Source organism: Papilio xuthus, unplaced genomic scaffold (genome assembly GCF_000836235.2).
Source record: "Papilio xuthus unplaced genomic scaffold, Pxut_1.1 DF825946.1, whole genome shotgun sequence".
NCBI classification, from domain to species: Eukaryota; Metazoa; Arthropoda; class Insecta; order Lepidoptera; family Papilionidae; genus Papilio; species Papilio xuthus.
In genome coordinates this window covers 12641119-12713207 of record NW_013532703.1, presented here as the reverse complement: position 1 = coordinate 12713207, position 72089 = coordinate 12641119, and the positions used below count along the sequence as shown (strand labels likewise).

Here is a 72089-nt window from a genome sequence, read left to right as displayed (position 1 = left end):
TTTTATTTATTTTTAAATTAATATTTTACTTTAACTTTTTGTATGCAAATAGTTTTGAAAGTAAGGTAGTATAATTTTCGCGACTGGATTGAAACTTAATAAATAAAAAAACGTAAAAATGTAAAAAATATAAATTGTCATGTCATCTAATGTTTACATTGAAAAACAAAAACTATGGTAGAAGTAAATAATGGCAACACTATCATTTACACGATAAAATCCTCGCAGACTTTGTATACAACGTGTATTCGTAATCTAAACGACGTAGTCTGAATAAAATCTATATTACTTTATATCTAGGAAGGTTCGCGAGGAAATTTAGATAATAATATTATGATAAAGTAGACATCGGTACAAGATCTCGCACTCTGGGCCGCGCGATTCCGCCGGTATCATAAACAAACATAGTTTATTTTAAGATGGGGACATCCTAGCGACTATTTATATTTTACGACCAAACTATTCACAGGAAGGTGTCATTAATGAGGTGACATTAACACATCGTTAATAAAACATGTTTAAAACGGGAACACGGAATCAAAAACTATGCCATAAATTATCAGCATAGCGTTTTAAGAACTTGTCTTTGTTTAGTGTGGTTTGACGACCTCTTTGGTAAGCAGAGTTAGAACGCGGTCATACTGGCCATCTAGATCTTTGCACTTTTTGTTTGATAAAAAAAAAATATTATAGATGAAATAGAATCGCGCGGGAAGCGAACGGTTTAACAACGAGTTTTATAAATGATTGCAATTAAATATTATTAATGTGCTAAATATGAAGTTTTATGATTATTTTTTTTTTTTTGAGAATGAAATAATTCGTGTGTTCTATGTCGTTTTTAAACATTCAGTCTTTTACGTTGCTTTATGATTACAAGATCGCTTATAGCATTAAATTATAATATGACAAGTGCTTCTTCTCAATAGTGTTATCGATTTAAAGGTTCATAAATAAAGTGCGAGGACGGGAAGCGATTGGAACTTTATAATTAATGTTGAATAACGCAGAGACGACACTTCGTGGTTATACAGATAAGTTATTGAGACGGTAACCTAGGCCAATGAACTAATATCCTTTAAAAATGAACACTAAAATAGAAAAGTCTTTTCATGCTTGTAATTTTTTTTTAAATTATGATAACCTATGTTGTTCTCAAAGGCTTAAGAATATTTTTTTTTGCAAGGATACAGTATATGGGTTTATGTGAATAGTTTCTAAAGAATAATTTGTAGAATGCTCAAGAGTTTGTAGTTTTTATTTAAATACAAATTAGAATGGTAAATGTGAATTTGCGACTTTATATATACCACAAGCCATTAGGCCATTAGTGTTTTCATTTTGTAAAGAAAGCAACAAAATGCTTTTGTCACAAACAAAAGAGCTTCGTTTGAATACATATTTCGTCTGAATACGTAACAACTCGACAAAGAAAAATAAACATTTACAGACGTCTAGCTGTTCATTGCTGGAAAGTAAAAACGAAAATAAAAAATATCAAATATTTTAAAATTGTAAAGTAAGTCTGTTATATCAGAAAGAAATTAACCCAAAATCCAAAATATTTTTTATATTATCGCAATTTGTAAAGATAAAGGAACACAAAATTGAAAAATACTTATGTAAATAAATAACGGAATTTATGATTTTCAATTAAAAAAAACTCTGTCTGCAACAGATTGAAATTATCATTACTTCTCACTTTCAATAATATACTCGTGCATTCGCCGAGCGACAAACGCGTTAAAAACCAATCAAAGTGAGAGCCCTTTTTGTTTATATAACTTTCGGATGTTTATCTTAATTGAAATTTGTGAGAACAGTGAACTGCAAAGAGAGCGTCAGTTCTGGCGACTTGCAAATTAACTTATACTTGAAAGCTTATTGACCAATCAGTATCCAACATATTAGTAACTTATAGGATGCTCAGAATTAAAATGTTTGTAATCAAAGAAATTTATTTTCGTGGATACATTGTTGAATGTTTGAACATTTGTCAAAACTTAGCCTACTAATCTATAAATATTTTTTTAGTAGACAATATAATACTTTATTACTAGAGGTACATAAATGTATATAATAAGTTATATGTAAGTACTATAGTGCCTGCAGCAAACTTCACGCACCTGGCCGAGAGGTGCGGGTACGACATTCAATCACTCATTCTTTCATTCTCTCATTCACGCGCTCACTTGTCGCACTACTAATCTATCTTTCAATTAAAACGCATCTTACATATTAAAAACATATTTTTATTTCTTGTTTTGTACTGAACATATAGGATGGTATGTAATATTATTGAAAAATACATTTCTTCAGAATTATAAAATGGTGTTAAATAAAATACAAGCTTATTTTTTAATAAGTCTATAGTTTTTAGTGTTTAAATTTTGTCATAGACTCTGTACTTCATTTTTAGTTAACATTCAAATCTCGTTTATTCCCGAGAATATGTAAAAATGCAAACAACATTACGATCAAGTGCCGAATGCAAATTTCATCTCTGCTCGTTCCCCCAGCGGTAGCTACTCGTTTATTTTCATCTTGTACAACGCGAAATGTTTTTGTTGACACCTCAGATATACGGGCGGGAAGATGTTACGTGTTCTGGATAGAAGAATTTTTGATGACGTCGCATCTTATTTTCACATCCCATAAATATTCCACTAAAATATTACTAACTTCATCTTTGCTATTCTAACAGAAGGTTGGTATTTCAACCGGTAGTAATAAGTTTTTAACAACCGAAAAAAATACGTAATTTATCGTAAAAAAACTATTTCTCTGGTAAAATAGCAAATGTAACACCAATATATTTTTTAATGTTTTTGTCTAAGATGTTCGGATTATATTTTTAAGTTCAATTTAAACAACGTTTTATTAATAAGCATTATATGTGAGTAATTAATTATATTCAATTAAAAATATGGTCAAGCAATGCGTTATATAAGTCCATAATATAGGTCGTAAACGTTACCTAAGTACATTTATGTAAAGGATATAAAAAAGTATGGCTTTGACTAAGAAATGTACACTTACCAAGTTAAGACTAGGGTTGTAGGTTAACAATGCATGCTTTGTCTTCAGATAAAGGACATGAATGTTCTTTGTGCTTATGTTATTTTTCTAGAGCGCCGATATCATTTGTAATTATGTAAGTTGCATTCCTTTGGAGTGATTTTTATTCAGTACTTATATCGGCATCATATGTATATCCTGATTAACTTGGTACTATAAGAATCAAACTTAATGTTGCATCACGGTTTAGTGCTAGCGTTTGTCTGCACTAGTGACTCCCAGTTGGACCCTGTTAGCGCCTAAGGCCTAGTGGAAAAATCATACGCAAGATCCTTCCTGGTAACTCGTAACGTTCGATGTTACATGTCCTGTGCTTTCAAGTGATATTCCAAGCTGCCATAAAGTTTGGACAGTACTATAACAAAATGTAAGTATAAGCTTTATCGGAACACCGGTGTAGGATTTAAGAAGAACGAACGATAACAACGACCACACAGTTAATTAAATATACTCGTATCATTTCTAAGAATTTAAACTTAGAAGTATAACGTTCCTTTACAATAAATCTGATTAGATAATTTAGTTCAGTTACCAAAACTGTACGTGTATTTAAACGTAATGTTTTTAATATTTACTGCAGGCAAGTTATTTTGCACGTATTATGTTATTAGTGTTGAAAGATGGCAATTATTGGCCCAAAGTTTTTTCCCTCGTCTTCCACGGCTCCGGTATGCGGGAACGTTGCCGGTATGTTTTCTAGATCGTGAAATGCCACTCGACCGCGGGCCTGCAACCAATTATTGTTTACACCACAGTTTATATTCCGCTCCGCCAGTCGACGCGAAACGATTTATTTTAAACACGCTTCAATTTAATATAACACGTGACTTTGCTATTAATTATTGTATTTAATTCTGTTGCATAATTTGGTGATTTATTAAATCGGCGATCTCTGATAATTTTTAAAATATAATTCAAAATTAGAACTTTTTCCGTTTGAATTCGGCTAAAACAAATAACATAAAGCGTGTATAATTAATGTTGTTTAATATTTTGATATATTTGCCTAAACTTGAATGTTATTTTCTGTATTTAGAAGGGTTGATATCCCCTTCGCAACATAAACAAACGTGCGTTTATCTTATACGCTCCGCGGAATAATTATCATGTTATTAGGGTTTTAAATTAATTCAGTAACTTCACACAAATAAACAAACTTTGGTACTGAAATTTTCAGAATGTAAATAATGTGGTAATTTTAACTTTTAATTATATTTGTGTTTTAGATATAACAAATATTTTCCTCTTCCATTGCGAATTACGAATCTCTGAAAATACCTCGTACTCAAGTATAGTCATAACTATGTTTGTACTTTGATGTCTTACCATATTGCTAGAAAATTGATATCCATGCAACTATGTAATGGTAGATTATTGTCTAAGTTATAGGTCGATGTTTTACTTATTTTACTTACACTTCAAAAGTCTTGTTTAAATTAAAACGATGTTATAGAACCGTGAAAAATGTAATTTCATTCAACCTTTTTAGTTATCAGTTCATTTTGAAAAAGAGAAAAAACATTAGTTTAAACATTTACCTTTAGTAAAAAGGAACATTTAAGTAAATACATACATTTTAATGAATAACCATATGTGACCAACGCATTAGACACGTGTTACTTCACACTTTAGCTATAAATTTTAATGTCCAGTTCTTGTTTGAAGAATATACTTTGTTTGTAACCTGGTTCTGGATGTTACGTAATACGAAGTCATTTGTACTAAGTATGAATACAATTTTAAAGTAATATATACACTTAATATTATGTAACTGTATCGGAAAGTAATGATAATTCAAAGGGATGAATTGCGAATAGTAGCTATATTTTTTTTTGTACTATTTGTCCGTTTAAAGATTTTTTATTTGTAATTCCTTTATAGGGTAAGCTTCGGTTTGGTTTATTCTTGACTTAATTTTATGATCTTTATTACTTTATAGTAACTATATGTAATTACTATGTTACACTTTATCCTCAATATTTTAGGCATACAATTTACTTCAGTGAGCAATGTGACGCGTCTGCGAAATAATAACAGTCCCACTGACCCTAATGATGGGCCCCCGATGGGCTTGAAACTAGTCGGTGCCGCTACCGGAGGAATATACGTGAGTGTTTAGCCGTTTTTATATAAGTTTAATTTACTTCAGCTTACGACTTTAGGGCCAAATCACTCATTATATCCATTTTGATAACAAAAATGGATGAAATGTTCACTTTCATTAATTTATATATTTTTATATTATACATAAGTAATAGAATAAAATTAATATATTATTGGAAAGCTAATTAGAAATTTATTACTGCGTTTTCTTTGAAATGTATCCGTTTTGTCTGCGAGAAAACATCTAAACCTCTCGATTTCCCTTCGTGAACACTGAGCTTGAAGGCTGAGTTAGATTTTGTAACTGGATATTGGTGGAACACTAGAAGGGAGTGCTAGTAACCAATACGGCATTATTTTGTACTGAGATTTCAAACTACTGTTTTATTAAGTATACGTATGTCTTTTTTGTTTTGTTTCTTAGTAATTGCGTATTTAGCAATTTTTTGTCTTTTACTAAGTTTGGTATACAAACTTGAAGTAGTTCTACGCATTCTATATATTTTATGTATGCTTATATTATGCAATTGTTACGAAGTCAAATAAATTGGACCATTGGAGGTGCAGATTTTTTATAGATTAAATTAAATTAAATTACATTCAAATTAAAGCAAATGTGTTCCAGTCGTTTGGCATACAAAATATAATGTTGATACTTAATACGTTTAAAGTTGCACATATTGGCCTTCGTTTTGATTGCTCTACGTGTTTAATAAACTGATTAAAAATAAGGAATGTAAAGTTCGAAAGTACTTGAACGAAGGTAAGTACGGACCAGGGGGTTAGACAAAGTGCATTCGCTTGGAAGCGATTCCACATAACTTATCTAAAGTTATTCTCAGTTCTATACATACATGTTCGCTATGGAATCGCCTCTAAGCGAATGCATTTTGTCTAACCACTCTGGAGTTACAATTTCGACATAAGAGGCACCTAGTATTGTTGATATCGATACTGCATTCCAGTCGTAATTACGTTAGATTTCGTCAGTCCTGGCGGAAACTATTGCGCGGTCGACGTGTGCGTTCGTTAGATACTCATTATATTGCAAAGATAATATCGTTTACGGTAACGCGATGCGTTTTGTAATGGACGTAAAATAAAAAGAAATCTATGCAAATTTCGTAACCGTTATGCAAACTGAAATAGACCTATCAAAGTTATCAAACATTGAACATCATAGGTACAGAGATATAAAACTAATATGAATATAAGAATGATGACAGTAAATTTGCACTAAATGCTTATTAATTTTTGAAAACTATTCTCTGAATTATTGTGAATTTTGTATCGCATATTTTCATGTTAATATTTATTAATTTAAGTGCCAAGTGCAGCAGTTACTTTTCATCATCAGTTCACTATACGTCTCCACTGAGGGGCCCAAAGCCTACCCTATGTTAGGGGTGACTAGGCTATAGTCAACTATGCTAGCCCAGTGCGTAGTAGCGTGTTGGTTGACTTCACACATATCTTTGAATGTCTTCTCAATTATGTGCAGGTTGTATGACGATGTTTTCCTTCGACGTAAGAACGTCGGATGAATGTACATATGTAATTCGAAAATCGAAAAACACATTGATACATAGCGGGATTCGAACCCAGAACCTGCAGATTACACTCTTAGTAACTTTTACGTACACAGAATTATTTAAAGACATTGTGTAAGTCCAAATGCCAACTGTACAAAGTTCATTTAACTCAAACAACAGTCATAATTGTTGTACTTATTCAATATTTTGTACGTGTGTAAGAAAATTTGGTGTAGTTAACACGTGTGGTAAGCAGAGGTGGACGATAGATGTTTTAAAATGACTATATAGCTTTAGTTGTCAAAGGTCTGTGTTACAGTTTTAGGCAAATAACTGCAAAAATATTTTAATGCCATTAAATTATTACTCCAATCAAGTAATGCAGTAATTTATTCCACCATCGAAAAATTATTTTGGATTTTTTTTTACTTCATCTTTTTTTTCATTCATAATGATTAGGCCATAGTCAACCACGCTGGCCAAGTGCGGGTTGATTGACTTCACACGTTTCCTTGAATTTTTTCTCAGATATGTGCTGGTTACATAACGATGTTTTCCTTCATCGTAAGAACGTCGGAAAAATGTACATATGTAAATCGGAAATCGAAAAACACATTGGTACATGGCGGGATTCGAACTCAGGGCCTGCAGATTGCAAGTTATGTGCTTGACCCCTGAGCTATCGACGCTCTTGACCGTACACAAATTAGTACTAATTAGGGCCATTTTACGTTATTTGGCCTTAATGTACATGTATAAATATCACGGTGGCCCTGTCTGCGAGTGTACTACGTCATTGGGGTCAATGTTGATACGGTTCTAGATTGATGCTTTGGATCTAATCCATTTAGGAAGCGATAACGATGATCTATTTGAGTTCAAGGCTGAAATAGCCATGACTTGCGATTGAGTACAAGATAGGTAAATGCTACTAACAATGTTATTCGTTATATTTAACGGAGTTTGTAAGTTTCTGTTAGATAAATAAATAAAGGAAGATAAATATATTGACATATGAAAGAATAGAGCTTGACAAAATGCTAAAATAATTCAGCATCAATTCTTACTGAAACGAAAAGTTGAATGAAAATCCACATAGGACCTGTAAAAGAATGATAACACTGAAATTCATTAGTTTTCGTTAACATAGCAATGGATACAAGCAATTTCAAATCAAAAGTACAATTGCAATTTTACGGTCTGCCTCACCTGACCGAATTGTTTTTACGCAATTTGACTTGTCTTCGCCTCACAAGGTCACAGGGTCGTAGTGTTGTGAGTCAGAACTAACCAAATACTAAATATAAATAGTTTAATCTTACTAATATTGTAAATGCGACTATTTAGATGGATAAATGGATGCTTGTTAGGAGGTATTTCCAGAACGGCGGCACCGCTGAAATTAGGCACAGATGTAAAACATAGTCTGGAAGAATATCTAGACTGATTATATTTTTTTTAATTCCGCGCGGAAGGAGTCGCAGGCGACAGCCAGTTGCATATAAATATGAATCATATACCTATAAGCATGATACTTACCAAGCTTCCTGAGCTGACAAACTATACGCAAACGTATTAATAAGCCTGAGATGTTCGGGGCAGGGAAGCGGGAAAGGGGCTAGGGGGACCCCTCTATAGCATAACGGTTAATGTCCTTCTTAATGCGAGACAATTTCCGTCGGCACAGCCCTGACGACTTCCTCTGATATCAGACGCATTAGTGTTTGCAAAAAATATCGCTAGAAGTGTGACTTGGCATGTATTTATAGATTGTGCATCGTATTTAAAAGGACTTAATTAATGTATTTTTATAAGACGTTCAACGTGAGCTGGTGTGTTAAACTATGGAATGGAGGTTACGAAAGGAGACTAGTAGTGTAGGAGGGTCCTTCTTTTAGGTTTACCTTTGCGACAGAAATCGGAGGATCGTATATTGTTAAGGTCTTTGTCTCTAGCAGTGGAATGACAGGGTGATGACGATGATATATTTCTTATGGATAATACTAGTAAAAGATAATGGATAATAAGTAAAAGTTACTTTATAACTAATATAGTCTTGTTTCTCAGCCTATTCTAGATGAAGGCATGCATTAAGCTCAATTATTTCTCAATTAATAATTCTCAAGGTCAATAACATACGTAATTTCATTTAACTTATACTTATGTGTAGATTAAGAGTAGGAAGTTCAATATGTAGTTTTTGCGTTCATTAAATCGATGAACTTTCTTCAATGTAAGTAAAACTCGTTAAGATTTCTAATCAAAATACCGAGTACGATGATGCGGGTATGTTTTTGTTAGACAACTCTCACTGGAGATAAGAAGATTACTTAGGAATCTAAATAACTTTCAAGAGATGGAGCCATTTTTTTGTGTTTTAAAGGAAGATTACTAATTATATATAAACTTCATTTTATTAAGAAAACATGCTGTTACCCGCGACAGCGTTCGAGCGAAATTAAAAAAAAAGAAACTTAATTAGTTGCCTGTGTTCTTCCAAACTATGAGAACTTAGTTATAGTAGTAAATAGGTGCTGAAATTTGGCGTAGATGTTTCTACACCCATGCAGTAGTTTGGATATACCTTCAAACATCCATTTATGTAAACATTTTTTGTTTATAATATTAGTAGGAAGTACGTACGAAGTAACATTGGTTTATTGTTGAGAAATTGCCAACACTAAATTTCGAAGCATCGTAAATTTCTATTATTTCGCTAATTACATTGGTTTCCTGCATTTACAGTAACTTATGTGTTGTAGTTTTTCGCAATTTTAAGCTATAATGGTTTTGTATAATACATATTTTAGAGAATTCATCAAAATAAAATAAAAATTGTAAATCTTTATTTCAGTTTAAAAATAAATTAAAGATCTAACAACTAGATGTCGAAAGATCTTAAAGTTATGGGTAGAGATCTTATTTGAACAAGACAAGACTTTAAAACAAATGTCTTGTCAGTTGGTAAATTTTTGTCGATGTCAAGAGGGCACGCTTTGTATTGTCTGAGATTTTAAAAAATAAGTTCCGTATGGTAATAGGACGGGTAATCTTTATGGTAGGTGTATCTAGCGAGGCGTCTTCGTAGCCCATTAAAGTAGTTCCGCAGTCACCACTCGACCCGGTTGCTATTGTGTTGCGACAATGCAGCGACAAATCGACCCTTTGTTGTCATATGCCTTGCGACATGCGATGCGCAGCTACATTCTGCGATTGACAATTATCAAATTGTTAATATTACTAACCGTGGGTTTCGGAGTCTAAAATCTCCGTTTAAAACATATCGTCATCCCTGTCTCTTGTCATCTTTGATAGAACAGAGATAACAATATGTTAAAATAAAATGAAATAAATTTTATTTTATAATTTTATATTTGAAATACAGGAGTACTAAGAACAAGAAATTATGAAACAAACAGTCTATTTTACGATCATAAAAGTTACATTGTGTTGAAATAAATAATATTAAACAATCTTCTCTTATCTATGAATACCATGCGTTGTATTCTATTTAAAAATGTTTGGGAGTTTAAATCAAACTCTACGATTATTTTGTAGTTTTGTAGTTTTATAAAATGATTCAGAATAACCCATCAGAATTTTCGTTCATTGTTTACAACTCATATTGTTACGAAATAATGCTTCCTCCGAACTCTTACTATAATTTATTTCGACGACATCGGTTTCGGTTTTGAATGAAACATTGAATTCGCAAATAACTGTGTCAAGGCGAATTGAAATTGTCATAATAAAATTACAGTTGCAACATTTCATATAATTTTCACTACAGCAAAATGCGTAATCAAAAGCTTTTTAAACTTACAATTTCTTACCGTATATACATTTATTATCAACTACCTGACGCCAGCGACTCCATCCGCACGCAATTAACTACACTGTTCTACATCTGTGCCAAATTTCATCAAGATTCGTAAAGCCGTTTTGGTGCTACTTCTAACAAATATCCATCCATCCAAACTTTTGTATTTATAATATTGGAAGTAAAATTTCAATATTAAAAATCAAAAGAGACTTTTTCCTTAAAACACTTGATCAAATTTGCCATAGTCAAAAATGTTTTTAAAGATTGTGTTTTAAAATATTTAGTTAAGGTCAATTAACTGACATTCTTCATAGTTTTTATTAATCATGACAATTATAGTTGGCAATCGTTCACGGACAAGGTATGGCGATTGATATAGGCGTGCAGGAGTCGCCATCTGTGGTTGGTCACGAGTCATTAAGTAAGGCGGAGAGGATCACTGTGACTGCGCCTAATACTAAATAAAAGATTTATAAAACGCATATTTTGTTTGTGCCTTTTTCTATCAGATATACAGGATTAATATGTTTTATACACTTGTTTTACGATGTAGATAATACCAACATAACAATCTTAAGAAATGTTAAAAACGCGTTCATATTACAGAAACAAATGAAAGTAAAATGAAACCTTCAATAAAGGTTTTATGAGAGTAGTCTCGTAATACCGTGCCTTTAAAATGTTGCAAGTTTCGCAAATAAATTAGCAATATTACTGGAACAAAGTTCCCAAAGGAATAATTTTAGGTAAAGGGTTTTCATGTATCTGCAGCCAAGCGGCGAACTGAAATAATTTACCCCTTTGTACTCCCTTGGGGCGTAGCAATGTTTATCTTCCATAACGTTTAACAAATTAAATAAAAAAAGGATTCTTTGTACTCAATAATCAATAATTAAGTTATACTTAAAGGTTTTTTTCAACTGAAATAATCTATTGAGCCTTTATTCTATCATTTTTATAAAAAAGAAGCTTAAACGTGTATTTTTAACATAATTATATCCCTATGAATATATATTACATAATGTTTTATTAACTTTAACACCACTGAAAGCTTTTGCTTAACATGTTTTACAACATTGGGTACATTTCCTTATCTAAGCTTAATAAAAAGTGTGTAAGAGAAAAGTCGTTGACATTTAGCTTATCTTGTAAACAAGCTGTAATTTGTCGAGGTGATAAAACGCCTCGCTATCATTAAACTAAGGCTTCTGATGTGAGCTAAAGAGGCTCCATGGGGGAAATAATGAGAGTTTACGTACCTTTTCATAAATATTACGCAAACTGGCTTATTTATTAAAATTTGTATCGCTATGAAAATTTAGTGGCCCAACATTAAAGCGAGGAAAAGATAATTATGTAAAGATATTAAGCTGTTATTTATAACTACCAAAAGTGCAAGAGATAAAATTCTCGAGGAAAAATCTTTGCACCCGAGTTAAAATTTGAAATAATATTTTTAGTGCTCAATTTTTTTTTGAGCACTAAACATTTTATTAGACGAGACTTAGTGTCGCTCTCTTTGTTTTTGAAATAGACAAACACATATCTTAAATGATTTATAGCACCGAGATCTATATTTGTCGTGATAGCTTAATTCATCAAAGTAAAAGTTTTGTTATAAACTGGCTGTCGCCCGCGATTCCGTCCGCGTGGATATATAAAAAAATCTTAATTAGTGTAGCCTATGTGTACTTTCAGACTATGTTCTATACGTATGCCAAATTAAATCGAGATCTGTTCAGCCGTTCTAGAGATATCTTCAAACACCCATCCATCCACATCACATCCATCTAAACATTCGCATTTATAATATTAGTAACTTAAATAAAAAGCAGCTCTTCAAGGCATAAATTCGAAAAAAATTAATCAATAGTATCCTCATCAATCATCCTATATGTCCGTCTCCTGGCTCTCATCCTCCTCACCAATTTTCAGCCATATCGGTAAACTTTCTTATATATAGAAATATATATAAGAAAGAATATATATAAAAATCATATAAAAATCATATATAAAATATGAACTTCTTCAACTCATTATGATGGGCAAAATCGCAGGCAGAAGACGAGTTGGAAGGAGGAAAAAGTCGTGGCTAAGAAACATCCGGGAATGGACCAATATTGCCAGCGTTGAACAACTTTTTCGCTTGGCACAGGACAGGAAAGGGTTCGCAGAGCTGACGGCCAACCTCCAGTAATGGAGAGGCATTGGAAGAAGAAGAAGATATAAGCAAAAAAAAAATGTTTACCCACAATCATATTACAAATCAAATCATCAGTATGACAGACGCGCACGCAAACTTCCCATTTCTTTTCCGGTCCTAAGAATAGAACGATTAGCGTTTTGCACGCTACCTGATTGTCTGTGAATTATTTTTTATTTAGATCTCGGAGAAATAGAGAAAGTTTCACATCGCTATTAATAACTACAGAAGATAATCAATTCCAGGCAGAGATGAATTATAATCAAGAAGCATCTGAGAAGTTATATATATTTTTTTAATTTAAACCTCAGCTTAAATTTTATAGTTTACGATTTTCACAATTGGGAATTCTTTATTAAAGAACACTTAGTAAAACGGAGGGGAAATATAACATTGCCATCTACGGTTGAGTGCAGACTCTTTTTACCCTTTGTTGAAAACGCAAGTCTATTAGAAATAGTTCACAGTGTACAAACTAGATGGCGCTTAATGTAATTAAAAAAATTATACATTTTTAGAAAATTTACTCGAAAACTACTAAATTATTCTATAATTTTTTTTAATTAATTTAGTTGTTAAGTTAATATCATAATCGTTTTTAAAATTAAACTAACGATAGTCCGCGACCCTGTCAATTACATCCGGGATTAAAAAAAAACATAATTAGTAGCCTATATGTTCTTCCAGACTATGTTCTACATTTATGACAAATTGCATCAAGATTTTTTCAGTCATTCTGGAGATATCTTCAAACAAACATCCATCCATCCAAACATTCGCATTTATAATATTAGTAAGTAGGAGTATAGTAAGATAATGAATCCCTTCAGATCACTTATTCATATTTAACTTTTAGTACAGTGTTGTTTTTTTGACTGATTTTAAACAAAATTTGAATACAAATTGTAATCTTTTATGTGTCATATTAAAAACTAAAGGAAGATAAATGATGTCATCAATTGTTGAATCATGCAAGACCTACATCACAGAGGAAGTAGATTAACATATCAAATGTCCAAGGTCGTTTCGCTTCATTTTGAACCCAACTGACCCAAAGAATGGTTTAATTTTTTGCACGTTATATCCGTTGCATTGTGACTATCTAGATGGCTATGCGGCTTGCCTATTTTAAACAGGTGATCGATTCGTATTCTACCCCTTTTTAGGGTTCCGTACCTCGAAAGAGAAAAACGGAACCCTTATAAGATTTAATTTTATTTCCCTTAATAAAACTACATAGCATTTCTTGTACATGTTTTTATTGGTACAAAATTACATTGCGAGGAAATGACTATTTTATATTTGTGTATAATTTTACAAACTTGATATCTTTTGTTTTTATTAGATAAACCAATCATGTTTCATGTACAGAATACGTAAGTTTAATATCGAAGATTTAAAAACATAATTTTTGTTATCAATCATGTCACAAAATGTTTCTAAAAACATTTTTTTTTTGTAGTTAATTTGTATTGTACATTACTTATGATAGTAAAAATACATGAAAGTAATGTAAGTCAAACGATTAAGAAATAAAACGTACTTTCAATCGTGTTAATTATGTATTCAAATCTTCGTTATCAAGGGAAACATTTTTTACCAATTAAAAAATTTAATTATTGTATTTTTATTTATTGCACATCGTCTACAAAGTTTTTAAACAATTACTTTTGTCGAGTAATTTTATTACAAATATAATATTAAGCTTTCTAATCACAAAACTCTATTTTTTTCGACACATCTTACACAACCTACTTAACAAGCGTAAATCTATAAAAAAAATAATTTCAGCCAGTAAATAAAAAATTGACAATATTGGGTTGCTACTTTTATTATTTGACATTATTTTTTTGACACTACTCAATTACAATTAAATTTGTATCCTTAGACAGTCGGGTAAAAAATGGCGAAGCTTTTTTTTTTATTACTTCACTACAAACATCTACCTAATTCTTTGGGAGAATTTCTAACCTATTTTATGAACTCCATTATTAAAAAGAAGAAAAAAAATCAGGTACAGAACAATTTGAGTTTCAGTGCGCTATGAGAGATTTTATATTGATTGAGAAATTATTTGTTAAATGGCACATTGTAATATTCCATATAAAAATTATAGGAGAACACAAAAACAATTATACGTCTAAAATATTATACAAAATATCAAATTATATTAAACTGTTATACAAAACTGGTTTACATTTTAAATATTATAAATTGTCGCAATTCAATAATAAAATAATAATTTGAGCGGATAAATCAAACATTTAAAAATTAATGTACATTTCATTTACATATAAGTCATGGTCTAAATTTAACTTTGGATCTATGAAAGTCATTCACCTTGAAGCAATGACAAATTCCAATTAAAAGCAATCGACAACTTAATTTTAAATATACGTAATTACCTTCGGGTCAAAACAGTTGACGAATAAATTACATTTTAATAAATAATTTCTACATTAATAATTACTTCTACTTCATGAGATGACCTTGTCGTGAATAACTTGTCTGTTAAGTTGCGTTAAGTTACTAAGAACTGCTACTTTAATAAACATTTCGTGCTTACTATCAAATTATTTTGAACTTGTCAACATCCTTAAGTATACAAACAAGGGATAAAGCAAGAACATCCACACAATTGCGACTAACAACAAATTATATTAACATTTTCCGATGTGATATCCGAAGATTCTCAGTCGTCGTCATTTAGTAAATCTGTACAGGATTTTGCTTTGGTTGACCTGAAAATAAAAGGAAAAAAAATTGGGATTTATCATTTGACCTTAATTAAAGTCTATTTTTTTTTCCTCGAGATGAGGAAAGAAAATAGACAAAAGTCTGTTTTTTTCTTATTTAGGCTATTTATTTATATCATTAATAATGTTTGCTTTAAGAGAAGGTCCATAAAGAATAGAGAAGGATGTCCATCTCATCTTATTGAGTCCAGTTTCTATAGTGTCTGTTTAAAATAAGGATAAAGCTAGAACTTTTAATTTTTTGATAACAAGGGATATATATGCTATACTGCTTCATCATACCCCCACCGAGGGGCTCGGACCCCTACTACCTACCCTAAGTCAGGGGTGACTAGGCCATAGTCAACCACGCTGGCCAAGTGCCGGTTGGTTGCACATATCTTTGAATTACTTCTCAGATATGTGCAGGTTGCATCACGATGTTTTCCTTCACCGTAAGAATGTCGGATAAATGTACATATGTAAATCGAAAAACACATTGGTACATGGCGGGATTCGAACTCAGGACCTGCAGATTGCAAGTCTTGACTCCTGAGCCACCGAGGCTCCATAACTGTATATATAACCCGAATTTTATGTCTGTGTTTTATTTATTGCTCGAAACTTACTGTGCACTTTTGACTCTTCTGCAGACTCTAAGTTCTATTGTACCACTGCGTACTGCCTTGAATAACGCCAACGCCTCTACATGTGCCAACTCGTGACAGGCCTGACCGTTCACTGCCAGCACTTCATCACCTGGAAATTATAAGTTGTGGGTTATTTTATTTTCAGTACATTAGAATTTTACTAACACTATAAATACGAATGTTAAGCTGGATGTTTGGATGTTTATTTGAAGGTATCTCAAGAACAACTGAACGGATCAAAATGAAATTTGGCATACATATAGAACATAGTTTTGAAGAACGCATAGGCTATTTATAACGTTTTATTTTAAGTTTCGCGCGGACGGAGTCGCGTGCGACAGCTAGTGTAGAATAAGTTTTAAAACAATAGAGATTGCAGTGAAATATGTAATTAAATTACTAAATATTTAAGATCTTATAATATGTATTCTACATTGATCGATATGAATGAATAATTCTAAAGTAATTTTACAAGTAATTTCATATCTGTATTTCCAGTAATTAATAATTTACTTTGTAATTGATGTTTGCGTCATGTTTTAGATATTACAAAAATTAAATATAAATCGAAAATTGAAATGTTTTCAAAACGCGTTTTATCGCTCTATTTTATCTTGTTACTTTTATTGATAATGATTCGAATACAAAATAAATAAAACTACACTTACTGCTGTAACCTAAAAAAGTTTTATGTTATTTCTCATTTTTATAATATTTTTCGCTCTACAATAATTGTTGAAAATTGTTAATTTTTTTTCCAATTAAAATTAATCCTTTACCAATCGTGTAATGATATTATGATTATTAAGTATGAAATAGATATAATTTATAATAAACGATACAAATTAAACTACTGACAAAACTCATTTAAAAACAATACTGTGTCTGTCGACTATTGCGCGCTGAATATTACGGTTCCGACTAGCGGCAGCACAATGCGATTTCCTATCCTTATCAAATTGCATTCCTCGAAATTAATAATCGACGCGTTGTTAGTAGAAATTTAATTATGAGAATTATTTACCTGCTTTCAATCTGCCATCTTCAATTGCTTGTCCCTGGGGAAGGATGCTCTTGATGAAGATACCTAGAGGTCCCCGTGGAGAATCACGTCCTCCAACTATAGTAAACCCGAGTGGTCTCTTGCCGTGACCTTTCTCAAATGTTATGGTATGGTAGGTGTGCGTAGGCGCTCGCGGTCGCCTAGGGAGCGTGCAGAAATTAGCTGTACTTGGTGTTTGTACTTCACTTTCACTATCTATCTTTTCACCGGCGCGGTCTGCGGCACAATCTGGAGTGTCGACATCGACCACTTCGCTAGCGCAGCTGAGCGCAAGTGCCTCCTTGTTGGAGCCGCCGTAGCTAACGACCTGTCTGCGTAGGAGCTTGTTGTTCATACTGCTGTAGCTCGCGTTCTGGCCCTTCAGGAAATGCGAGTGTCCGCCGGTCGAGCTGGGTTGGCCGGGTGGGCCGGGCGTGCCGCCGGCCGCCTCGTCCGCAGCTGATAGCGCGTCGCGATTACTCGTCGAATCGTCCTGTGGCTGTCGTCGCTCTATTCTGACGTCATATTTATCGATAGCTCTTTCCTTTCCTAAAATGATAGCGTTCTCGTAGTCTACTGAACTCTCCCGCATGAGTACGTGACTTTTTTGCGGTGGATCTCTCTGTCTTATTTCCGGAGAATTTTTTTCTCGCTGCCTGCAGATTACGATGTCTATTTCCGATGCACCTGATCTTAAGGCTTCTTTGGCTTCTGGCATAGTAAGATCGCGAAGTCTGCGACCATTAACGTTCAGCAACTCATCGCCTATTCGTAATGTTCCTTCTCTGAAATTGAAACAAAGTTCAAATTAGTTTATTTAAATCAAAATTTTTACTTTAGTCAAGCGTTTAATTTATAAGCTAATTTATAACGATTATTGGTAACAACTTTCGTGATAGGCGTCTGTTTTTTTTTAATATAAGTACCGAAAATAGTTAGTTTGGTATAAATAAATTTTCTGTCTTTAATAAGACGTCTGAATATATTTACATATTTTAGAAATAAAAAAATAAAACTTACTTTGCTGCTAAACCTCCTGGCACCACGTGAGCAACTAAATATCCTACGTGACCTTCATCGGACAGTTTAGTTTTGGCGATAAAAATTCCCAGTTCGTCGGTAGGATTTCGTCTTAAAATCCTGACGACTTTAAATTCCGAATGTACTTTGCTGTGATTATTTCCTTTTGATGTTTTACGACAAGGTGGAATTGGTGGAATACCAGTATCTCCACGACTTATATCCCTTTGTCTCATTTTTTGTTTTTCAGTCAATTGTAAATATTGTGGTTCTTCGTATTCCAATCCATTTTTAGGCATACGTCTTAGTATTTCCTTTCGGTCCAATGATAACGCTCTTTGATTGTGACGGGCTTTAGACTTGGCAAATTCCGCTCTATCTCTACTTCTTCTTCCTGATACTCGTGCTTTTGTGTACGTTTGGTCGCCAGAAACACTTCTGCCGTGGCAAGCTCCCTGAGCGTTGGAATGGGAAGCAGAACTTTCACACCGCGATGATATTCTGTCACTGTCGAATACAGATGATGCCGCCGATTCATTTACAAGAATACCAGAATCAGCATCTTCACAGTCCTGTATGAGAATGTTCTCATCATCACATGAAACGTGATAAATGTCATCATGGAATATCGCACTTTGAACCTTTTGAAATTCATCCAAGCCAGGCAAAGCTCCGTATGAGAAACTTCTTAACTTGGCTTTTACGCCCCCTCTTTTCTTACGGCTTTTACTAACAGAAGGTTTAGTAACATTATCAGTCCCACTATTTACAGCTTCATCTTCATCTCCATTTTGTTTGTAAAGTTTTGAAAAAAATCTGTTTGTTGATGATTTAAGGTACCTGTCAGACATAGCTCTCAATTTAGCGGATAAACAAGAACTAGGTCCAATAGTATCTTTGTCATTTTTAATCCTATGTTTATCAGTCTTTTTATCAGATTTAATCGTAATTGGTAGATCTTCATCATAAGGTTCAAAATCGTCGTTAAATATTTGGTCACTAGATTTTGACAGCTTTGCTGCAGCTTTAGGTATAGCATGATAACGGTCACACTCAGAACCAGAGCTATAACATCTAGTACCTCTGTTACTTAGTGATTTACCTTCCCTCCATCTACACTCATCAGGACTAGTAATAGAACTTTTGGCGTAAAAAACATCATCATCATAATTTGGCATTTTAACCCATGGGTTATGGTTCTCAAACTCATTGTGCGTTTCAGAATAATTACCGGGATACCGACATTGACTGATTTCTTCTACATGTCCAAAGCCACTACAATCGCTTCCAGAAGTTGATGCAGCATCATCACAGTGTCGTAGAGGACCATTTGATTTGAAACATGATAATTTAGTATTTTTCACTTTGTCGAGTAACGGGTTTCGTTTTTCTCTATATACCATATACTCTTTCTCTAAAGAGCCGCCGCGGTTTTTGCGACACGTGTTATAGTTTTCTTGTGGTGAGGTGGGCCCGTTTTGTAACGACACCCGTCTTGTAGCTGGAGTTTCTATTTCACGACACAAATGGGGTGATTTATCAACAATAATGATTTGATCGTTTAAATTGTAGAAATTTGTTTCCACCGAGCTGCTGCTACTTTTTCTATTTGAGTAGCGCACTGGGGACATATCTGAAAATAAAAACATACATTCATAAAATTTAAATCCAAAACAAATATAAATTATGACAATTAACAATTGAATAATGATGGTGACAATCACCATATGAAACTGTATCTTCAGTTAAGACATTTTAATACAAAAAAAAACAATTTTTATACCTAAAAGTAGTGCAAATGTTGAGAAAAGTCTAGGGTATAATATTAAAAATAACCTGTACCGATTCTGGATCTGCGAGTTGATCGTGCATCTGTGTCTGGCGACACGGCCAGCAGCCGCGGCGGCTCGCCCTTCCTGAACCACCGCATTGTGCGTGCTCACGGCACGCCGCGCCACACCACGCCGAGGTGCGTTACTCAGTCCATAACGCAACTGAAACAATAAACTTGCATTCAAAAAGGAACACAAACTGTAATACATTTAAAACTTGCATTTGTGCGTTATAAAGATATAATATTCTTAAATCGCATTGTAAATACAGTAACAGCAAAGTATTGGGTTATTCAAATATGTTGGTTCGATTTGTAAACTTACGAAGTGATCTTTCGTAATATGAAAAACAATCAACATGCTATTAAGTAAAACCAAATTTTATTGCTATCATTAATTTAATATGGAAATTATACAAATTTTATGATATTATCTAATATTTCATGTTCAATATTCAATTAAGTCAATTTATTACTTAGTAAACGTAGATGTAAGTGAAAAGCGGAAGAAAGCTGACATCGAAGTTAATTAACTGGGAAACGATGTCAGTGAATAAATTGCAAAACGAAGACCGTATATTGGTTACATATTTAATATTTTGTTTATTTAATAACAAGATAAAATATAACATATAGAACAGAACTAGTGTGATAAAAAAACATGTTACAAATTTAAGTTGCCAAAAGCTAATATAGACTAGAAATGATTGACAAATTAATACAATCCGTTGGCGTATTGAATATTTTGATATAAATTAAATTCAATATAAATTAGGTAGGTGTACTTGAATAAAATTATTTAATAGGTATGAAATAGGTGCTATAGAAAACCGGCCAGGTTGGTATCAAAATATTTTGCAACAACGTATCGACTTAGACTTGAAATCGATTAATGCAATTCGATTAAATTCTATATTAATTAATATCGATTATTGTGTTAATCGAACTATTCACTAGCTAAGTAATTAGTTAGCGTAATGTGACATCCATGAGCGGTATAGGCTGTCGTAATGATTGACAATCGCTTCGATTATGATCACGTAACGCGAGACCTTGGTCTAGCAACGATGCGTTGAGTAATTTTTCGCTCAATCGAGTAACATTTTTGTGGCATTGCTGTTTATTATTTAGCAGGCGTCAATAATTATAAAAATTCAAACCAGACATTAATCATTATCATAAAGATTAAGTTTTAATAAATTTAACAAATAAGAGGAGAAAGTAAATTATTGGATGTGGATGGTATTGTATTATAAATTCTAGATTTCACTTTATTGTAGTGGACGTTATATTTAGCGCAAATGCGTCATCAGTGTCCTGTTTCTTAGAGACATAAGATAAGGTGATGGACAGACACTAATTAAACTTGCTTCAGATAAGACGAGAAACCACAAAATAGGTCTATTATTGGAGTAAACGAATATAGAATTACAAATACATCAAGAAACAAATTTAAGCTATTTCTCAACCTATAAAAATTGTGTTTTGTTTAATAATTTTACTTTAATTATTTTGCACCAGTAAAAGATTTTAATGCAACCTACATATTTTTGCTCACTTACTCATTTCTTACTTGTTCAAGGAATAAATTGAACATTGATTAGTGCTGACTGCTTCATTCATTTTATTTATTCGTAAGTTACAAGTTATGTTAAGATAAAAACAAACTGTCTTTGTGTTTTAAATGTGCAGTTTTATATATGGCGTTAATGTCTTTGAACTCCATACTGATTTTATAAATAACTGCAATGAAACTTAAATTATATAACACCAGCTAGATAAGGCAAATGAGATCATTACCCTGCGATGATAATTTTGATATCTCACATAACATGTCCTGATTAATCCTTAAGTATGTAAGAAAATGTCTTTCCACGGAAGATATAATTTGAAGTAACAAAAAAAAACAGAACAACGAGAAAAAATACAAAGACGAATAAGGTAAAATTCTGACGCGTGACGTACATTGGCTACGCCGTGTTCCTGTAACAAACATCGTCGCTCACCTTATATCGATAAGCTACTTTTTTAACACAAGACAAAGTTAATATAAAATATAGTAAGTTAACATAGGAAAAACATGCAAAAACGTCATTAGTTACGTAAACTTATCGTGTAGTATCACGACCTAACCTCTTCCAGACCTCTTGGCTCAATAAATAACACTCATAAAGTGTCTGCATTATAATCATATTATTTATTACGTTAGCATTTTATGTTATCAAGCTATAAAATATACAATAACTAGTTGTCGTCCGCGACTCCGTCCACGCGGAATTATAATAAAACTTAGTAAGGAGCCTATGTGTTCTTTAAGACTGTGTTTAATTTGTGTATAAAATTTCATCAAAATTCGTTTAGCCACGGTCTATTTTTTTTGTAAGTAAGAAACGAAAATTACAAATAAGCAAGATTTATATTTGTTGTTTTGTTTCAAGGGTAAATCACGACTATCGAATTAGCAAGTTGACAAGACTGTGCTAATACCTCGTCCATACATTGTTCAATGTTGATAGGTAATAAAAATACGTCACAAAAAATACAAAAGAATCCCGATATCTCGAATGTCAAGAGGAAAAAAACATCTTATTAAGTCTTCGACGTTACAAGACGTAAAAGATATGAAGTATTTGACGGGGAATTCTTGATTAGAATTTGACTTTATTTGTTCTTTACTTCTTCTCATTGTTGAGATTTTTTTTGTTATTCTCATTAAATTTTACGAACTCCGACTTATTTTATATTATACATGTCGTAAAATATCTATAGGGAAGTATCAGAGTTTTTTCTTTTTTTTTTTCTTTGAGTTATGAAAACAAAATAGGATAATAGGAAACGGCATTTTTTCCGAAATACAGAGGATTTCGATTTTAAGATTCGTGTTATAGATTCCACTATAATACATAACCTAACTATTTTTTTGAAGTCAAAACTCCTTAGGTTTATATTATGTTACTTCTTCTTCTTCTTCGTATTCTTCATTACGGAAGGTCGTGCTTGTCCTGATACGCTTCAACGGCCGTGTCGACCAGCTGTCTCCATGTTACTAATAAGCAGTATTTTTTTGACCTTATTTGCTACATTTTAAAATTAAACTTGATTTCATTTTATGAGTAATTTTGAAACCATACTTGGAACTTTGTTAACATTAATATCGCAAGTGTATTTTTAAAGATTTCACATGACGTTTTTACTAATATAATTATTTTATATAACATGAATAAAACATTCCAAAGAATGTAATGCCTTTCATCACATTGAAAACGATATCGTGAGAATGGAGAGAAAAACATAAGCAAGTTCGTTAAACGCGCGGGAAATGAATGAGGAAGCCAAAGATACGTAAGTACTACCATAAAGGTTCTGATACCTTGGTATGATGGCAAGACAAGTAAACAAGCATGGTCAACGAACATTCATAAAATCTTTAAGCCAATAATTAATTGTATTCGCTGACTTACGACTGAAAATAATAATATTCGATCCTACAAATCAATCCGGTAAATATATTATTTACATGAAAAGGAGCACAAAAAAAAACTTCGATTGACCTTTAAATTTAGTTAGGTTATATTTGATTCCAACAGATTAAAATTTAAAAAGAAAATACCGTGGATAAAATACGTACGCGTACTGGATCGAATGCTAACTTCGGCCACATGACGTATTGCGTAGGTTAGACATTGTCGCAACACAATGTAGGAAGTAACTATAGGAAGAAGTGCTTAGAATTGTATATCGTGTTTACGCAATCGCTATTAGCATTACTCAATAAACTAAACTAAATAAAGTAGAACAAAGAAACAATGTTATTACACAATAAAAGCATTAAAATAAAAAGACGCACCAATAGTCTAAGGGGAGACTACCGAGTTAGCAGTCGTGGGACTTAACTTCTGGCGTAAACCATCTCTGTCTTTTTGAAAGAGAATGAAAGAGATGACACTAAATTTCGATGGTGGTTTAACAGATACAGTTGTGATGTATGAACCAAAATAACAAGAGAACGGAAAACGCACACACACGGAAGGAAACTCTGGCACACTTCCTATGATTTCAACCATAGTTATCGCGAAGAATAAAATTACTCATTGCCTTATTGTCTATTTCCTGACGCTAATTCGATTCGTTATGTAAATACTATTATATATTATAAAGTTTAGCAGAAAAAGTATGTATAAACAATAACATGCGTAATATTAGATAATTTATGTCATTGTGGAAAGAAGTCGCATGCGAAACTTTCCCATCGCACTTTGGAATGTTGCATAAGACTTATTTAACTTCATATATTCAGAATATTGACATGTACATTCATTTAATACCATAATTTAAAAAAAAACATAATTTACGCTCAAAGAATATGGCAATACTACGAGTATATAGGTAAATATAATAACTTAATACTGTACTCTGAGTTGTTTTTAAGTAACCTCGAGTTCTAAGAACTGTTGAATTCTCATACTAAATTTACACTAAGGGTCTCATTTAGGGGCAGTTACAGATTAAATTAGATTTAAAACCTGGTCACCTATTTAAAAAAAACAGAGTAAATTACACACAAAGAAACAATACATGTTATCAATAATCTTTGATAGCCTTTATAGCTCAGATCTATTCTTTGTACGGGCTGTAAAAAGTTTAGCTTCATTGCACCGCAATTTTATTATCGAGGAAATCGCCGCGATCGTAGCTAACAATGGGTTCAGATTAGTCGTTAATACTGTTACCTGGTATGATAGCCCGCTCCCTTCGCTTGAAGCCGCTTTTATGATATAATAATGCACATTCTATTTTTATAAAATACTGGCTTTTTACCGCAAGTTTAAAAAAAGCTTAATTTCTTATATTTTTTCCTGTCATAAGAGCCTTTTCCATATACCAGTAATAAACATGACGAAAAAGAATTTGTCAAATCGGTCCAGCCAAGCCAGCGTGATGTCGTGGTCAAAGGAAATAGGAATTCTTTTTTTGAATATAGATTGATTATTTTCTAAAGCATATTCTATTAATATGGAAGAAATGAAAATTCGCTATAAAAAAACCTTCCCCTAAGCGTAGTAGTTGCTAGTTGGTAATGTTATTTAATATGAAATAACAGAGAATTGAGAGAGACAAGTTCTAAGCACGTCTCAAAATTTCAACTCATAGAGGTACTTACCAAATTAATTTGAAACATTTCTTAAAAATATATAATTTGTGTATGGCGTAACACTAATTACTTTAGCATTTTCAACTAAAACTAATATTTGAAAGTGTATGTTAGTGGGTCATTTCTTGGGCGTCGCGTTGGCGTCAAATGGTGACAGATAAAGTACGCGCAATCTTGGATGACGTCACAGTTACCGGCCCTTAGCATTTACCTCAAATAGATTTGCTCTCAGTTACATTTACTAGCTGTATACCGCGACTTCGTTTGTGTGGAATAAAAAAAACTAAATTAGTAGTTTATGTGCTCTTCTACACTTTGTCCTACATCAAGTCAAATTTCAGAGTGATACATGCATCTGTTCTCGAGATACCTTCTTACAAACATCCATTCTTCCATCCTATCATTTATAATATTAGTAGAATCTGCAGTTACCGATTCATTGTTTTAATAATCAGTGTAAAAAAGGGTTTGAGCTAAAACACAGATATAAGAATGTGATAATATATAAAGATCCAGTTAAATCCTTGTCTTGTTTTTACATTTTAGTCTTTACCCCTTTTAGTTACTTTGTTACTAAGGTAATTTATGACGCATTTCACGGTTGTTTTAAATTATAAATGTAGTCACAATAAAATTTGACAGTAGCGAGAAAAAGGCTGAAATTAACGCCAACTTAAAAAAAAAAACAATACGTGCCTGCTTGCTGAATTGCCGAAACATGGCGGCGCATAAGCGAAGACCTTCCGCGACAATTTTAACTGTCCGGTGACCTGTGTCTTGACGAAATAGTTTTTTTTACAGACCTCGTAATTTATATACATACTTGGTCACGTAAATGTGATTGTCAAAATATGTTTTCTTCGGAACTTACGAATTAATTTTTAGTGTGTGTGCATAAAAACTTTGTTAATAAGCTTTTTAGAACTGAATACCCTCAAAAGGACCATCTTTTGCTAAATAGTATGAGGCTAGCTATAAAAATATGCAAACATTATAAGTTTATAATGAAACTAGAAAGCAAGTAATTTTTACTGTTAAGAAAAACTACATAAATATTCCAATAATGGTCCTTTGAACAATACTGAAATTTATACTCAATATTTTAGTTTTAACATCTATAAAAATATTTAATTTTATGTAAATTTATTATCAAATAATAATATCAAAATGTTCCATAGTCGTCAACTTTTATGGTGACCATTACCAAATAATTTAAAATTATGTTAATAAAACAACGTTATGAGAAAAAAATTACTTAGGAAGAATGATAGTATGATAAAACATATGTCAAATAAATTATCAATTATAAATACTATGGCATTTAGTGTATATTTTAAGGACTTCAAAGTCTTATCCTAATTTATACTTATTCATTTAATATTTTAAGCTCGGTCATCCAGGTACTTATAATAGTACCTGGATGACCGAGCTTAAAATATTAATTTAATTGTGTTTTTTGGAAATTATATTTAAGTACGAATTATTAATAAAATGATGAATATTTTTCGATCTTACCGATTGCAAGATTCGGCTTATCGACTCCAACGATTTTCATAAAATTTAGTATATTGGGGGTTTCGGGGGCGATAAATCGATCTAGCTAGGAATCATTTTTAGAAAGTGTCATTTTATTCGTGTTTTATCGATAATCAACTTAAACATAAATTTAACTGTTTCTATCGGTAAGATCGAAAAATATTTTTCATATTTCATCATTTATATATAATATATATAAGAATTGCTCATTTAAAGATATAAGATTAGGTATTGTTTTGTTTTGCAATGTCTTTACATCAAGATAAAGTTAACGATTTCAGCAAGCAAACAAGTTTAAATGCATTTAATCTGGCCGTAAGCCAAAGTACTACGAAGTACCACTTTTGTGTAGAAAAAGGCTTCTAGCAGTTCTTTTAGCAACAAACTGGCTGGCTATTACAAGTCTAAAAACAATATGTTAATTTTTTTAGGATACTCATCAACTATAAAATAAAATTTGACGATGTTGGATGAAGCAACGCGTCGGGTCACGTTCAGTGAAATCAGTATATTTGGAAACATTGATCACGTATATAGCGATCAGTATTGAAGCCGCGTGCGACGGAGACGTTTCGAATGTAAACGTGGAAACAATACGGATGCTAGCCCATTGTAGGTTACGACTTAAAACAACAATTGACGAGGAAAGATTTTATGTAAGTGTATTTACGAGAAATGAACGATAACATGTGTCGACACAACTTTTGAATTTCAAAACTTCAGTACCATTTCAATACATTTTAATAAAATCGAAAATAATAATCTTTTGATACATGACACCATATAAAATATAAAACTGTAATTTTATTCTATGTAGGTTTTTAGTCTTAATAAACATCTGATCATTTGGATTGAAAACAAAGAAGATTATTTCACGAGATTTCAAACATTGGTAACACACAGACAAAAAATAGTAATTTTATCGGAAACTTATCACGTTTTAAACATTACGAGGGTTCAGCTATCTTTATATTCGTATGTTAGAAGAAAAGCAAAAGTGGTACTAACCGTAAGGGATTCGAACCCGACATATTCAATTCATAACCATTAACGTCAACGCAAAAAGTCAATGGGAACATTTGCGCATTTCTAGCATAAATACGTTTATATGTTTTGTAACGTGAAAGTCGACAATTGACAGATCGTTTGAATTGAACGTAAAGAGAGAAAATCGCAAGTATCGTAAGAGGTTATAACAAAAAGTTGCTTCTTTTGGAATTATGTAACGATTCAACGTTAGAGCTGAGCAGTTGGCAGCGAGACAAAAAACTATCGTAGTGTTATTTAATTTTGTAACGTCATGTTTCTGTTAATTTTAACAAGAGATTCGCTAAAACTCCAATCAAGAAAAAATCGAAAATAAAATGTTTCAAACCGAGTAAGCAATTTTATATTTTGGGTTTCAAATTAAGGATAATTATTCATGTACTGATGTTTAAAACAAAATCTACTTTACTCAAATCTCTAAGCCACATAGCTATTAGTGTAATCGGTTTTATCTTAATGAAACTGACGTCGCATGAAATTTAGTATTTCCTAAAAGATTTCCAGCATAAGAATCTTGAAATTTAATTAAAGAATAAATGTAAAGAATATTACAACCATTATAATAAGTACTAATTTTATAACATGACCAAATAGTTGTAGGGTAAACAAACTGTTTTTACCTATAGACCAAATTAGCTCTAGTCAACCAGCAAGTAACGTGAGAGTTATCCAGGTCACCTGATCCGTTACTGTTGGCTTTAATTCTCGCCTCTTGTTAGCGAATTCATGGAATCAATGTCTATTTACACGTTGACAGAATACGGAAGTACTTACGCGTCAGAATTGGCAATGAACTAAAGACATCTCGAGTTAAAACGTAAACTATATTCTTCTTACAGAATATATTTGCCTTTAATTCGCAGAACCCAAAGATAATATAAAATTTATAAATTCAACGAATTGTAGGCTGCCAAATTAGACACTAGAGCAAAACAAATGATGATTCTGTTCCCAAATTGTCAACCTTTGACTCCAAAGAGCCCTTATAGCAATGGAACGATCCATGTCAAATTAAAACATTAAATTTATTTTGAAATTGATATCCAAGATTTTGCTATGATTTCTCAATTAATGTTATGTTTTATTTAAAAGATTTCTTAAAGACTGTGTTGTAAAAGAACATGGTAAGGTACGAAATATCCCAAGGAAATGTTTTTATTTAAAATAATATTGTCGTATGTTATTGTAGGCCTAATACAATCCGGGCCGCGGACGAGAGCGAAAGCGTGCCCGTGGTCCCGTCCCGATGCGTTGAAGGAACAGAGGGGTTTAGTGGGTATGCTTCCCATCCGGAAGAGAATCCCACATAACTACCGCGTCCCCCCCGGGGCGCGGAGTATGCATAAAGCAATTCCCCTCTGAAAAAAAAAAGGCCTAATACAATCTATTGAGTCTTAATTTCAAGTATTTTATACTTAGTATTATAAGAACATTTCTTTGAATTGAGTATTCTATCCTTATGAGTACTCAATCGATTTCTATGACGTCATAAGTATTAACGTTTTGAGATTCGCGATTTGCAGCGTTCCAATTTATTAAGTTAACTTTTGTAGAAATATTTTTTCATTTCGTCACATTTCCCATTAACAAGATATCTTGGCCCGTATTTAAATTACGTTTTAAGTCGTCTCCAATTGGGGCGTGATTCATTAAATTATTAATTAAAGTATCTTTGATCTAGTTGGATTAAATTTGTTAGCTGGAGGTTAAGGTATCATCGGAGCCGCCTTGAATAAAATTAACAATGACGCACAAACTTGAGTAGTCTGTACTTGTAACATTTTAATTACTTTTTCTTTAACACTTAGGCTTTTTGGATATCCTTGACTTTATAGCTGTTAATGCTAATTAAACTAAACACAATAACAATAACTATGCTCTAGAGAATACTGCTTAGGTACTAAACTCATATTCAAAGGAACGTAAATTAGCAACTTTATTAACTTGCGAGTTCAACTATTTCTTGCAAGTAACGTCAGCGGTGTAAAATATGCAAATGACACTTAGCATGTAACTTAATTCAAACTTAAATGTTTAACATTTAATTTAGTATTTGTAATTAATAAAAATCTGCAGGTAAAATATTACAAAAAAAATAATAAAAAAAGCGTCAATAGCCTAATGTTTAAGGTGTTAACCACCTTAAACATTAGGCTATTTACGGATTTCCGATCACAAGGACGGGGGTTCGAATCCCACCATTCGATTATTGTCGTAAATCATGTCCTAACACAAGCATAGCGCTTATTTAGAATGGTACAAGAAATATTAGTAAATTAATAAAAGTCTGCTAATATTTTAACAACAAAACCATATGTGTGAAATAATTTACATCAGTGTAAAGTACTGAAATGTTTTGCGTTAATATCATCTATTGCAGGTTAATAATGCAATTGGAATAAGAAAAGAAAATAAAAAATAAATAAAACGGCATTACAATCGCTTTAAAGCATTTCACGTTCATTACATTATTTTAAACTAGGGTGGATATTTCATTACAGCGCTTGCTCGGATCGTTTTATAGCAGCGCAGTTGGCTTCTATATGGCACATTCTTTGACCTAAACCGGCTTAGGCTTTCACGCGGAGTAAAGGGCTTTTTCTTAGCTTTCGTTTAAAGCGCGAGCAATTCTATTGAGACTCGGACGCATATTGTGCGACCTCAATGGCCTGACGGTTAATAAAGACGGATTGAAAAAATACGGTACTCGTTGCTTAATGAATATTTAAAATGCTTTTTTGTGCCGCCGTATTTTGAACTTTTTAATTTAAAAAGATTGACTGCGGTTATTAATATACTTCTGTCCGGAAATGTGACGTATAACCGAAAATATGACGTCGTGTGCGGCATTTTTTTTTTATAACAGAAGGGGGCAAACGAGCAGTGGGAACACCGAGGTGTTCAACGACGCGAATGGACATCAGCAATACCAGAGGAATCGCAGATGGGTTGCCGGCCTTTGAGATGGTGATACGCTCGTTTCTTGAAGGACCCTAAGTCGATTTGCTTATTGTGAGTTCTTGAGTGAAAAAAAATGATTATTTTAATAATTTTGTAGCAAATCTGAACAACCTTTACTTTAAGTGCAGGATAGATGGTTTGTTTGAAGGTATCTCTAGAACGGTAGAACATTTAGCATACATATAGAACATTGTCTGGAAGAACAAACAGGCTACTTTTATGTTTTTTTAATCAGCACGGACGGAGTCAGGCGATAGCTATTAGAAAACTAAACCTACAATCGGTACAATTATGTGTTTGATGACTCAAAAACATCTCCTGTGATATTATTTCTGGAATAGTACGCTTGGTATACATTACCGCGTAATGAAACTTATTATCCAGCTTTTATGTTGGTAAGTGCGGCATTAGTCATGCATCTTCTATTTACGTTCTCGAAGTGTAGCTTTGAACTTATGTTATTGAATATTCATTACGAAGTGAGGGTTTTTGTTTAGCAAATATCTCCTTCTGTACCGCAAGGTAACGTCTTCAAAAAGCAAACGAAATATTAAAGACATCCTTTGTTCTTTGAAATCGTAAAGTTTTCCGGTAAACATGGTCGTTAACAAGATAATAGTACAAGCGGTTGTAAGAAAACTTTTTGAGAGATCAGAGGTTTTTTTGTAAGTGGCGCTAAAATATTTAAAATTATTCAGAATTGTAATGAAAGCGTCAAGAGAAGTTTTGAACTCTATAGTCTTATTACGTAGTTTTGTTTAAGTGTAGTTTATGCGTTGATATCTGGAATAGTTAATTTTAAGTTATTATTTATTAATAACTAGTTATGACCCGCGACACCATGTCCGCGAATCAAAATAAAAAAAAACTGTACAGGTAGCCTGAATGTTCTACCATAGTCTGGTATGTTTTCCATTGAATTCAAGTTGTATCAAAATCCATTGTCCCGTTCTGGAGATACCTTCCATTCGTCCATCTAAGCATTCACAATTATATTAATAGTACGAATAAGAAGTAAGATATAAAACCTTTTTTTTCTATGTTTGTTTTCGTTAAGACTTTCGATATTGGTACTTAATTTATAAACAAAACATGATACTAGATAATTTTCTAGTTATATCATCAATTCATTTTTTCTTTTGTTTAGTACGTGTCGCCTTCGTAATCATATTCAATTATTTATGATTATGCATACCAATACTAAGCATATTGGTATGCTTGAACAGTTATTGTTGTTGTTACTTTCAGAAATTTAAATGAATTAAGGTAACAGTGGAATAACGTTTAATGACATCTGTGTTTTGTTTGCATTTCGAAAGAGGCGTATTTTAGATTACACATTCAGATATAGTCAAGAAAATCTATATATTAAATTTGATATGAATTATCATACGAAATTCTTGAGAAAAAGTTGCTGAAAAATATCGGTGCTTATATTGGTAAAAAGGAAGAAAAAACCCCCAATTGTTTCTAAACATTGACTGTGATCATTCTGTAAGAAAACAGTATTACCCTGTACATGCTGGATCAAATTGGAGCAAGCAACTAATCCATTACTCAAGAGCACGGAACTAATAAAAGGCGATCGAACATATCTAACAAAGGTCAATGAACTTTGTACAACCACAATATTATTATAACCCTGCAACTTAATGCCGCTGAATCAGATCAAGACCATGCGATGAGCCAATTCGTACGTCTATTTTCTGCCGATCTACATTTTTACAATGGCGTCAGTTACATAGGTTATTGCCAGTTACATAAACTATTATAGATTTAATCACCTAGCTATAAAGTACATTATTGCGTGTCTTGGTAGTATAACGTCCAGTTAATTTGAAATATCATTAAAAGAATGTATTCAAGCTGAAGGTGTTGCGGTATAAATCTATTGTTACCTGATAATTATTGACCTACAATTAATGACACTTCTTTAATTACTAGAATAGATATAAGTACATGACGTACTAAGAAATAAGGTCGTTTTATTGATGACTAAAGTATTTCAATGGACGATGTAATATAAACAATTTTTAATATCCATTTTATGATATACGACAAAATAAAGTGAATTTCTTTTTACAATTTTTATTAATGTGTATGTTGAACGGGAATTAATATCTGCATACATCGGAGAAGAAACTCAAAGATATGTGTGAAGTCAACCAACCTGCACTTGGCCAGCGTGGTTGATTATGACCTAATCACCTTTAACTTAGGGTAGGCTCCGAGCCCCTCGGTGGTGACGTATAGTGAGCTGATGACGGACAACAAAGTGATCCTATAAGGGTTCCGTTTTTTTTTCCAATGAGGTACGGAACCATTAAAAATGTTTTTTTTTACAAATCGTGATTAAATGTATTCTTTTATGAATATAGTCCAATGTATTATTCATAATATGCCATTTCCTGTAAGTTAATACGGTTCATAAGTTATAAATTAACGTGATTTGTGAAATAATGTAAAACTTTTTCTTGATGACGAGTTCCAGACAATACAGCTTAAGAGCTAAGTACTCTCTGAAATTATGATGCTATAATATATAAATTACAAGCCGCAAAGTTCTTAGAAATACAACAAAATATAGGCAATTACGATCGTAACAATTAAAATAGCTTTTCATTAACAAATGATTATTACTCATCGTAAAGGATGGCCGCGATGCAGCAAAATAAAACAACAGATATTCAATATGGGTGCACACTGTACGTTCGACGGACGACATTCGACTGCGAAGAGCCGACCACCCTCCAAATTCACTTTATTTTTTATATACAAAAACTACCAACTATATTTCCATCTACCTTGGTATAAGTTAGTAGTTTACAGATAACAAATAGTAGTTATTGAATAGTAGAATATAACATAATAAAAGAAAATACAATGCTACAATTTAGGGAATTTAAATTACAAAATATATTGTGAAGGCTTTTAAATTCCATCTTCAACACTCATTGATATCTGATACTGAACAGTTTAAGCGCTACAACTTGAGAGCAAATATTTAAACACCTGCTTACATAGACTGTAGATAAATATATAATTATATTTGTAATAGTAGTACAAGTAGGACAATTAAATTAAAATTATATATAGAACAGTGAGACGACTAGTTTCTTAGTAAAAACTCGGCTAAACAAGAGCGTGTTGAAGTTAAAGTCACGTATAAATTCGAGCATCGTGTTCGACAATTCATATATGGTTAGATTATATCGGACGACTTGGAATTGTAGCGCACAAAAACGGTACATACTGCAACCAAAATGGTTCTTGTTTTTAACATGTACTACATTTACAAGTACAGACTTTTAATAGTTTATGAAGTGCTAGTGTGATGTGTTCGATTTGAAGAAATTATCTTCCTTTGTCTATTATTATGAGAGAAAAAGATAAAGCACTCTTCAATTTTGTAAAACAATTAAGTCAATTGAACTATGAAATTCTAGTGTCATAATACATCTTTTATACTAATATTATAAAGGCAAATGTTTAGATGGAGGGAATTAGGTATGGAAGGATAGAAGTTTGTTTGAAGGTATCTACTGAACGGTTGTTTGGATCTTGCTGAAATTTGGCAAAGATATAACGTCTGGAAGAACACATAGGATATTTATTAATTTTTTTTTTTTAATTTCGCGCGGTCGGAGTTACGGGCGACTGCTAGTTAAAGTATATATTTGGCTAGGATTGTTGAAATACAATGAAATTGATGATAATATTAAGTTTTATACAAATATTTGGGCAGTACAAGAGAACAGTTGAATCGTTGCACAGAAAGCGGCAAGAACACTAAACGCAGAAACACATTGGAATTCGCGATAATTATTTCACTCGATTTAGAAGATAATCGTGAATCGAGTGCTGCGAACAGTCGCACACGATTAATTTAAGACGATTAGACACGGACGCCCGGTTCTCGTAAACATTTCATACGAGGGTGTGCCAATGAGGCAGAGCACTAGACTTGCAGTACTTTTAATGTTTGAAGGCACACGTTGAATACAGTATTGTCTCGGCGTATGCGTTAAATAATAGGAGTACTGAACTGTCTATTGTTTTAATGTTCATCCCTCGTGTGAAAAAGGCATTACTATCATGATAGTACATTTCCAGTGAAAGTTATGCGCAACAATAAAATGTCGGATTACGATGACGTCTATATCTTCTTAATGTCAATCATGCGAAACTGATATTGTCGATACATGATTAAGGTCTGATAGCCAATTATCTATGTAAAAGATCATTGTTATGATAAACTGATGTAATTGAAACTAAGAGACATAAGATGGAATCCAGGATAGATTGTCAGTACTGATCTACGTACTGTTAGAAAAAAAAAACCGACACTGTGTCGGTGTATCGGCGCAACACTAGCCCTTATAAAACATCTACGCTTACGTTTCCTCACTAATCGATCTAACACTAGATTTAGTAACGAAATCGAACGAACGAACAAAAAAAAAATACTATCTTGAAAGGATACAATACCTTAGCCTTTTGGTTAAAAAAGATCTTAATTTCTTCCTTTCAGGTCCCATTTTGTTAATAATATGTATATTTTGTCTGCGCGTTAAGGCTATATCATTATTTATAATGAAAACGTTTTAATTATGTATTTCGAAACCTCTTATGTCGTTAGTAAAAGTAAAGAAATTAAGATTACATTAAAAGTAAATGGTTACAATACAGCTGGTCGCGGGCCGGCACGCAAGGCCGCCTTCAACGATTGCAGTTAATCTGCACAAAATTAATTTATTAACTAGATTACTGTTCCTGTGCTGTGTTAAATAATAAGTGGTTAAACGGAGTTTAAAATCAGGCGACAGATTTCATATCCGGTCATTAACAAAGAATATTTGCTTTAAGAGCGTCGGTGGTTCAAGGTCCAAGCACTTGACTTGCAATCTGTAGGCCCTGGGTTTGAATCCCGCCATTTACCAATGTGTTTTTCGATTTCCGATTTACATATGTACATTTACCCGACGTTCTTACGGTGAAGGAAAACATCGAGATGCAACCTGCACATATCTGAGAAGAATTTCAAAGCTATGTGTGAAGTCAACCAACCCGCACTTGGCCAGCGTGGTTGAATATGACCTAGATACCCGTAACTTAGGGTAGGCTCCGAGCCCTTCGGTGTGGTGATGATGAATGATGAATGAATGAATTTGCTTTATAATTTACTTATACGCAAAGGGTTTTAAGGAAAACCCAAATTGTAAAACATTACTGTAATAAAGCTTCTGCTACGTCGCTCTTACTCTAGAATAAAGGATACTGTAGTGTTGATTAGGGTTCCCGAAAAATTTAAACACTGCGCACGAATTTGGTCTCTAAAGAGAAGGCACCTGTCAGTAATTACAATCAAAATCTACCTATTCCTTGCATGGTATGTGTCAATATTGCTAATAACAAAATATCTAACTCTAACGACTAAAGCCTACAGACACTCTTGATTACTACGATTAAGTTAATTTAGTTTCTTACAAATATCTCATAGGTTGCAATCAATTCTCTGAAATGGTTTAATCAAATGGCTAACATATTCTCATAAAAAGATTGCTATGCGCAAAAGATTACAGCGTCACGATTCATAAATTAATATTAATATAATAAGTAAACAAGTTTTTTTTTTACGATGAATGTAATATGAAGCTATTGGTATTCATAATGTGTAGTAGGGTCATATATCACCATAAAAACAAGAAATATTTGTCAAAACACGAAACGTAGTGAAGCCGCGTTAAGGCTTCGACGCAGTTTTATTTTGCAGACATCCGCATTATATCATTATGATTATATTTATGAATCACGTAACGGAATGTTGATATAAAATGACCTTCACATATACACTTTTAAATATAATGTAATAAATAAAAATGTTGTTACTTAACATAGTTTTTTAAAAATGGTTATTAAGGCATATGCTCTAAAAAGAATGATAAATTCACACAACAAAGTAATTATTATTGCAATATAATTAATAAAACTATAGAAAAGTTTTTTATTCTTTACGATTATAATAAAAGACATACCTTCAAACGAGATTTTTCAACTTACAGTTAAAATAAATATATTTATCACAAGAAAAATTTTTGATTCGTCACTTCAATTATATTCACTTAAAAAGTTATATTAAGTTAAGTCATAAACACTAAAACGTTTTTCTCACATTAACACAACAGAAAAACAAACGTCCGCACTGTAACGATCTCCGCAATGTACTAAAGTTTGTCGGCATCGTGGTTAGAGCAGTCTGGACGGATACACGCTTTTAGCCAATACAACGTACAATCTTACTAGAACAACATCCATTGCACTTTAAACATTCACAACATTTTAAGTACATTTAGTCGAGCCAGCAATGAAATGGAAATATAACTTCAATCGATTTACTTACATGTTATTATAGGAATTGCCGGCAGATATGTCGTCGGGACATTTCTCGCACGTGAACAAATTCGATTCAAGAATGAGATTATAATAGGTGAAATTGTGGAAGCGGATATGTTCCCATGATTCCATCCAACTGTGGGAAACGATTGACAATTTCATATTCAGAAAAAACACATAAGTAAGATCGTAGCAAGTTGAAAGTGAAGCATTTCAAAGAACCAATTAGAGAAATGAAAATGAAATGCGTTTGATTTTTTTTATTGACACTTGCTTACTAAGTTTGCTCAGTAAGTCATCTTGTTACTTAGCACCTTACACATAGCTCCTTTGGGAAACTTAATGGTTATGTGGGAATGTACACAGGACGGTGAGTAACGAAGTGCAAATTGTTAATTGTTTATCCTTGTAATTATAGTACAGAACATTCAGCAGAGTTTAATGTATTGAATTCCATCGTTTAAAGGAATAACAAATGTTAAAAAAAAATATTTTAGTAACTTGTAGCTAATATTTTTAAATAATATATAAAATGGTAAATATGTGCTAAATAAAGAACAGAATTCGGTAATTAAATCCAACGGAAATCGGCTTATCGATAGACCGTATTTAGGGCAAATCAAGTCAAGGAATCGTGTCACAGGTCAATGAAGTACTAATTTTAGAGCTTAGTTCATTTTGGTTCTGTAACCCACGGCTTACTAAAACTACTTGAGTGTACTAAATCTTTTACTTAATAGAAAAAGGGATTTATTACTTTTATAGCGATTTTATAATTCAAAAGTTTGAATACTGGGAAAAAATAATATACAAAAATTGTATTTTAAAATTAATTATCAATTAATTTCTCATTACAGTCAGTGAGATATTTCTCCAAGTAGGTATTTTTATTATAACTTAATTTCTCATTAAAATCCGAGGTCCTCATCAAGCTGGATACTTTCATGTCATCTGACCTGATAACTTGTAATATTTTTCCGAGGGAAATATAAAAGGAAAGTGGATGGGCGAAGTTAAGGTTGATTGCGTTTACTCGTCGAGTGAGCGGCCGACATCCGGGAGCGACGGGGAAATGCCCAGGAATCTGATTACTTGCATAGACCCAGCTTATTCTTCCGTTACAAGCTAACGCTAGCTAATAGAAACGTAGTTAGTGAAATTATACGTTTTCTAAAACATTAACTATGGCTTTACCATTATAACTAAACCTAGTTAAATGGGTAATTAAATTTATTAATCTTTGGTGACATATTACAGTTAAATACGTGTTAAAAACACAGAAGTGGGTTTATACGAATTAGCAAAACTAGACTGTTTATTTTACTACTAAATATAAAACTAAGGTTGATTTAAAATCTCTAATAACACAGACAGAATAGTTGTCCAATATTATTTATAACAATTAAAAATCCTTTATTGACCAAAAAAAAAACATTTTCACAAAAATTTTGTGGGCTCTGTGTCCTGAACTAGTAAATACTGTGTTTCAGGAGACAGCACCTTCTCTTATCTATTGCCTAAAGTTTATATAGATAATAATTATCAAATAATATGTATTACAATACTAGCTGTCGCTTGCGGGTTCGTCTGCGCGGAATTAAAAAAACCTAATTAGTAGTAGCTTTTCCAGACTATATTCTACATCTGTACCAAATTTCAACTAGGCATATGCAGCCTTTGTAGAGATGTCATCAAACATCCATCCATCCAAACATTCGCAGTTAAATTATAAGTAAGATATAATTAATAATATTATAATGTGCATACATGTGAGTCATCCATTGATATAGATCTAAACCGTTATTCCGAATGACGTCATGAAACAAACGTTGCCATCAAATAGTTTGGAACATCTGCCCTAAAATTGTTTTGACACCTGTTACTCGCTCGAGCAAGCGCTTAATAAGTTATATTAATAAAGTTTTAAACGCTATATATTCTATTGAGATTAAACAAGGAGAAACAGTTTCTTAAGTAATAACTTAGTTAAAAGAAAATCAAGCATGTTTGAATCTACATAAACTTACGAAACGGCAAGACTTACGTATAGATGTAGTAACAAATGGACTGTCTCAGCACCGAAGTCAGCAGCTTTTAGGTTTACGACCGTCCTGAGAATGCTCACGCAACGCTCCGAGAAAACCGCACGCCGATGACGAAATAAACTTACAAAGGTCCTTGACCTTTCAAGGTTAAATTGTTTATTAATAATGTGTATTCAGATGCATCGCTTCTGTCTGTCTGTTCATTCGTGTGGGTATAGTACTGCATTATATTCAAATTCATTTTCCAATATGGTCGACGGAATGTTATTATGTTCAGATTTTATAGACAGTGTGATAAACTTTGATGTCTATTGGATGTTGTTTGTATTGTTAAAAATAATGTCGTAATGTAATATAAATTTAAGCTTAATCATCACTTAGTGGCAGGACAAAGAAGACATTAATCTAGAAGCTGCGATTTCTTGATAACCAGTGTATTTAATAGTTCAAAATTTATATCATAAGGTAAATAAAAATGATAAAAAAAAGTTATTAGAAATTTTACAAAAACGTCTACGTTTAAAATATACGGTAATTTGCTGGTAATTTCTAATCAGAGACGCCGAGAATTCGAAAATTAAAACCTGAATATTACTCTTGAGCATTCCTCATTACAATAAAGTAGGTACTCTTAAGAATTTTAATAACGATTAATTATATAATATTAAACAGATCTAATGGCTTTAATCTTTATCTCTATCTAATATCATACTTTACTTTAGCTGGTGCCCGCAACTCCGTCCGCGCGGAATTAAAAAAAAAAGTTAAAGAGTTGTCTATGTGTTCTTCCAGATTATGATCTATATCTATGCCAATTTTCATCGAAATCCGTTCAGCCGTTCCAGAGATAACTTCAAACAAACATCCGTCCATCTAAACATTCGCATTTGTAATATAAGTAAGAAGTAAAATTTAATTCAACAAATAAATATTTTGCAAACATAAATTCTTACCACGAAAACATCTATAATAAAAACTTAATTTACAACAAAAAAGAAAAAGTACTTTTAACATCGACGTTAAGCCAACGGCTAAAGTTTTAAAACCCTCACCATAAAGGACCTCTTGACATTTTTATTCCTTCAAAAATCAAGACTTGCAATGTTTTTATGAAAAAATAAAATTGTTATGGGTCAAGCCTCAAAAAACTCGTTTTATTACACTCAAGCTTGGTTTACTCCGGAGCAAAGTACTGGCGTGGGAAATAAGAGAGGTCTGTAATTAGTGTAAAAATCCCATAACGAGAGTCTCGGTGACTGTCAACGGCCCTCCACGAAACTAGTACCCGTGTAGTCCCTCCCCTTCCCACTATAATGGGCCTTTGATACTGCCCTGCTAACTACAGCTATTTAATTTTTATAGCTCACTTCTGTACTCGCTTTTTGCGAACTCATGTCACTAATTGTACTTCAAAGTTATGAGAGGATGGTACTCTAATGCTAAGTATCACTGCTTAGGAGTAACTGAATTTTATCTTTTATAACAGTCATGTTTTTAATTTGAAATATAATCTAAAACTCTTAATGGACATTTGCATAATTTTTTTCGAAGCTTAATTATATAAATTATTAGCATTCTACTAAAAAAACAAATTTTTATTTTTTTGTTTGTATAATGTTACATGTTTTTAAATAAAAATACGATATTCCATCATTAATCTAAGATTGGCGCTTAAGCGACATCATTTTTAAACAAATAAGATACATAAAGTAAATATTATTCGATAAATTTTGAACTTTAATTCCATAGTGTTGCCATATGAATGCAAATTTAACAAAAGATACAAAACAACTACGTCGAATGATTCGAGTTAAAAACAGGTAACAGGGAAAACCCTGAGAACACGAGCTACGCATATGATCCAAGCAAATTTAAAGGAAAATATTTCTTAAACAAGAAGCCTCTACGACCAATATCAATGCTGTATGTCCGTACAGTGAGAAGATATTCGGTCGTCGGAGTGTCGGTGGCTCAGTGGTTTAAGCATTTGACTTGTAATTTGCAGGTCTAGGGTTCGAATCCCGCCATGTACCAATGTGTTTTTTGAATTTCGAAAACGAAAGAAAACATTGTGGTTTTTTAAATATATCTATATGTACATATGTACATAAACAACATTATCAGCGTGTCCTTGGTCAAACGTAGGGTCGGATGAGTTTGTACTACTCTTCCATATATCTCTATCAGCCGTCATATCTGAAGTCACTCCCTTCTTAAGCATATTCCCTTTCACACAATCCATCCATAAGTACATACATATAGGTAAGTATATAATCTAATGACTATTAGAATAGAAAGTATAGAAACGACTTCACTCGACTACATTACCATATTGGCTGGTGTAAAAGCCTGTTAAGTCGTTTGAACTTGCATTTCACTATAAGTCATAGGACCTGTTAGGTACATAAGACCTGTATAAAAAGAAGTACCTCAGTGTGTAGTCAATGATTTCCTTGTAAATAAAAATATTACACTCAATCTTTGACTTTTAAAGTCTTGTCCATTCCAAAATTTTAATCTTAAGAATTGAAACTCACAATCTTTGTAATTCAAGTAGCATTACGATTAGTTAACAAATATTTTCATTCCAATTTGATCTGTCCCACGAAGCAATAAGAAAAACATGTTCAATTTCTATTCACTTTCCTAAGAGTAAAATGAAATTACATTTACGTTCGAAACCGTATAAAATGTAGCATGATATTACTTTCCGAAATTATATGTACGCGTAAAAATATTTTCTTTAAACCATTTCAAATTTTTAACCTATCTTATGAATTTTATACTAATCTCTCACTTGCCCACAGAAGGAATTGTTGACACTTTAAGTTATTAATAACTAGATGACGCCCGCGACTCCCTCCGCGCGGAGTTTAAAAAAAATAAGCCTATGTGTACTTCCAGTTATGTTCTACATCCATGCCAAATTTCATCGAGATACATGTAGCCGTTCTAAAGACAGCTCCTAACAAACACCTATCTATCCATCTAAAATTCCGCATTTATAATATTAGTAAGAACTAAGATTTAACTTATTTTATTTGTCTATAAACTTAGGAGACCAAAAAAGCTATTGAAACAAATCATTGACATAGAGGGTGATGTTAATTCCAACCAAATAATAATATATCAAAATCTGAGCTTGTTAATATCATTTGTGATTTATATTCTTTGACATGCTGTTATACATCAAAGATTAAGTAAAAAAGTACGATTAATTAACCGGCCGAACTAATTGGTTAATTATCAAGACCGATCCGCAGCTGAGATTCGTTCCATCTCGAGTCGGGTCCAGAGGGGACACGTTTAACCCAAAATAGTCACTAAAACACAGTAAATTTCACTACAAAAACTTTACTAACGTGTTCAAAACAACTCATTAGTGTAAATTTGACAACAATATCTAAATAATGTGAACCAATTTTGTATGTTTTCTGCAAATTTTTACTGTACTGTTACTTTGTTCATTATTTTTATGACAATCACAAAAAATCTCCATTTATATATTTCATGTTTAAAAAACAATAAGACTATTTTTTAGATTAGAACACACACACAGTTGCATGTCTCAGATTTTAACAATGGTAGAGCCCGCTTTAACATCTTCGCACGAATCGGCCCGGCTCGCCCGGTGAAAAACCACGACCACACAGAAAACAGGCGTGAAGTGGAAGCAATTCCGTGTTTCGTCTGATGAGTGTGCGTCCCGGAGGCCTAATTTAGTCCTCTTTCCCTTCCCATCCTTTTCTTTTTAAGGAAAGGATTGGAAGTGGAAGTGGACTTTCCGGATGAGAGGATGCAAGGAAAGGTAAGATATTTTCTTTCTGTGCATCCTCTCCTCCGTCGATTAAAGGTAGGCAGCAACGCATATGCGATTGCGTATGTCTATGGGCAACGGTCACTTCGCTATTTCAGCGATTTCGGGTGGCCGCTCGCTCGTTTGCCACCTTATGATATAAAAAAAAATATTACCTCAATGACGAAGCTAAAATAATTTTAAGCGTATAAAATGGAGTAGAATGCGTAACGATGGACACAGAACAGGTTTTGTTTGACATTTTTAGGGAGTTAATGGGTTGAGATTTAAATTAAATAATTACGGCTTTGTTATAACTTATAGTTATGTTCTCAGTTACTTAGATAATCAACATTATTGCGTAATAATTAGGCAAAAAGCAAATTTTAAAGTATTACAAAGTTCATTAAAGTTTTATTATTAAGATTAATAATTTAACTTTTAAAACAAAAGATAAGGATTGGAGTTTTAAATATACTGGTTATACTTAGACTATTTGTAAAACCAGCAGGCAATAAAATTAAGGTTTTTTTTATTTTATTGTTTGTCTTTAGGTAACGTATTTTTTTTTAAGTGGAACTCAAATCTATTCATGGTTAAAACTTGAACTATTCAAAAACAAGAAAACAGTTTTGAAATGATGCGTGACTCAAAAGCACATGTTAAAAACCTATCTTGAAACTATAAACGCTCCGAACTAATGGCTGTGTAACCTCAGGTGTGGGGAAGACAACCTCGGCTGACGGCAAAGTTCAGTGCTCCTACATTCTGTACTTCAACTTCTACGCTACAAGCCAAAATACACTTTGTGTCAACGCACTTAAGCATATTTTTCCACTGAAACAATCTTATTCATTGCGTACTGACCAAGTTCTAAATATCACTAATAAAAATTAGATCTCTAAATACAATAAACAAAAATATTAATAGAAATTAAAACCGACTTCAAAAAAACATTCTCACGAATTGAAAACCTACTCATATTTGAAGTCGGTTAAAAACAATGAAGCAATTAAATCAAATCAACAGAGATCACTAAAATAATACAAAACTAGCTGTCGCCCGCGACTCCGTCCGCGCGTATTTAAAAAACACATAATTAGTAGCCTATGTGTTCTTCAAGACTGTTCTATATTTATAACAAATTTCGTCGAGATCCGTACTGCTCTTATGGAGATTCCATACAAACATCCATCAATCTAAACATTCGTATTTATAATATTAGTAAGATTATAAACTGGTTAGATAATAAAATTTTATTTAAGTACATGCATACCTATCGCACGTAATTTAGCGTGTGCAATATATTTGCTGACACCTTAGTAAATAGGGTGATGTTTCGACACAAATTACGTATGCAGTTTCGCCCAGTTCTCGTGTCGTAACTTACATTCGAATTGACAATTCTCGTCTCTTCGTACTATAAAGTTGGCTATTATATTAAAATATTGGCAAAATAAAGCAGCATAATATGCTTTTTAAGCGGTAAAATTTAAACAGAGCTAGTATACAAAGTAACAGTTAATAAGAGATATCGATAGTAGAATCAAAAAGTCAAAATATCTTACTAATATTATAAATACGAATGTTTAGATGGATGGATTTTGTTTGAAGGTATCTCGAATATTGAAGGAGGAAATTTGGCAAGGATGTAGAACGTAGTCTAGAAGAACACACAGACTAGTAATTAAGTATTTAATTCCGCGCGGACGGAGTCGCGGGTAACAGTAAGTATAAGAATAAATACGTGACATATCGAAAGTCATTGTAATTTCAAAACATATTTGACTTCTAAAATAATATTTATTTGCCAAAGAGGGCTGTTATCAGTTTTCGATACAAAAGTGCCTTTAGTTTCGGCGAGTCTTCTTTTTAATATACCAATTGTAATGTAATATTGTATTTTAATTTGGTTCAAAATATTTAAATAAACCCACAAACAAAGTTACAATTTAACATACGTAGGGGTGGATTTGTCCGTTTTATTTCTACCCTTATGTTTCTGACCTGCCGATAGCAATTAGTTATTATTAGGGGTTAGGTTTGCTTTTACCTTTCCCGAGGCAACGGCCGCACGGTCAGCAAATGGCCGGGACTACGTTGAGTTGGCAAATTATTTATAATAATGCCTTACCCTACCCTTTTGCACCATACAGTAATGATCACCCTACCTTTTTATGCATCGTTTGTAATAATTGTGAATATTTACGTTTATATTTTTAAATACAAACAATACGTTGAAGATAGTTAAATATTTATATAGATTTACATTATGCCAGTACAGTAGGACAGTTGTGCTCAAAATCATTGCTGGCATACATATGGCATAATATATACACTAACTGGTGCTAGCCAACTGTACTGGCATAATATAAACCATCCATAAGATTGAAGTAAAAAGTGGCGAGCCACTTCAGTATAAAAGTTAACTTTAAGGCAGCCATTAGAGTCATCTTGTCCTTCACAACAGGTCTTCAGACTTAAGAGTGCTACTCTAACAATAGGCTATCGGTTTTTGCTTAGCTATTAATTTTAGAACAATATCAATTTGTAAAATATGATAAATGTATTAAGTTGCAAAGTAAACATTTTTTTAATTAAAAAAAAATTCGGCACAGAGGTAGGTTTACATATAGTTAATTATATTATTTAGTAAATTACATTAAGTACTTGTCCCGCTATACAAGGCGGATGTCTCCAGGACATTACCCCGCCTTATCTAATGTTCTGAAGATAGTACGTAATTTGTTATGCTTATTATTTCCTTCGCTGTCTAGGTAAATGGCCGGCAGGATGACATATCGTAAGTAAACAATATCGAGTACAGAATGAAGTCAGTAGCCTCTGTATTATTTGCGTTGATAATATAAGTGTGACTATCGTGTACATAGATTCACTGTCAATAATAGTTTATTTCTCCATTATAGTAACTATTTATCAGTCAATGATTCGATTAATACTCAATTAAGTAACGTTTTGAATTTGTTTAGTTCAATTATGAAGTGAAGATAAAATACTACCAGTGACTTTAGTTTACTAAAGTTAATTCGGAGTCTATGTACCTCTATAAATTCATGTCATAGGGCTTTAGTAATTTTATTTTCGAATGCATAACAGTTTTTTTTTTAGCACTTAGTAGATTAGTTTTATTTAATGATTTGCAAGTGGTAGTAGACATATTTCTTATCATAAAGCCAATCGCCGGAGCGAAGACAGAATTTTAATTACAAGAGAGCCGATCGCTCTGGCCCTTAATTAATTCATAGTATCCGTTGGAACATGAAATCAATTTCAATGAATGATAAACCGATTTGAATACGAAAAGCTTAATCTACTTGCAAATATACATTTTAAATAAATTACTAAATAATTCCAAACATAATAGGTAACGACATTTCTATATGCATTACATAACCTACTTTTTTGTATTATAAGGTGCAAACGAGCGAGCGGCCACCTGAAATCGCTGAAATTGCGAAGTTACCGTTGCCCATAGACATACGAAATTGCATATGCGTTGCCTTTCCATGCATCCTCTCATCCGGAAAGTCCACTTCCATTTCCTATCCTTATAGGAAAAAGAGTGGGAAGGAAAAGAGAACTAAATTAGGCCTCCCTTAAGGAGCCGGGCCAATTCGTGTGAATATGTTAAAGCGTGCTCCACTACTTAAAACTGTCGTCCATAAATAATCTTTTGTGAGAACTAAATTCAAACAACCAAACTAGATTCTTAATAACCATGGTACAAGTTTTGCAACTTTGTCATCTAATTCAATTTGCACCTGGAAATTTAGTGGTGAACTTTGCGGTGAGACTGGTCGTATGGAAAATTAACGAGCCCCTACTATACAGTATACGGGTGTTTTGTTTGGCGTAAGTTACGTCATGCTGGTTAAAAGCAAATGATAAGGAATCTTACCCGTATGACCGTGGGTTTCTGAGACATTAACATTGTTTTGTTGTTGTTTCAAACATGTTTTTATCTCTGTTTTGTCAAAGGAAGACAGGGATTTTGGTGTCAGAAACCCAAGGTTAGTGATATTATCCAATAAGACAATATTATTTGTTAATTGAGTTGTATAGAAACTGTAAAAGCGTCAATTGAATTTTGATTCATCCTTTATGACAGGCATAGATTGAATGACGAAACAAAAAGACGATACATAGCTTTGACTTATCTAAATTATCAATAAATTCAAGGTTTGGTAGGTGTAGTAGTTGAAAAGTTGCAACATTCCTAATAAACTGAAAGACAATCAGGAACTGGCATAAATTGGTAGTAGCAAGGCAGAAAATATAATATAAAAGTTTAACTTAAAATCAATAGAAATAATTTGCAGTAAGTCACGAAAACAAATCTTATTGGATGTACCTACGACAAAAGTTCCACATGAACATGTAAGGGTATACCAACCAAACAAAAAAGCACGTTCAGTAAATTAAAAATAAATAAAACAAGTATATTAACAAACTAACATCTGATTTCGAGAACAGGTTCCAAGCCGACGGATGCCGCCAGTCGATAGACGTAATATGCGAAGCATCCCTTTTTTGTTATCCGTACAAGACAAAAAATATCAGTAGCTAAGACTTATGAACCAATTAGCAAACGTCCGGAATTCCAGTTTATGAATAAAATCTATTTCTGAACAGTTTTTTGCTGATAACAACCAGTTAGTCCATTAAAAAATGGATTCATCCATTGTTTTCGACAGAATCAAACTTTGCTTACCTACAGTAAACAGCAATTAGCGTGCCGGCAAACGGTGCAATAAAAACTTCCCGCCTTTTGGCTCCAGTCCAAGTAGAATAAACTTTGTAATAATTTGATAATAGGTACTTCTTGATACTTTATGTCTTTTAAGTCACAAGTTTCACATCACTTAACGTCACAACCCGTGACGAAGAGTATAACTTTGTATAGCGGGCGTGCGTTCGAGCGAGACGTACGCGAGTGCCCGGCTGACTGACGACTGAAGCTCGACTGAGCGGCGTTGCTCGCTAAGCCAGTGCGAGCAATGTAGGGTGGGTGTAAAGCTTCTGAACTGTTTTAGGCCGCATTGACATGCCCTTGTGGGCGTGCGATTCCGGTGCTTTATTTGCATTGATTTTAAATGCAGTTAAAGCTTTTATTATAGCACTGGGATGATAAAATAAATCTTTAAATAAATTTATCATTTATTTTGTTCTAGTGTCATTATAAACATACTTTAGACATTGTTGTTTATCTAATAAATACATGTTTACTGTTAGGTTATGTTTATATATATATATATACTACTGTTACTATATATATATATATATAGTAACAGTAGTATATATGTGAGTGTAGTGAGCACTCAGTCCCAATATATATATATATATATATTGGGACTGAGTGCTCACTGTTTGCCTTGAAGAGGCATTTACAGCTTCACCAAGCTTGTAATATGGGGCTTAGACTAAGTTTCTTTACACTTTGTTACAAATTCTCTTTGCCATGCGTTGCTATTTGCATACCATTGCGTGTGGTGGTTGCACTCTTCGTCTTGCACGTGTGTGACGCCATTTATCATGACGTCAATGCATTTGGAAACTGACAGATCTTTTTGATATATTTATTTTATTTACGTCCACAAGTGCGGTAATTGTATAATTTAAATACACTATTCTATTTCGAAGTAAACAGGTTAAGTGGTCAAGATGTTTAAAACAAATGAATCGAAGATTTGTTTTCACGCATTCCACGCTTTAGTTTTCATAATATCAAAGATCTATAGTAGTAAACATTGAAAACTAAAAATCTTGATTCAAAAGACATCTTACGTTTCTTAAATTATAGAAAGACATGTTAATACCTTAGTCTACCTTTTACTTATTAATGTAATTTTTATATTCACATGCACGAAACAATAAAAAAGGAGGATAAAAGAATTGATTTACCTCGATCAAACACTATCCAGTTTATCAGTAGATAAGCTAACTAACGGTTGCTACTATCTCACTGTGTTAAGAATTGCAATTTAGGTCAATAACTGAATTAGTGATTTACTTAAGTGTTCTGTCGATTAAATGTACTTTAAACGATTTTGTTTTTAACTATCGTATATTTACTCTCAGATCGCCCATAACATGAATTGACCAAATCAAAGAGGATAGACAAAATCCATTCGCTACGAAGCGATTCTATAACGAACTTCAAAAATGTATAGAATTGACAATAACTTTCGATAAGTCACGTGATCTTGAAGTTCGCTATGGAATCGTTTCGAAGCGAATGCGATTTTCTATCTCCTCAGAGCGCTTGTGATGTCCCTACACCAATGTACTAAAAATGCAGCGATATCAGATGATCACGACAAGTCTGAAAAGACTGCAGCGACAAAGAAGAAGAATATTTACTCATATACGGTAACTGATTAATAATGTTAGAAAGAAAATCCGAAAATGTGCCAGTGTATTGACACAACACTAGCCTTACTAAAATGTCGACGTTTATGTCCCCTCACTATTCATTCTGACACTGGACTTTGTAAAGAAAGCACGTCGTTCGCGTCAAAGGATTCTGATTAATAATGTTTAAAAGTAATTAAAGATATAATTAGTTTAGTTAATATAAATAAGACAGTCATAAAATAACTAAAATTAATTATCATTTTAATGTATTATATTACTGTTAATATAATAAGTTATTATTAAAGAAAATCGTAGTGAAAATAATGTTAAGGCAACTGATATGTCAATGAAATCCAACACGGAGCGACGGCCTCCTGATACCCGCAGCCTCTCTGACAGCGGTGAAAAGGAAATCTCTAATGGATAAGCTGTCATTCAGCATTCCCCAATGACGGATCGCAGTGAATTAGTACCAACTTTTATTTCATACTATTTTCACAATTATATTTATATTTCAGTCAAATATTTATCATTACAATATGATATTATAAGTTGACTATTATTATTTATAGGGCTTTGGGAATGGAAACTTTAAAAAGTAAATTTAATATGAAAAATCGAGATTTTAGCCAAAAATGCTTACTATATTTGACTTCTTCAATCAATTTTTATTACTGTATGCGCGGTCATAGTAACCTAACAAAAAATAAGTATTGTGTAAGCTTTATTTTATATTAAGGAAGTAAAAATTATCGTGTTTTTATTGTTGTCACTAACACAAAGGTTATTATCTAAAATACAAATTGATTTCATCTTTGTAATGTCATAATTGTATATTAATAAACAGAGATGCTTACAAGTTTTGCGACACCAAAGATATAAAACCTTTTTGTTCGTTGTCGAGTAGAAACTTCCTAAAGAATTTTGATGTTGTGCTCGTTAAACAGTGTCTCTCAAAGGACAATAGGCCATAGCATCGCTAAGAATGGCGAACAAAAACACGGATGCCAAGCGGAAGATGCGTCGAGAATAAATAGATAATTATGTATTCATATAGCAGGCAATTAAGCCGCTCAAGCAGTTAATGTAAAAGTTACTTAAGATCTGTACGAATTCCCACGTACGCGAGCTCGATTTAGATTCTTTTCTATCGGATTTCAATGCGTGTTCGAGGTCGCATACTTTTGTTACATTAAGAGAGTAATGAAGCGCAGTTAGCAACGCTTTTTTACTATGTTACAGTTAATCAAGTACAAAAATATTATTTATAAAGAATTAAAAAAGTCGATTAAAGTAAGGTAAGTCTCTCAAAGGAAAGCTTGAATTCAAGTTTGATACTTTATTTTGACGTCAAACTGATGCGTACTGGACCTCTAATGTTGGGCCCTCTTCCCATTTCTACCCTTTTCGTATAAGCAAGGGATGGAAGGAGGGGCCGCATAAAGAAATATCTGTCTCTGTGAGTCTCCTCCTTTGAAAAAAAAAAGTGAATTTATTCATATGATTCTCTATCCAAAAATGTTATAATAAGAAATTAATTACAGCGAAAACATTAGCAGGAAGTAGTTATAATATCTGTTTTATTAACAGAAGTCGTAAATCCCTTGAATCTATACTTCGTATAATCGGCGCTTTGTCTAACCTAAATAGGGAGTAGACGCCATTAATTACAAAACTGTTAGCTGCCCTTGATCCAGCAATTAGAGGGCTATCGGAAACAGCAGTTAATGGGTTTATAATTAATTGCCCTTCCTATAACATAATTTAAATTTAAACTAGTACTTTACATTTTAGTTAACTTCGAAACAGAAGTTATCTTATATCATCATCATCAGCTCACAATACGGTCCCCACCGAGTGGCTCGGACCCTACCTTAAGTTATGGGGTGACTAGGCCATAGTCAACCACGCTGGTCAAGTGCAGGTTGGTTGACTTCACACATAGCTTTGAATTTCTTCTCAGATATGTGGAGGTTGCATCACGATGTTTTCCTTCACCGTAGAATGTCGGATAAATGTACGTATGTCAATCGGAAATCGAAAAACACATGTGTACAAGGCGGGATTCGAATCCAAGACCTGCAGATTACATGTCAATTGCTTAACCCCTGAGCCACCGACGCAATATATTTTATATGGTCTTGCTGATATAGTATTCAATTAAATAGCCGCGAAGGAAAGCTTTATGTTACTAAAATAACTAATAAATTAAAAAAAGTCTGGTACTAGACAATTCTAAGGCTTAATTCTTACGAGTTTATGATTAAAAATATTCTAGTTTAAAAGTGTATTTTTATCCAGTCTTAAGCGTATTTGTTGGAATTGAATTGTTAGGGTTAATACTTTGTAATTTTAGCAAGAAAAGCGCGGTAGGTAGGTGTAATTAAACATGTTCTCTGTTCAAGAATAACACAGCATGAACTACACGCGAGGACATTGACCTAGTAATTTGAAACGACATTGGAAGTAATATTTGAGGTTGTTGCACACGACTGATTGTTGACCTTTACACTTTGAACATTTTCCTGAAACCTTCAATTAATTCGATTCAATACCTTTTTTATTATTTTCATATTTAATTGATTTAATTCGATTTTTGTCATATAATAAATTGATTTAATTTCTTGTTGAAATAACGATGATGCTACATAAATATATGAAATTATAATACATAAAAATATTGTGTTTATTCAAAGAAATCGTTACAAACTTGACAATTAACAAGATTCTTACTTCTAAAATCGGTTAAAGACATCTTACTTCTTACTATAATAGAATTATAAATGCGATAGTTTAGATGGATGGATGGGATGGATGTGTGTTTGAAGGCATCTCCGGATAGGCTCAACGAGTGTTAAAGAAATTTGGCACAATTATAGAACATTGTCTGGAAGAACACATAAGCTTATTAAGATATTTTTAATCTCGCGCGATCGAAGTCGCGGGCGACAGCTAGTGACAGTAATACAATAATAAAAACAAAAGAGCATCGCAGAAGTCTCCACATATGCTCTTAGGCTGACGGCATTATTACTGTTAAGAAATTAATTACATTCGCGACCTTTATGTAACCAATACATTGCTTAACATGCTCAAATAGAATACATAAACAAAGGCATGATTCAATCGAACCAAACAGGCAGACTACGACCTAAATGGAAGCAAACGTCTCGTATCTATGAAGAGAAAGTGATGTATCGATGGTGCTGAACTTATGTAATATCTACCTTGGGTTTTGAGGGTGCCATTGACCGGAGCGAATACGCTTTATATGATGTAATTATAGGTACAATTACTGTCGTAAAAGTTGTGCAAAATACATAAGTAATTATCGTTAAATATTAAGTATAATAAGGCATAAGGGAATTTAAAATATTGTTATTAAGAGTTTCATGAGACATTTTAATCTTACATTAATGGAACCATATTTTTAGAAGGTATCTCCGGAAAGATTCAACGGATCTCGACGAAATTTTGCAGGAATGTAGAACATAGTCTGGAAGAACGCAAAGGGTGGTAATTAAGTTTATTTTAAATTATGCGCGTAGGGAGTCGCGGGCGACTGCTACTAAGCTATAAATAACTGTTGAACACATATACAGTTTAGTATAGGGTAAAATATGTCATATCTAATCCATTCTGTCGTCTTTTCGTCATCCTTCATCTATATGTTACTTCAAAAATATTTTAGTTTGAAAGTAAAAAAAAATGTTTCAAAATTCAACAGCAATTTTAATGAGCTGTCAGATACAGTATTGATTTTATCAGGTAAGCAAATGTGTGACATTATTGACTGTTCGTAACACTTCTCTTTAAAGTGCCGTCTCTATTGAGATCAAAGTTCGAGCACAGCCTTTGAATATGCCACTCGACACTGGAGTTCCGTACAGAAAAAATTACGACGCATTCAACCTATCGGGATAACGGAAAAATAGGAATAAATGCAATTTTAAAAATAAATGAAATGAAAAAAAAAATACGTATATAAAATTTGGTTAGGATTAATTGCAAATAGTTACTCGTATGTTATCATCAGTATCAAAGGTGTATTACTGAATTACTTAGGTTTTTGTTGATGTTAATTTTATTTAGATTTTCATTTCTTACTTATCTGTTTACTAGATATATAAGGATATTAACACATCAGATGTAACACTTTTAATAATGTAGCTCTCAATAAATAAAAAAAGTAATAGAATAATTCGTGTAAAAAATATTTTTTGAGGCAAATCAAAGATTAAACGTCTAGCTACTATTAAAGTCAGGGAACCCTAAACAGCGCTTTATTGTGCAAACAAATAGCAGACGGGGAAAGAAACCTTGCACTTGAGTCAATACTAACCCTCCCCCGCCCCGTACCTCAATCGTCGCACGCCGCGTTCGAGTGTCAGCTTGTAAGGCTTCAGGATGTAACTCAAAACTACCTAGCCTGTGAGTAAAACACTGAAAAGGTGCACTTTTCTACTCGTTTTTCTGGTTATATTTCATGATTTGAATGTATATATACTATCGAAATGATTCGTTTATGTCATTAATGAGTTACTTTCTGACGTACCCTTTGGTATGTTACTTTTTGCACTTTGGCACATATTATTTGTCCAAATACTGCGTAAATACTTTACTACTGACTGGACTCTAAACTAAAACACTAAGTTAAGGTCTTACTCTTTGAAATAATAATGTAAACTTCAGATTACTTTAACTATGAGTTGTTATAGCGTAAAATGTTAAAGAAATCTATAGACAAAAGATCTAAATCAATATGTAATGCAATCACAAAGCTTGTATACTAATACGATTGATCAGATTGACGCGAGAAAAGCGAAGCTTAAAAACGATAATATCTCAATTACATAAAGTACATTCCGTTAAAATGTACAACGTAATAAGCGGTTTAGTCACCGGCAATACTGCGGAGTTCAGAGAGCCGTGTAATTTGGGGAGGCGTGTCAGTATCTCTACCTAAGGTAAATGCAATCCGATCAATTTTCGTAGGTCACTTGATAATCTATCTCGTACGTTTATCGGGGCCATCGCGATGACCCGGGTTAACAGGAATCCGAGCCGTTATGTTCGACCACATGGTAGTTAACTCAAGTCGCCGGCGGGTGGCGCGGCGAGCGAAGCGTGTCCGACGGTTACTCCGTCTTACATCCTATTGCCGCAACTTACGTAACATCTAAAAAGCTATTTTACACTCGAACAGGTTTACGTATTATGGCGAAAATGTTACGAGCCACGTTTGAGAACGTGTGAACTAGATTTCTCAGATGTTAATGACGGACATCGGTGCAATTTAGTCAAGATTTACATTGTTCTACTTAGAAATTTTGGCTGAACTTATTTCACTCGTACTCGGAAACATTTTGAAATTCATAAGTTCCGTGAACTTCGTTGATGTTTTTTTTTTTTTTCAGTTAGCGAAACATTTCCTAACTTCTGTTATGTCGGCGGTGGCTTTTAAAGTTTTTATAAGGATAGATATAATTTGCTAACTCGAAAGAGGCTTAATAGGCATTAACTCCATATACTTTAATACGATTTAAACTGTAGCTTTATAGCTTAGTGCTTATACCTACTGTCACGTTAGTCATTAAACGTTTGTAGGTTTTCAATTGTTTGACACACGTAGTGATGCAAACGGCGGGCGTCAGCTTGCGAGCGTACGGGCTTGCCGCCTGCGAGCATCCCTTTGTTACGAGAATGGCTTCCCGACTACCTCGTACTTATAAAATGCACCTACAGCTTTACGTAACCAAAGCCTGGAATGGTTCATTTGTTATTACTATGTTGGTACTGCTATTGTCTGTTATTAGTGTGTATTCGCAGATCTTCTTATTATTGAATAACTAAATTTGGCATGCCAAAGATTAATGAGCCCAAGAGATTAATGTAACATAATAATAGATATATTTTGACCTCTACGTTCTTATAAATGTTTTGTAGTAAATAAGCAGCATCTTGTATTTATTTCTATTAAATATACTCATGAAGTTATTTTTTGGATTTAACTTTGGAAATAACATGTAGGTTAATAATATCAATAATTTAATTAAATTAAACCAAGGAAATACTTCAATTACACTGTATTGTAGGTCCATTACAACATTTTGTTGAATATTCAATGATCCGGTACGCAGAGACCAGATCTTGTTGCATTGGAAGGGAAGGCGAGGCGATGTCGCAACGAGCAGCGTGTGGCGCGGCGCGTGCCCACTGCCCGCCGGCCTTGGTCAAGGCACCCGTCGTATGCCGTATGCCCCAAGTATGCCGGACGTTGTTACTGACGGTTTACACTGTCGTGATACTTGTACAAGAACATACTGTCAACCTTTTCAATCCTTTGAATAATAATAGCAATATGTTTTTACGGGTGTTTTGGTAGTGGAAACGTAGGTACAATAAATGATTATATTTTACTTAGTATTTAGTGTTAATTGCTCGAATAAAATTACCAGATATATAAAACTTAAAGCATATAAAAAAATTATAACGTTAAATTAGCCGCTTTATCTCAAGAGGGTCTGTTCCAGCAAAAAATTAATCACTTAATTTCTTGGTTCGTGCAATTCCTTCTCAAAGTTACATTTAAAATTACCAGGATTTATGATATCTATGTAAATGGTTTTTGCATTTTTCGTTCTTTTTTTAAGTAATACGAAGGTTATCATGGTATTTTTTAGCTTTAAGTTTATAGTTTTTTTACTTCTAATATTTTATAGATACTCGAAAATATTTAAATTCTTAAAGTAAGTATATTATGTAGACTTTAATTTCTTAATACTTGTGAAAAAATGCGCGGATTAAATGGTACCGAAGATTTATTTGCCATTTTCTTTTAAACTTTGGCGATAGGAACAAAGAGGGTTGTTTTTTTCATTGCTACAATGTTCCTTCACTGAAGTAAAAAGTTGGAACGTTAGAAGTGGAAACTTGAGCTGGTGTACCATTACTGAGGACGGGATTGTACTGAAGAACATGTGTTTGAATGTTATACGTATAAAATATAGCAAGGATAATTCAATTATTAATATTTTAAGTACTAAAAGTAGCTTTGGGGTATTTTCGATTCGATGCATGTTTGTTAGAATCTTGCTGAAATTTGGTATATATGTAGAACATCGTCTAGAAAAAAATATAGGCAACTTACAAAGTTTATTTTTAATTCCACGCGGACGAAATCGAGGTTAAAAGCTAGTAATATATTCGGGTTCTGTTTGAGACGAGAGATTGTTAATAATTTTTAATGCATAGTAATTTTATCCAATGCCTTGTTAACAGAGAAAGTGTTAAATATAGTAAATAAGTTTATTAGTTATTTGAAGGGGAAAGTGTGATGTCAACTATCCAGTGAAATGCAGCGGCATTGTGTTTGTGGTATTCTTAGTATTTCCGTTACAGTGTTGTATTGCGGATACATTGTACGTTTGTAATTAACAGTGGTAGAGCCCGCTTTAACTTCTTCGCACGAATTGTCCCGGCTCGCCCGGTGAAATACCACGACCACACAGAAGACAGGCGTGAAGTGGAAGCAATTCCGCGTTTCGTCTGATGAGTTTGCGTCCCGGAGGCCTAATTTAGTCCTCTTTCCCATCCCATCCTTTTTCTTATAAGGAAAGGATGGGAAGTGAAAGTGGACTTTCCGGATGAGAGGATGCATGGGAAGGGAAGATATTTTCTTTCTCTGAATCCTCTCCTCCGTCGATTAAAGGTAGGCAACGCATATGCAATTGCGTATGTCTATGGGCAACGGTCACTTCGCTATTTCAGCGATTTCACGTGGCCGCTCGCTCGTTTGCCACCTTATGATATAAAAAAAAACCTACAAAAGATTACATTCCACTTTCTTAAAGGCCGACGCATCTGCAGTTCCTCTGGTATTGGTAATGTCCATGGACGTTGATATATTGGTTCAGTTGTTTGGTTGCTCACTGATATGTATATATGCTTACAAAAATATCGTAAAGTCACCAGTTTATACAATCAGTTCTTGATGTAAAGGACATCAGATTACAAAAAGATGCGTGAAAATCCAAAGCAAGCGTCTAAGATTATTGATAAAACACTCTAAGAATTTGCAGACGCGACTTAGGTTTTTCTAAGAACGGAATGCTGTTATAAGGCTCTCCTTCGAGATAATTAGTTCGCTTTAAACTGCTCTAAAATATGTCTATGTCTTTATTATTCGGTCGTAGGTCCATTTTCCTGCAAAGACAAAATATTTGTATAATTACTTTAAATGACAAAAATGTTTTATGGTGTTGATTCTTCTCTTCTTCTTAGTAATTAGAACTTCTCAGATATAACCTTAATATATTTCAAAATGTAGATTTCTTATGAAAAAAGACTCTCACAAAATAGTTAAATTAGCAAGCGGAGACCTTAATCCAAAATCACAATTTTCGTTCCCATACTCCTCCGAAACGGCTTGACCGATTCTCATGAAATTTTGTGAGCATATTGAGAAGGTCTGAGAATCGGCCAACATCTATTTTTAATCCCGCGGGGACGGAGTCGCGAGCGACAGCTAGTTTCATATTAAAATCTCTCTGTATGAATCAAAAAAATTCTCTACTTAACCACGAAATTCTGCTGCTTTAACTTTTGTATTGAGTCATATTATTGACTATCTCATTTTCAAAAAGAATAATAGGGCTAAAAACGTATTATACAACACAACAATGAAAATACATTAAAACAAAAACCATTGTAATTATGACAACAAATGTAATAGTAACTCTGTCAGCATGTTAATTAAAAGCCATTCCTTCCCGAACTGTAACCCGATGCACTAGTTAATGAGAACGTGACAGGATCCCGTTCTCTTTGTATTGAAGCTCCTGACACGAATATGTGTATATTTGTAGTGGCACGTGTACTTGCGGTTAAGAGAGAGTTTCATGTAACAATAATGCCAGTACTGTACTGGAACGATTTCAAAACATTTTTATCTCGTTGACATATTGTGGTTAAGAATTAAAAAATTGTAATCTTATAGTGACTTATTACTGTTGCGTACTTTTTTTATGTAAAATGATAATAATATTTTGTGTGAACTTTTTGGCAGTAAGTATCCTCCGTTCTTATAAATTTAATTGAACTAGCTGCCGACCGCGACTGCGTCTGCACAGAATTGAAAAAATAACAAAATTAGCCTATGTATTCTTCCAGAATATGTTCTGTATGTATACCGAATTTAATCGAGATCCGTTCAGCCGTTCTGGAGATAACTTCAAACAGACATCCATCCATCCAAACATTCGCATTTATAATATTAGTAAGATTATTATATTTCGTATCCTTGTCATGGATTGGTTGTTATTATCACTTTTTCAGCCAGAATTTGTTGTACTTGAAAATATATTTGCTGATTTGAATTACACGGCTAATGAAGCAGGGAACAAGGTCTTTAATTTATTTTTGGCGCAATAAGAAAAATTCCATTGACTATAAATTTCTTTTAGTTACCTAAACGGAAATTTCCATGAAATAAGATGTACAAAAAGTTGCAAATTGTTTTGTTTTCTATCTTTCAAGGCGCTAACCATCCAATATAACGGATAAACGTTATTGGCGTAACATTCCCGTGACCATTGCCGAAAGTAGAAAAACATATTGCTAATCGTAAAAAAATAGAAGAAACTAAAAGTTAAACTACATTAAGTTCGGGTTCTCTAGATAATGATAATCAGGTTGATTTTTTAACAATAAAAATCACAATGGATAACATTACATGCATACTAGTCAATAAAAACATCGCAAATTTTACCTTTTTACTTTTTTGTTCCCTGAAATTGAGCCATTTAAACCACTCACAATACTGTGCTGCATTTTTAGATAAGGTAATTATTGAATAATCTTTAGGTTCGACTTCTGTTTCGTTCGATCGATCCGTCTACATTGTTTGCTGAGGGCAGTGTGCGATCGACGCATATTTATCAAGCCAGGACAATGGATGCCCAATGTTCAGTGATGTGGTAAATGGAAAAGAGCCAAGTCGGGAAAGATATTTCATTAACTTGAATAATATTATCAGATTATGCTAACAATAAAGATGATATTTTAAAATTGCATTGTCAAAAACTTTTTCATTTTTTTTATTTATTTATATATTATTTATATCTCGGGAGTCTGAACACTTTACCAAAGTTTCATCAGGAATTAATTAATTGTTTAGTAACAAAAAGAAGCCAAACATAATAAAGAAAAGAACACTATAAAGTTACACTTAAAACACTGCCCTCTACAAATACTATGTGGTCCTATTATCCGTAGAATAAAATTGTTCTACAGTGTTGCATTTCTCAAACAAGAATTCGCGATCCACCGATAGATGGCGCTGTAATTTACATACTTAGGATGAGACATACTGTGAACTGTACCTTGCTACAGCCTAAATATTAAAATTATTTGATGAACCATATATTTAAAACTAAATTTAAAAAAATATTTCGGAAACTGACATATTTTCCCGTCAATATTCACAACAAATGGTAGGAATTAACTAGTGGAATACACACGACACGACACACGTGAAAACACGTACAAGATGCTTGAATATCCGAGATGGATAGATTATTGCTTACATAGTTTCTAGAGATGTTCTTTATCTTATACTTTAGTGTTGCAAATCATTTTTAAATCTAATTAAATTTCGGAATTTAAGAGGTTATAAAGTGTGCGAGAGAACATTCTTTACCGTGTTTCCCGTTTCGGACGAGTTCGAGGGCGTTCGACGATCGCTCGGCTGCGTCGTTGCTCATTTATCACGTCATGAAACGTGAAAGAAATCACGGGCTCACTGGACCGTTGCTTTTCCATTTACAGAGTATTTTCGGTATCTCATTCAAATAATACTTTTTATTTAACTTTTAACTGTACTCGAGATTTTGAAGAATTCTTCGAATAGCGAAATATGCTGAGGAATGTCCTAAGACTAAATAGAATTACTTTATAGGTAGCATTTGTGTACTTGAATTGAGGATTATTGCTAATTCTGTTGATTTCTTTAGTGATATCTTATATATAAAATTTTCGTGTCACAATTTTCGTTCCCATACTCCTCTGAAACGGTTTGACCGATTGTCATGAAATTTTGTGAACATATTGAGTAGGTCTGGGAATCGGCCAACATCTATTTTTAATCCCGCACGGACGGAGTCGCGGGCGACAGCTAGTATTTTATAAATATAATCGTAGTCACACTTTTTAGGCAATGAATATATTTCTTTGAGCTTTGTCTAGACTTCTCTTTTTTAATGAGTGGTTTCCTTTAGTCTTATTTATCTAAATAAATAGGAAATAATGATATAATATATTTATATACTAAATAGTAATGTAGTAAAAAGGCCGGACCATACGAGACGAACGAAAAATTGCTGACCGTACTAAGTGCCAAACGTTATCGACTAAGTGTTAGGTTCTTGCTACAGTGTAAATAGTAAAATTGAAACTGTAAACTTTGTGAGCGTGAGTTCAATATTACAAATATTTTACTGTTGTCCGTTTCAGTTATTCTAACGAAGGCAGCTGCGATCTGCAACAGTTATTGTGCTGAAAGTTTTTATAGATTTCAACTTTGACTGAACTTCGTTGACTGTCACATAGAGACGGCTCAAACTTTAATGCTCTCTGCAGAATTCTAAACGTAGTTTTATATTTTTAAAGACTTGACTTTGTCGATTTAAGTGTATCATATTGAATTATAATAGGAAATTTAAAAATACATTTCGATAACAATTGAAGTTCGCTTTTTTATAGAAGAAGGGGGCAAACGAGCAACGAATCGCCTAATATTATTTGATTAGACGCCTATGGATATCCGCAACGCCAGAGGAACCGCAGATGCGTTGCCGGCCTTTAAGGAAGGTGTACGCTCTTTTCTTGAAGGCCCCTAAGTCGTAAAAATAGCTATAAAAATTAATAAAATAATGTAGTTTTTTCACTATGGTTCATCACGAGATGTCGACAATATTTTGCATTAATAAAAATGTTATAGCATTGTGGATTATAAGATTATTTTCGTTTATGAAACCGTCAAACAAAATGCAAATTGTATAGATTTATAATTTACTGGTTGTCGCCCGCAACTACGTCCTCGCGGAATTAAAAAAATAGTAGCTTATGTTCTTCCAGACTATGCTATATATGTATGCCAAATTTTATTGGTATCCGTGTAGCCGTTCTGGATATACCTTCGTACATCCATCCATCCAAACATTAATTAATAATAGAACATTTCAAGAATCAACTTACGATTCGACGACATACTTGTATGGAATATTCCATCTATAGGTTAAATATCTATGGATAATTGTAAAGGTGTGGGACATTATGTTATACATAATGTATACTATATAGTAATTACGTTGACTTGATTATATCCAATTAAGAGAAGTTAACAAGCTCGGATGGATTATGTTATGATTGATTAACTACTTCATTACAATTGTTTGTTACAAATTACAGAAACACGGCTCTGTGTTAATTAATTTTCATACTTTAGTCAACTCGATGAGTTTTGGTCAAATTAAACGAGAACGTTCTGCGCGTTTTGACTTATAATTCATTGTTTCAGTCAAAAACTTTGGTAATTTATATCGCATTATGAAAATATCAATACTAAACATACATTTATTTTAATATGAATTAGTGTTTAGTTATCTTTAAGAGAATAAATAGGTGGCCAATTACTAGGCCACGCACCCTATGTGTTCGGTTTATACCAGAAAAATTTTTACTCGAGGAAGAGCTTAATTTTTTTCTTGACAGCTATTTTTAGAGGTTTTTACGAAGTTATTTCCAAAAAAAAATATCTGTCTTACATTAAATATAATTTATTAATTAACAAAACTATAGACAAATATTTCACTGAGACAGTTCGTTATTAACCGCACACCGGTTAAAGTTACATTGCGCGTGATTAATGGAGCTAACCCTCAACTTTACGTTTTTGTGATGCAAATGACTCGGGCTTCCGTAGCCGAGCTGAGCGAAATATAGTCCTTGTAGAGTTTTCACAGCGCTACGTTTACCGCTCTATTCAATTTTTCCATTAAAATCTTATTTAATATCCAATACACAGATCACTTTGATTTTGACTCTGCCATTTACCGTCAACGTATCGTCGTCATTTTTATCCTACCCAAAGAGGTTAGGCAATCAAGCTGGTTAAGTTCGGATTGATTGCCTTCATACACATCTTTATGATTTTTTATGATTTAGGCTTTAGTTAACTAAAGCATGTTACGTTACATTTATAAGTACCGGTATAATCTTACTATATTATTAATTCTAATGTTTAAACGGATGTATGTATGAAGGTATATCCAGAACGACTGAACGGATCTCGATGAAATTTGGCATATATGTAGAACACAGTCTGGAAGAACACAGGCTACAATTTTTTAATTCTGCGCAGACGAAGACGCGGGCGACAGCTAGTTTTTATATAAGTATAAGTATTACATTATGTAATACTTTCTTATCTATATTTTCTCAAATATTTTTCTGCTTCTACCAGTGCTAGTGGGTTTCTCTAAGGTTCATTGGTCATGATAATTTCAAACGTTCCGCTTTGCTTTGACGTGAAGCTACGCTTATGAATCGTTATACCATATTGATGTAAATTGGTACATAAACGTAATATACATCCGTGTTAATCTTCAAAGGTAACTGAACTAATGAAGACGGACTATTCAAATAGTCCTTAGTTATGTCAGTTACTATGTATTATCATTTCGGTCCGAACCAAAACGATTTAAAATGATTCGAACACCATAAAAGATTAATGGATCGATTTTCCTTATAAAGGGGGTTTCTTCTATTCCTGTTGTGAACTTTATATTAATAGTAATTTGAGATAAGCAAAAAATCCGTTTTTAGCGTATTGAAAGTTAATCATGTACTTAAGTTACGTAAAATTAAAACGCTAAGTATAATCTACCGATGATACTAATGCAATACTTTGACTTAAAACTATACTGGAATATAATTATAATAATAACTCAACATAACCGACAGCAAGAGAAGTATGGTCACTATACTAAGTCAGGAATCCAAGTGTGACATCCATTCTAACATCTGTTTATATAAACAAAGTCAATAGCGCAACAGTATCCATTGATTATTACATGATGAAATGAAGGCGAATAAATCATGTTAAAATTGTTAATATTTTATACGCCATACTCTTTAATATAATATTATATTACGATATATAGGACGAACAAAAAGGAAAACATATTACAACATACGGGCGGTTAATACGTACGCAGTAGTGGTGCTAATGTTTGCTTCCGAACCGACATTAATCTTTTTACCTTCTCTTAGGAATCACAGCAACATCTGTGCCTGATTGAGTTTCCTTTACATCGAACCTCCATTAATACAATAGCTTTGCTTAATGCTCTCCCAGAGGAAGTCATGTTCTCTATAATATAATGCCCGGACATTTTTCCCTTTAAGTTGCGAGCGGTAATATTTTTCTTCGCATGATTAAATCTACAATTTACTAATATTAAAAATGCGAATGTTTGGATAGATAGACTAGCTGTCGCTTGCTTCTCCGTCCGCGCGGGATTAAAAAATACTTAATTAGTAGTCTATGTGTTCTTCTAGACTATGTTGTACATCTGTGCAAAATTAAGATCTGATGAGCCATTTCTGAGTTACCTTTTAACAAACATTCATCCATCCGTCCATCTAAACATTCGCATTTATAATATTAGTAAGATGTATTTGTTTAGATGTATAGATAGATGGATGGATATTTGTTAGAAGGTATATCCAGAATGGATCTCGATGAATTTTGTATAGATGTAGAACATAGCCTAGAAGAATGCACAGGCTAATTATTATCCCGGAAATGTGTACGGTTGTGGTGGGATACATTTAATTTACATGTGAAATTTGGCACATGTAAATCATAGATTCGAGTAACACATGATTTTTTATTAATTATTTTTACACAAAAATAAACGAATATCGGGTTTCCTGACAATTGTCTCATTATCAAAACTTTCCATACTATTATGGAAAGTTCAAATCTAATTACTGTTTAGCTTCAAGTAATTTCAAGTTTTTGACCCGTGCAATGCGCCATTCTTGTTTAATTCCCTGGTAACGATGGTCTCTCAAGGCAGTCATTACAATTTACAACCTTATTCACCCTAATTGCTGGTGAGCGGCAACAAATTTACAAAATTAATGTCGCCCAACATAAAACAAAACAAGATAACATAAAAATTAACATAACTGAGAAATAATTAGACATAATTTTTGTCTAAATTTTAGAGTAATTATTGTGAAAAAAAATGAGGAAGGACGAATTGTTATTTTCAGCGATGTCCAGCAAAGGACATAATTCAATCCTAATGTATATAATATTATATATTATTATATATTATGTCTTAAACAATTTATAACAATATAAAATATAAAATAAATTTAATTTCCACAAAAAAACAAATTCATACCTACACCTATAACTCATGTGAATAAAGAAAATATAGACGCAGACTAAGAAATAAAATTTAAACATATAATTACAATTCCTATAATCAAGAAAGTGACAGTTATTTTATTAAAAAAAAAATTACTACTACGAAAGTTCGTGTCGAAGAAATGGCTTTTTTCATTTTGACTGTCGGCGGATTAAATGAATAATCGCTTGTTCGAAAAACAAAAGAAGTCTGTTGGGATCACAATTCTGAGTGACGTCTCGAGTGACTTTTGAAGTTTGAAATCTTAAGTAATTTTCCTCAGTTTATTAATTGTTATAACAAGTATTATTAAAATGTTTTTTAAGTTATCTAATTCTCTCTTTTACCAATAAATTTTTAACTATTTTCCTAATATTTTAACTTCTCAGCATTATAACTAGCGACTTAGCAACGTAAGAAAAAAATATTTGTCGCGAAGCGCGACATTTTCCGCTCTTGAAGTATTTCTTTTACTAATTGCACAATTAGGGAAACAAAATAAGCCATCGTAAAGTTTTATTGTTTTTTTCTTCATTTGCTTAGCGGCAATTTTCCTGAAATGTAACGTTGACTAATAATTATAGCCAATTAAAGTATAATTTACTTGTTTATTAATTTAAAGCTTTTAATAAATTTAATATACTTTTATGGTGAATTACAGAACCTTTGAAAGTGCATATTTTTATTGAGCGAAATTATATTTTACCTTAAAAATGTTAGTTTAGTAGAAGAAAAACGAAATTACTGCTGTGGCTCAGAGCCTACCCTAAGTTAGGAGTGACTAGGACATAGTAAACCACTCTGGGACGGTGGACTTTACTTATATATTTTAATTTCTTCGCAGATATGTGCATGTTTTCTTTTACAAATACTTTAGGTAATAGGTTGCAATAAAAGTTACATTAATAGTCGAATGATTATGTTTCTATCAAGAGTATAGACAATATTTTAGCTAGAATAAATAATCTTGATATTATAATATATCAAATCATCGTCAATCATAATGAAGGATCGTAGTATATGATTAATGGTACGTATTCTTGGTACTTTATTTTTGCAATTCAAATTACTAGGAACAAAGAAAACGTAGAAGAAAGTTGCAATCTACTCCTTTGTTATATTGTACAGTACTTCGAGGATTGTCATATGTAACAAAACTATAAAAGATATTCTAAATTCTAGAGGCGAAAAGTTGTGTTAGAATTATTTGCTTCCGTATGATCTGGAAAATGGACTGTTTTCAAATTTGATGTTGCGAAAACCGGTAACGGTTAACTTTGGTATGTGAATCGACTAGGAAGTGGTGCCTTCTTAGGCAAAATTACGTGAGGTTGTACAACTAAGTCATTGGTAAAGCAACCTAAGTTACTGTTAGGAAGAAAGTCCGACATTGTGCCGGTGTACTGGCGCAACACTAACTTTACTAATGTCGAACTTTATGTCCCCTCACTAATCATTCTGACACTGGACTTGGTAATGAAAGCGCACCATTCGCGCCATAGGATTCTAATTAATCTTATATATATAATTCTCGTGTCACAATTTTCGTTCCCATACGCCTCCGAAACGGCTTGACCGATTCTCATGAAATTTTGTGAGCATATTGAGTAGGTCTGAAAATCGGCCAACATCTATTTTTTATCCCGCGCGGATGGAGCCGCGGGCGACAGCTAGTAATGTCTAAAAATACATATAGCTACAGCGTTTAATATTATCTAATAACGAATTAGAAAAAATACAGATTTTTCAGCTTTTCACAATTTTCGAAATACAAAATATCGTTTTAGTTTAAATATTTTTACATTTTTTTATACAAGTTTCGTGCATAATGATTTAGGACCCACATCATTCACCAAATTTGTTACATATTTTCCATCCTTTCTGTGTGCCTGTTGTACCGTTAATCTTAAAAAAAAACTTATTTGGCAGCGGCACTTTAGCTCAAGTCATAATTTACGTAAAACAAGTGCGAACGACATGCGGTTATAGGAAATTTTCACGAAGAATTTTCGTAACGAGTAAACAGGTTTCTTAATATTTTGTACGTCAAAGAAAATTCATTAACTTTCTTCCTTTCTTAATTGGAAAAGGCTTTCTTAACTCTTATTTTTATAATTGTCTAATACTTTAATGTGATATAATACTTGTGTTGAGCGAGTGGACAGTATGATGATGTAATGAAAGACTGGTTGTGGCGGATGATTGTAATGCAAAATGATTATGAAAGCAAATATGATTTGGTATGGATGTCGTCATGCGGAATGGCGTGGCGCAACTGGTAGATGCAGAGTGAAGGGCGCGCGGGGCGGCGGGTGAGGTCTGTAAGGTCGTCCTCCGCACTGCTGCCCCGCCGTCGGTGCAGTGGTACCAAACAACTTGTAAAGTGAATGACAAATAACATCCTGCGGCCACCTGAAATCGCTGGAATAGCGAAGTGACCATTGCCCATAGACATACGCAATTGCATATGCGTTGCCTACCTTTAATCGACGGAGGAGAGTATGCACAGAAAGAAAATATATTCCCTTTCCATGCATCCTCTCATCCGGTAAGTCCTTCCACTTCCCATAAGAAAAAGGGTGGGAAGGAAAAGAGGACTAAATAAGGTCACCGGGAAAAATAAATTGTACATGTAATATATTTATATTATCTATGATTATGCGAAGTCACGATAGCTAGCGATGTAATAGCCTGTATCAGTGAGAAGCTTTAGGAGCGCCTAACTATATGCATAAATTTTATAACTTTGGCAATTAGAATTTAGAGGAAAACTTGAGACATCGTCGAGCTTATATTAACTGGAAAGCTTCGAAGAACTACACTTGAATAGTAAGGTGGAACATTCAAGTAATCGACAGAAAATAACAATATAATAATAAAAGGTTGATAATGTTGCTTCGATTCAATCATTTTCCTTGAAAAAAACTGAGAAAAACTCTCCTCTATAAAAGTCTTATATAGAATTAAGGTAAGCAACGCACACAAGCTTGTGCGGATGCCTGAGATACTTCGCTATTTTAGCGAATTCATCTGCCTGCTTGCTCGTTTGTCAACTTATAGTATCTTACTAATATTATAAATGCGAATGTTTAAATGGATGGATGTTTGTTTGAAGGTGTCTCCAGAACGGCTGAACGGATCTCGATGAAATTTGGCATACATATATAACATACTCTTTAAGAGCACATAATCTATGTAAACTGATTTTGTTTTTTTTTTTTAATTCCGCACGTACAGACTCGCGGGTGACAGCTAGTATGTAATAAACAACGGTATATTTTTGTATAGCTTTTTCAACAGTGTAAACTAAAGATTATAAAATGCGCATAGTGGTAGTTCATTAGTAATTTACTTTGAAATTTCATAGCCTTTATTAATTTTATTTAGCACCGACAGACGAGGCAAAGGGCAGGCTTGTAGGAAAGCTCAATTAATTAACAAGGACTACTCCCGAGAGGTTTCTAGTTGCGGTTGATTATTTATGTATTCCTTTTAGACTCTTCGCTAAACGAGAAATGTTTTATTATTTTGCGTACATTTTTTGCATATAAAAAAAGGAAATATTTTAATTAAATCGATAAAGACTGAGAGTAAGAACCGTTCTATGTTATGCTACGTAATTAATTTTGTTCTTCATAGCTAAACTAGTGTTCGGCCGACTACATTTGCACGGATTAAAAAAAGACAATTAGTAGCCTATGTGTTCTTCAAGGCTATGTTCTATATGTATGCCAAATTTCATCGAGAGCCGTTTTGGATATACCTTCAAACAAACATCCATCCATCCATCTAAACATTCGCATTTATAATATGTATTAGTAAGATGTATGAAATGCTTAGTAAAATTCCTAATATTATATAAATTTTAAAAGTTCATTTTGGTTGCTAATTATTGATTAAAAACACGCTCAGTCAATGTATCTATTACTGAAAGTATTTTTTAAAATCTGTGACTTTTAATTCGTAGTCACAGTCAAGTGAATGTACTCAGCGTAATGAATCTGCTTTTCTCTCTAATCTGCTTCTCAAAAGGTCGGATTTTAAAGACCTTTTTAAACTTGTCTGATAAACGACAAACGTTGAATGCTTTGTGTGACTTAATTCTAATGTAAAACTACTTGTCAAGATTCATATTGTTATCCCTTTCATTATCTTTGAGAAAAACAGAGAAAAAAATTGTGTCAATACGAATACCACTGCTGTAGAATTTCAATTATATTGGTTTTATGAGTTCAAAATCTTTGTTTTAGTACAGATAATGATGACGATATGTCTTATCGAGAGATTTTGGTCTAAGAAACCCACAGTTAGATGATCACTTTCCTATAAATGTTCAAGTCTGTACTAGCACATTGTAGAGTTTAAGGTATTCCGTATTTGTAAACAGCATCAATAAATTTTATTAATCATGCGTTTTTTTGGTGTTGTTTGAAGTAACACTGTATTCGGTTTTTTTATATAGTGTTTTAGTCTAGATTTTTGTTAAGTGCAGTGTTGTAGAATTCTAGTTAAACCTAAGTAGCACGTTGCTAACTTCGTAAGAACTCGGTTAATGCAGTTTTAAGTACCAATTTAGCACTTGCTCCGGTGAGGTAAAGTCGGAAGCCACGATTTTCAACAACTTTTACGTCATGAACAACGAAATAATTACACTAATTTAGTAAATAAAAATCATTATCGAAAATATTTCTTTTAATAAAAAATCTAGAATAGTTGCAATCATTTTATGTCTTCTTAATTATTTTTTAAAATGTAAATTGTCACGTGTGAGAGCTGTTTCAATTCCGTAATTTTGACGCACTTTTTTTTTATAATAGTACGGGGCAAACGAGTTGCTGGAACACCGAGGTGTTGAAAACGGACATATGAAAGACCAGAGGAACCGCAGATGCGTTTCTGGCCTTTGATATGGTGATACGCTCGCTTCTTGAAGAACCCTAAGTCGTAGTGGTTTGGAAATAACGCGTATTTAAATTCTAAATTCAAAATGATTAAAATTAGTTTTATTAATCAAGAATAATGTCTATGGTAAATGTTTAATGGTTATGGTAACGAGGAACACGCCACAGACAGGCGCGCTTCAGAAATAACACTCGCGTTGACAAGCCTTGAATTAATTAAAGTTAAACAACGTAACATTCCGCAAAATTCCACCACTTTGAAAACAGATCTCGTATTAATAGTACGTACAATTTTCATTTTATCGTAATATCATTCAGAATGTGGTAATTCTAATTATATGTGTCACGAAATGTAAAGACGTGCTGTTAGATGTTACCAATTTAGTTAGTCCTACGTTTTAGAAATTATCAAAAAAGTTTTGTAAGAATATAAAGAAAGAAAAATTGCAAAACATAAACTTGCGTGCGTAAGTTTGCTATTACACTATTCTACCCAATTCATTATATAACTTGAACTAAAAAATATTTCTTTAATGGAAGAAAAACAATTTCATGAAAGTATTTCTAATATCTTATTTTACTCACTTATATTATAAATGCGAATGTTTAGATAGATGGATGTGTGGATGTTTGTTTGAAGGTATCTCCAGAACGGCTCAGGGGCTCTCGATAAAATGTGTCATAAATGTAGAACACAGTCTGAAGGAATACATGAGCTACTTATTATTTTTTCTTTATCCCGCATGGACGAAGTCGCGGTTGACATCTTGTATTTCCATCTGAAGAAATACAAATTCATGAAAAGAATTTCTAATATTATTGTATATGACGTAAAATGTTAGCATGGAAGCTTCGAAAAAAGGAATATGTGCATGTTGCATCACGATGTTTTCCTTCACCGTAAGAACGTCAGATAAACGAACATATGTAAATCGGAAATCGAAAAGTTTATTGGTACATGGCTGGATTCGAAGCCAGGACCTTGATAATTGCAAGTCAAGTATTTGACCCCTGCCACCGACGCTCATATATATATACCAGCAACATATTTTAATTAAATAGATGTGTATCAAAAACATGATTTTCATTACGGACCGTGACTGTCATTTTTTTTGCAAGTACGTGATTTGAAAGGGATTTTAATTCGCTTTGAAACTGAAGTTGAAAAGCTGGCGTTGGTCAAAAGCCATTGTTCATGTGTTTATTAATATTTTACCACGATATTAAAATTTCTATGCTGAATTTTGATTACGTTATTACAAAAATATTTGATATTAACTGTCGCCCTTGACCGGCCGCGCGTAATTAAACAAAAACATAATTATTAGCTTATGTGTTCTTCCAGACAATTAATCGAATTTTTCTCACCTTTTAAACCTTCCCTAGACCTCCACGAATATTTCAAGACCTAGATGATATAAAAATGTTCAGCCGTTCTCGAGTTTTAGCGAGACTTACGAACAGCAATCGATTTTGATATATAGAAAATTTATTACTGTTATGTATATATATATATATATATAGTCGCGTGATTATCAGAAATGTGATGCAGATCTCATTTTAAAACATATTTGAGAGTGTATTTAAGGTTATAAGGTTATAGGCTTAAATATAAGTGTTACAATTTAATCGATATAAAAACCCTTTGAGTAAATCCTCTTCAACCTCATGTCGGCCGCACTTGTTCGACGTAAATTATGACTATATCCGACGCCCGGCTGAACAAGTTTTTGTTTTAAAGATTAACGACATGGCTCACTCTAAAAACATAGTGGAAAATTACATTTCAAATACTTTCTATCTGTACAAATAAAAATCAATTATTCTTAAGTCACTATACAGATTTTGACTTGAACGTTTCGTGAAGATTGAAGAAGACACACTTGGATATAGGTTTCGTTCCTTTATCCAAGTGTGTATAATTCTAATACATACTCTAGTAAAAGATTTCATTTTATCTTAAGCAGGTCACTCGCGTTTACTATGACCTTGGTAAGTATTTATCATCAGATTTAGTCCCAAGTTCTTATTTTACTAATATTATAAATGCGAATGTTTGGTTTGTTGATGGATGCTTGTTTTAAGGTATCTCAAAAACTCTCGCTCAAATCAAAAGATCTCGCTGAAATTAGCCTTGGATGATATATAGATGGTATAATCTGGAGAAACACATAGGCTATTAGTTATTTTTTTTTTATCAATCCAAGCGGACGGAGTCGCGGTCAACAGCTAGTTTTCTTATAAGCTTAAAATGTTCCTTCTATTAAAGAAACATTCATTTTGCACACAAGATTTTGCTTGGAACTTCTTAGGTACAGATAATCCTAATGTCTACTGTGCCGTAGCGGCTTTAAGAAAATTAAATTACAAAGGTGGATTATAAG

The 72089-nt window shown here is 32.9% G+C and overlaps 1 protein-coding gene across 3 annotated transcripts; it reads right to left on the bottom strand.

The window, feature by feature from the left end:
• Window positions 1–14654: 14654 nt before the first annotated feature.
• Window positions 14655–47941, bottom strand: LOC106124622 (partitioning defective 3 homolog). Of its 3 annotated transcripts, none has more exons than XM_013321481.1 (6): window positions 47680–47941; window positions 20029–20180; window positions 18187–19819; window positions 17149–17951; window positions 16104–16233; window positions 14655–15480 (listed from the first exon to the last, which is right to left on the bottom strand). In XM_013321481.1, the coding sequence occupies exons 2-6, from the start codon at window positions 20114–20116 to the stop codon at window positions 15432–15434; spliced, it is 2703 nt and encodes a 900-aa protein (XP_013176935.1). In that variant the 5' UTR covers window positions 20117–20180; window positions 47680–47941; the 3' UTR covers window positions 14655–15431. The 3 variants fall into 3 exon arrangements, with proteins under 3 accessions (XP_013176935.1, XP_013176934.1, XP_013176936.1); XM_013321480.1 differs by lacking the exon at window positions 47680–47941 and adding an exon at window positions 36749–36924; XM_013321482.1 differs by lacking the exon at window positions 47680–47941 and adding an exon at window positions 36774–36924.
• Between the last annotated feature and the right edge of the window lie 24148 nt (window positions 47942–72089).

Bases quoted from the DNA above. Each gene is read 5' to 3' on its own strand.
- LOC106124622 (XM_013321481.1), bottom strand. From the start codon at position 20,116: ATGCGGTGGTTCAGGAAGGGCGAGCCGCCGCGGCTGCTGGCCGTGTCG. The intron at 16,234-17,148 runs GTAAATAATTCT...TATAATTTCCAG, and splicing joins AGATGGCAGATTGAAAGCAG to GTGATGAAGTGCTGGCAGTG. The intron at 15,481-16,103 runs GTAAGTTTCGAG...TTTTATTTTCAG, and splicing joins AGAAGAGTCAAAAGTGCACA to GTCAACCAAAGCAAAATCCT.